Source organism: Dendropsophus ebraccatus, chromosome 4 (assembly GCF_027789765.1).
Source record: "Dendropsophus ebraccatus isolate aDenEbr1 chromosome 4, aDenEbr1.pat, whole genome shotgun sequence".
NCBI classification, from domain to species: domain Eukaryota; kingdom Metazoa; phylum Chordata; class Amphibia; order Anura; family Hylidae; genus Dendropsophus; species Dendropsophus ebraccatus.
The window spans coordinates 170778527-170843718 of NC_091457.1; the positions used below are offsets into that span (position 1 = coordinate 170778527).

Here is a 65192-nt window from a genome sequence, read left to right on the forward strand (position 1 = left end):
TGGTAATATTGGTAATATCGGTCTTGGTATGCAGGATATGATCAGTAACTGTATGGTATTAATATTTGCCCCTTGTATACTGGTACTGGTATTCCTTTGTGCCTCTCTGCATTCCAGTAAAGCCCCTCAATTATGTCCCCTTTCACCATAGGGCCCCACGTCAGTGTGTGTTTGCACTAAAGGGAGCCGGGGTACATTTAATCTGCTCCTAGCTACATCACACCACACTGCACCAGCCTTACCATGCCGCACAACACCAGCGACACCGTGCAGCACCACCTACACCACACGGCAACAGCCACACCATGCTACACTGCAACAGCTACACCACACAGCAACAGCCACACCATGCTACACTGCAACAGCTACACCACACAGCAACAGCCACACCATGCTGCACTGCAACAGCTACACCACACAGCAACAGCCACACCATGCTACACTGCAACAGCTACACCACACAGCAACAGCCACACAATGCTACACTGCAACAGCTACACCACACAGCAACAGCCACACCATGCTACACTGCAACAGCTACACCACACAGCAACAGCCACACCATGCTACACTGCAACAGCTACACCACACAGCAACAGCCACACCATGCTACACTGCAACAGCTACACCACACAGCAACAGCCACACCATGCTACACTGCAACAGCTACACCACACAGCAACAGCCACACCATGCTACACTGCAACAGCTACACCACACAGCAACAGCCACACCATGCTACACTGCAACAGCTACACCACACAGCAACAGCCACACCATGCTACACTGAAACAGCCTTACCATGCTGCACACCAGCGACAACGTGCAGCACCAGCCACACTATGCTTCACTGCAACAGACACACTGCACCAGCCTTACCATGCCACACAACACCAGCGACACCGTGCAGCACCACCTACACCACACGGCAACAGCCACACCATGCTACACTGAAACAGCCACACCACACAGCAACAGCCACAGCACACCTCATTATAGAGCAGTATCACAGTGGGCCGGTAGTGATGCCCCCCATAGCCGTATCACAGTGGGCCGGTAGTGATGCCCCCCCCATAGCCGTATCACAGTGGGCCGGTAGTGATGCCCCCCATAGCCGTATCACAGTGGGCCGGTAGTGAGGCCCCCCATAGCCGTATAACAGTGGGCCGGTAGTGAGGCCCCCCATAGCCGTATCACAGTGGGCCGGTAGTGATGCTCCCCCCCGTAGCCGTATCACAGTGGGCCGGTAGTGATGCCCCCCATAGCCGTATCACAGTGGGCCGGTGGTGATGCCCCCCCCCATAGCGGTATCACAGTGGGCCGGTAGTGATGCCCCCCATAGCCGTATCACAGTGGGCCGGTAGTGAGGCCCCCCATAGCCGTATAACAGTGGGCCGGTGGTGATGCCCCCCATAGCCGTATAACAGTGGGCCGGTGGTGATGCCCCCCATAGCCGTATAACAGTGGGCCGGTGGTGATGCCCCCCATAGCCGTATAACAGTGGGCCGGTAGTGATGCCCCCCATAGCCGTATAACAGTGGGCCGGTAGTGATGCCCCCCATAGCCGTATCACAGTGGGCCGGTAGTGATGCCCCCTATAGCAGTATCACAGTGGGCCGGTAGTGAGGCCCCCCATAGCCGTATAACAGTGGGCCGGTAGTGATGCCCCCATAGCCGTATCACAGTGGGCCGGTAGTGATGCCCCCCATAGCCGTATAACAGTGGGCCGGTAGTGAGGCCCCCCATAGCCGTATAACAGTGGGCCGGTAGTGATGCCCCCATAGCCGTATCACAGTGGGCCGGTAGTGATGCCCCCATAGCCGTATCACAGTGGGCCGGTAGTGATGCCCCCCATAGCCGTATCAAAGTGGGCCGGTGGTGATGCCCCCCATAGCCGTATAACAGTGGGCCGGTAGTGATGCCCCCATAGCCGTATCACAGTGGGCCGGTAGTGATGCTCCCCCCCGTAGCCGTATAACAGTGGGCCGGTAGTGATGACCCCCATAGCCGTATCACAGTGGGCCGGTAGTGATGCCCCCCATAGCCGTATAACAGTGGGCCGGTAGTGATGCCCCCATAGCCGTATCACAGTGGGCCGGTAGTGATGCCCCCCGTAGCCGTATAACAGTGGGCCGGTAGTGATGACCCCCATAGCCGTATCACAGTGGGCCGGTAGTGATGCCCCCCATAGCCGTATCACAGTGGGCCGGTAGTGATGCCCCCCATAGCCGTATCAAAGTGGGCCGGTGGTGATGCCCCCCCCCCCATAGCCGTATCACAGTGGGCCGATGGTGATGCCCCCCCATAGCCGTATCACAGTGGGCCGATGGTGATGCCCCCCCATAGCAGTATCACAGTGGGCCGGTAGTGAGGCCCCCCATAGCCGTATAACAGTGGGCCGGTAGTGATGCCCCCCATAGCCGTATCACAGTGGGCCGGTAGTGATGCCCCCCCCCATAGCCGTATCACAGTGGGCCGATGGTGATGCCCCCCCATAGCCGTATCACAGTGGGCCGGTAGTGATGCCCCCCATAGCAGTATCACAGTGGGCCGATGGTGATGCCCCCCCATAGCCGTATCACAGTGGGCCGGTAGTGATGCCCCCTATAGCCGTATCACAGTGGGCCGATGGTGATGCCCCCCATAGCCGTATCACAGTGGGCCGGTAGTGATGCCCCCCATAGCCGTATCACAGTGGGCCGGTAGTGATGCCCCCATAGCCGTATCACAGTGGGCCGATGGTGATGCCCCCCCATAGCCGTATCACAGTGGGCCGGTAGTGATGCCCCCTATAGCAGTATCACAGTGGGCCGGTGGTGATGCCCCCCATAGCCGTATCACAGTGGGCCGGTGGTGATGCCCCCCCCCCCCCATAGCAGTATCACAGTGGGCTGGTAGTGATGGCCCCTATAGCCGTATCACAGTGGGCCGGTAGTGATGCCCCCCATAGCCGTATCACAGTGGGCCGGTAGTGATGCCCCCCATAGCCGTATCACAGTGGGCCGGTAGTGATGCCCCCCATAGCCGTATCACAGTGGGCCGGTGGTGATGCCCCCCATAGCAGTATCACAGTGGGCCGGTGGTGATGCCCCCCATAGCCGTATAACAGTGGGCCGGTAGTGATGCCCCCCATAGCCGTATCACAGTGGGCCGATGGTGATGCCCCCTATAGCCGTATCACAGTGGGCCGATGGTGATGCCCCCTATAGCCGTATCACAGTGGGCCGATGGTGATGCCCCCTATAGCCGTATCACAGTGGGCCGATGGTGATGCCCCCTATAGCCGTATCACAGTGGGCCGATGGTGATGCCCCCCATAGCCGTATCACAGTGGGCCGGTGGTGATGCCCCCCATAGCCGTATAACAGTGGGCCGGTAGTGATGCCCCCCATAGCAGTATCACAGTGGGCCGGTAGTGATGCCCCCCATAGCCGTATCACAGTGGGCCGGTAGTGATGCCCCCCCCATAGCCGTATCACAGTGGGCCGGTAGTGATGCCCCCCATAGCCGTATCACAGTGGGCCGGTAGTGATGCCCCCCCCATAGCCGTATCACAGTGGGCCGGTAGTGATGCCCCCCCCATAGCCGTATAACAGTGGACCGGTAGTGATGCCCCCCATAGCCGTATCACAGTGGGCCGGTAGTGATGCCCCCCATAGCCGTATCACAGTGGGCCGGTAGTGATGCCCCCTATAGCCGTATCACAGTGGGCCGGTAGTGATGCCCCCCCATAGCCGTATGGCAGTGGGCCGGTAGTGATGCCCCCCCCATAGCCGTATCACAGTGGGCCGGTAGTGATGCCCCCCATAGCCGTATCACAGTGGGCCGGTAGTGATGCCCCCCATAGCCGTATCACAGTGGGCCGATGGTGATGCCCCCCCCCCCCATAGCCGTATCACAGTGGGCCGGTAGTGATGCTCCCCCCCATAGCCGTATCACAGTGGGCCGGTAGTGATGCCCCCCATAGCCGTATCACAGTGGGCCGGTAGTGATGCTCCCCCCCATAGCCGTATCACAGTGGGCCGGTAGTGATGCCCCCCATAGCCGTATCACAGTGGGCCGGTAGTGATGCCCCCCCCCATAGCCGTATCACAGTGGGCCGGTAGTGATGCTCCCCCCCATAGCCGTATCACAGTGGGCCGGTAGTGATGCCCCCTATAGCAGTATCACAGTGGGCCGGTAGTGATGCCCCCCATAGCCGTATCACAGTGGGCCGGTGGTGATGCCCCCCATAGCCGTATCACAGTGGGCCGGTGGTGATGCCCCCCATAGCCGTATCACAGTGGGCCGGTGGTGATGCCCCCCATAGCCGTATCACAGTGGGCCGGTAGTGATGCCCCCTATAGCAGTATCACAGTGGGTCGGTAGTGATGCCCCCCATAGCCGTATCACAGTGGGTCGGTAGTGATGCCCCCCATAGCCGTATCACAGTGGGTCGGTAGTGATGCCCCCCATAGCCGTATCACAGTGGGCCGGTGGTGATGCCCCCCCCCCCCCCCATAGCCGTATCACAGTGGGCCGGTAGTGATGCCCCCTATAGCCGTATCACAGTGGGCCGATGGTGATGCCCCCTATAGCCGTATCACAGTGGGCCGGTAGTGATGCCCCCCATAGCCGTATCACAGTGGGTCGGTAGTGATGCCCCCTATAGCCGTATCACAGTGGGCCGGTAGTGATGCCCCCCCCATAGCCGTATCACAGTGGGCCGGTAGTGATGCCCCCCATAGCCGTATCACAGTGGGCCGGTAGTGATGCCCCCCCCCATAGCCGTATCACAGTGGGCCGGTAGTGATGCTCCCCCCCATAGCCGTATCACAGTGGGCCGGTAGTGATGCCCCCTATAGCAGTATCACAGTGGGCCGGTAGTGATGCCCCCCATAGCCGTATCACAGTGGGCCGATGGTGATGCCCCCTATAGCCGTATCACAGTGGGCCGGTAGTGATGCCCCCCATAGCCGTATCACAGTGGGCCGATGGTGATGCCCCCCATAGCCGTATCACAGTGGGCCGGTAGTGATGCCCCCTATAGCAGTATCACAGTGGGTCGGTAGTGATGCCCCCCATAGCCGTATCACAGTGGGTCGGTAGTGATGCCCCCCATAGCCGTATCACAGTGGGTCGGTAGTGATGCCCCCCATAGCCGTATCACAGTGGGCCGGTAGTGATGCCCCCCATAGCCGTATCACAGTGGGCCGATGGTGATGCCCCCTATAGCCGTATCACAGTGGGCCGGTAGTGATGCCCCCCATAGCCGTATCACAGTGGGTCGGTAGTGATGCCCCCCATAGCCGTATCATGGGGAATGATGATAAGTGATGGAATAAATGGAGGAAGCAGCTATAGTGCCAGCTCCATCCATTCCATCCAGCAGCAGCGCAGGCCGGGCTGCAGGCAGAGCTGTACCTGTGGGTGGGGGTCCTCCATGCAGGTCAGTGCTGGGCGGCTGGGGGCTCATTGCTGTCCTGGCTGCAGGGTCACCATGCTGGCTGCTGCATTCACTGCTCTACAGGCTCAAGAGCTGAACATCCAGGCGATGGCAGGAGCTGTGATCCCAGACACTGCTGTATGTGAGCGCTGTGCCCCCTCCCCGGCCTCAGGAGGAGGAGGAGGCAGTAAGGAGGGCTGGATGGAGGGGAGGATGGAGAGGAGGGCTGGATGGAGAGGAGGGGAGGATTGAGAGGAGGGGAGGATGGAGGGGAGGGGGAGGTCTGGATGGAGAGGAGGAGGAGGTCTGGATGGAGAGGAGGATGGAGAGGAGGAGGAGGAGGAGGTCTGGATGGAGAGGAGGAAGAGGTCTGGATGGAGAGGAGGAGGAGGAGGAGGTCTGGATGGAGAGGAGGATGCTGCTGCTATGTGGAGGCAGAGGATGGCATGTGGTGTCTGCACCAGCCTCTGTGCCACCATTTGTTGCCAGCCCGGCCGTTCATAGAAAGAATCTGTAACGCCCCCTATCAGGGACCCCCAGGAGCTGCAGATGCTTCTATCAATAGGAATAAACGATGGTTCCCCCTATAAGTGACAATACAAACAACCATCAGACACACGAGGTTCCATGGATCTATCACCAGGCTGGAAATATTCAGCGCTGAAAGGGTTAAAGAGATCTCTGCTCCGACAGTACAGCAACAGCTGGTGGTCAGTGCAGTGACAGGCAGCGCTGCCAGTCTGACCGCTTATCCCTCTACCTAACATCACTAGATCCCTATAATCCCTACCATGATGGGGTGTAGTCCCCGGCCTCTACTACAGATGTCAGGTAACTGGGGTGTAGTCCCCGGCCTCTACTACAGGTGTCAGGTAACTGGGGTGTAGTCCCCGGCCTCTACTACAGGTGTCAGGTAACTGGGGTGTAGTCCCCGGCCTCTACTACAGATGTCAGGTAACTGGGGTGTAGTCCCCGGCCTCTACTACAGATGTCAGGTAACTGGGGTGTAGTCCCCGGCCTCTACTACAGATGTCAGGTAACTGGGGTGTAGTCCCCGGCCTCTACTACAGATGTCAGGTAACTGGGGTGTAGCCTCTACTACAGATGTCAGGTATCTGGGGTGTAGCCTCTACTACAGATGTCAGGTAACTGGGGTGTAGCCCCCGGCCTCTACTACAGATGTCAGGTAACTGGGGTGTAGTCCCCGGCCTCTACTACAGATGTCAGGTAACTGGGGTGTAGTCCCCGGCCTCTACTACAGATGTCAGGTAACTGGGGTGTAGTCCCCGGCCTCTACTCCAGATGTCAGGTAACTGGGGTGTAGTCCCCGGCCTCTACTACAGAGGTCAGGTAACTGGGGTGTAGCCTCTACTACAGATGTCAGGTAACTGGGGGTGTAGTCCCCGGCCTCTACTACAGATGTCAGGTAACTGGGGTGTAGTCCCCGGCCTCTACTACTGATGTCAGGTAACTGGGGTGTAGCCTCTACTACAGAGGTCAGGTAACTGGGGTGTAGTCCCCGGCCTCTACTACAGATGTCAGGTAACTGGAGTGTAGCCTCTACTACAGATGTTAGGTAACTGGGGTGTAGTCCCCGGCCTCTACTACAGATGTCAGGTAACTGGGGTGTAGCCTCTACTACAGATGTCAGGTAACTGGAGTGTAGCCTCTACTACAGATGTCAGGTAACTGGGGTGTAGTCCCCGGCCTCTACTACAGATGTCAGGTAACTGGGGTGTAGCCTCTACTACAGATGTCAGGTAACTGGGGTGTAGTCCCGGCCTCTACTACAGATGTCAGGTAACTGGGGTGTAGCCTCTACTACAGAGGTCAGGTAACTGGGGTGTAGTCCCCGGCCTCTACTACAGATGTTAGGTACTGGGGTGTAGCCTCTACTACAGATGTCAGGTAACTGGGGTGTAGTCCCCGGCCTCTACTACAGATGTCAGGTAACTGGGGTGTAGTCCCGGCCTCTACTACAGATGTCAGGTAACTGGGGTGTAGTCCCCGGCCTCTACTACAGATGTCAGGTAACTGGGGTGTAGCCTCTACTACAGATGTCAGGTAACTGGGGTGTAGTCCCCGGCCTCTACTACAGATGTCAGGTACTGGGGTGTAGTCCCGGCCTCTACTACAGATGTCAGGTAACTGGGGTGTAGTCCCCGGCCTCTACTACAGATGTCAGGTAACTGGGGTGTAGTCCCCGGCCTCTACTACAGATGTCAGGTAACTGGGGTGTAGTCCCCGGCCTCTACTACAGATGTCAGGTAACTGGGGTGTAGCCTCTACTACAGATGTCAGGTAACTGGGGTGTAGTCCCCGGCCTCTGCTCCAGATGTCAGGTAACTGGGGTGTAGTCCCCGGCCTCTACTACAGATGTCAGGTAACTGGGGTGTAGTCCCCGGCCTCTACTACAGATGTCAGGTAACTGGGGTGTAGTCCCCGGCCTCTACTACAGATGTCAGGTAACTGGGGTGTAGTCCCCGGCCTCTACTACAGATGTCAGGTAACTGGGGTGTAGTCCCCGGCCTCTACTACAGATGTCAGGTAACTGGGGTGTAGTCCCCGGCCTCTACTACAGATGTCAGGTAACTGGGGTGTAGTCCCCGGCCTCTACTACAGATGTCAGGTAACTGGGGTGTAGTCCCCCGGCCTCTACTACAGATGTCAGATGACTGGGGTGTAGTCCCCGGCCTCTACTACAGATGTCAGGTAACTGGGGTGTAGCCTCTACTACAGATGTCAGGTAACTGGGGTGTAGTCCCCGGCCTCTACTACAGATGTCAGGTAACTGGGGTGTAGTCCCTGGCCTCTACTACAGATGTCAGGTAACTGGGGTGTAGCCCCCGGCCTCTACTACAGATGTCAGGCAACTGGGGTGTAGTCCCCGACCTCTACTACAGATGTCAGCTAACTGGGGTGTAGCCTCTACTACAGAGGTCAGGTAACTGGGGTGTAGCCTCTACTACAGATGTCAGGTAACTGGGGTGTAGCCTCTACTACAGATGTCAGGTAACTGGGGTGTAGTCCCCGGCCTCTACTACAGATGTCAGGTAACTGGGGTGTAGCCTCTACTACAGAGGTCAGGTAACTGGGGTGTAGTCCCCGGCCTCTACTACAGATGTCAGGTAACTGGAGTGTAGCCTCTACTACAGATGTCAGGTAACTGGGGTGTAGCCTCTACTACAGATGTCAGGTAACTGGGGTGTAGTCCCCGGCCTCTACTACAGATGTCAGGTAACTGGGGTGTAGTCCCCGGCCTCTACTACAGATGTCAGGTAACTGGGGTGTAGTCCCCGGCCTCTACTACAGATGTCAGGTAACTGGGGTGTAGTCCCCGGCCTCTACTACAGATGTCAGGTAACTGGGGTGTAGTCCCCGGCCTCTGCTCCAGATGTCAGGTAACTGGGGTGTAGTCCCCGGCCTCTACTACAGATGTCAGGTAACTGGGGTGTAGCCTCTACTACAGATGTCAGGTAACTGGGGTGTAGTCCCCGGCCTCTACTACAGATGTCAGGTAACTGGGGTGTAGTCCCCGGCCTCTACTACAGATGTCAGGTAACTGGGGTGTAGTCCCCGGCCTCTACTACAGATGTCAGGTAACTGGGGTGTAGCCTCTACTACAGAGGTCAGGTAACTGGGGTGTAGTCCCCGGTCTCTACTACAGATGTCAGGTAACTGGGGTGTAGTCCCTGGCCTCTACTACAGATGTCAGGTAACTGGGGTGTAGTCCCCGGCCTCTACTACAGATGTCAGGTAACTGGGGTGTAGTCCCCGGCCTCTACTACAGATGTCAGGTAACTGGGGTGTAGCCTCTACTACAGATGTCAGGTAACTGGGGTGTAGTCCCCGGCCTCTACTACAGATGTCAGGTAACTGGGGTGTAGTCCCGGCCTCTACTACAGATGTCAGGTAACTGAGGTGTAGTCCCCGGCCTCTACTACAGATGTCAGGTAACTGGGGTGTAGTCCCCGGCCTCTACTACAGATGTCAGGTAACTGGGGTGTAGTCCCCGGCCTCTACTACAGGTGTCAGGTAACTGCGGTGTAGTCCCCGGCCTCTACTACAGATGTCAGGTAACTGGGGTGTAGCCTCTACTACAGATGTCAGGTAACTGGGGTGTAGTCCCCGGCCTCTACTACAGATGTCAGGTAACTGGGGTGTAGTCCCCGGCCTCTACTACAGGTGTCAGGTAACTGCGGTGTAGTCCCCGGCCTCTACTACAGATGTCAGGTAACTGGGGTGTAGCCTCTACTACAGATGTCAGGTAACTGGGGTGTAGTCCCCGGCCTCTACTACAGGTGTCAGGTAACTGGGGTGTAGTCCCCGGCCTCTACTACAGGTGTCAGGTAACTGGGGTGTAGTCCCCGGCCTCTACTACAGATGTCAGGTAACTGGGGTGTAGTCCCCGGCCTCTGCTCCAGATGTCAGGTAACTGGGGTGTAGTCCCCGGCCTCTACTACAGATGTCAGGTAACTGGGGTGTAGCCTCTACTACAGATGTCAGGCAACTGGGGTGTAGTCCCCGGCCTCTACTACAGATGTCAGGTAACTGGGGTGTAGCCTCTACTACAGATGTCAGGTAACTGGGGTGTAGCCTCTACTACAGATGTCAGGTAACTGGGGTGTAGTCCCCGGCCTCTACTACAGATGTCAGGTAACTGGGGTGTAGTCCCCGGCCTCTACTACAGATGTCAGGTAACTGGGGTGTAGTCCCCGGCCTCTACTACAGATGTCAGGTAACTGGGGTGTAGTCCCCGGCCTCTACTACAGATGTCAGGTAACTGGGGTGTAGTCCCCGGCCTCTACTACAGATGTCAGGTAACTGGGGTGTAGTCCCCGGCCTCTACTACAGATGTCAGGTAACTGGGGTGTAGTCCCCGGCCTCTACTACAGATGTCAGGTAACTGGGGTGTAGTCCCCGGCCTCTACTACAGATGTCAGGTAACTGGGGTGTAGTCCCCGGCCTCTACTACAGATGTCAGGTAACTGGGGTGTAGTCCCCGGCCTCTACTACAGATGTCAGGTAACTGGGGTGTAGTCCCCGGCCTCTACTACAGATGTCAGGTAACTTGGGTGTAGTCCCCGGCCTCTACTACAGGTGTCAGGTAACTGGGGTGTAGTCCCCGGCCTCTACTACAGATGTCAGGTAACTTGGGTGTAGTCCCCGGCCTCTTCTCTACTTCCCTTCTAGTGGGTGGGTAGAACATTGGTGTAACAGATAGTGTGGACCTGAGCAGTTGGCCGTCTGCGCACCCTAGTGGCCAGAAGTGTCATTGCAGCAGATGATGGAAGACACGATACGGCCGTCAGTCAGGGATCCGAGATTAGGGATCTGGAGGGAAGATTGGGAGAGAAGGTGGACGTTTGTAAGTTACCGGTGTTAGGAATCAGGGACAGGATGACACAAAGCCCAAAGCTCTCAGCTAGATGAAACACAGAACAAAACAAGACAATAAGGCAATGTGAGAGGTCGGGGGTCAGACGAGCAGCACAGTACAATACAGAATCCAAGAGGGTAGTCGACTTGTCAAGAGTCAGATAACCAGAAAAGCAATGCAGGAATAATCCTATCAAGATACACTATAACCTAGGCCACTATATACACTATAACCTAGGCCCACTATATACACTATAACCTAGGCCCACTATATACACTATAACCTAGGCCACTATATACACTATAACCTAGGCCACTATATACACTATAACCTAGGCCCACTATATACACTATAACCTAGGCCCACTATATACACTATAACCTAGGCCCACTATATACACTATAACCTAGGCCACTATATACACTATAACCTAGGCCCACTATATACACTATAACCTAGTCCCACTATATACACTATAACCTAGTCCCACTATACACTATAACCTAGGCCCACTATATACACTATAACCTAGGCCCACTATATACACTATAACCTAGGCCACTATATACACTATAACCTAGGCCACTATACACTATAACCTAGGCCACTATATACACTATAACCTAGGCCCACTATATACACTATAACCTAGGCCCACTATATACACTATAACCTAGGCCACTATATACACTATAACCTAGGCCACTATATACACTATAACCTAGGCCCACTATATACACTATAACCTAGGCCACTATATACACTATAACCTAGGCCACTATATACACTATAACCTAGGCCACTATATACACTATAACCTAGGCCCACTATATACACTATAACCTAGTCCCACTATACACTATAACCTAGGCCCACTATATACACTATAACCTAGGCCACTATATACACTATAACCTAGGCCCACTATATACACTATAACCTAGGCCCACTATATACACTATAACCTAGGCCCACTATATACACTATAACCTAGGCCCACTATATACACTATAACCTAGGCCACTATATACACTATAACCTAGGCCACTATATACACTATAACCTAGTCTCACTATACACTATAACCTAGGCCACTATATACACTATAACCTAGGCCCACTATATACACTATAACCTAGGCCCACTATATACACTATAACCTAGGCCCACTATATACACTATAACCTAGGCCACTATATACACTATAACCTAGTCTCACTATACACTATAACCTAGGCCACTATATACACTATAACCTAGGCCCACTATATACACTATAACCTAGGCCCACTATATACACTATAACCTAGGCCCACTATATACACTATAACCTAAGCCCACTATATACACTATAACCTAGGCCCACTATATACACTATAACCTAGGCCCACTATATACACTATAACCTAGGCCACTATACACGCTATAACCTAGGCCACTATATACGCTATAACCTAGGCCACTATATACACTATAACCTAGGCCCACTATATACACTATAACCTAGGCCCACTATATACACTATAACCTAGGCCCACTATATACACTATAACCTAGGCCACTATATACACTATAACCTAGTCCCACTATATACACTATAACCTAGGCCACTATATACACTATAACCTAGGCCCACTATATACACTATAACCTAGGCCACTATATACACTATAACCTAGGCCACTATATACACTATAACCTAGGCCACTATATACACTATAACCTAGGCCCACTATATACACTATAACCTAGGCCACTATACACTATAACCTAGGCCACTATATACACTATAACCTAGGCCCACTATATACACTATAACCTAGGCCCACTATATACACTATAACCTAGGCCACTATATACACTATAACCTAGTCCCACTATACACTATAACCTAGGCCACTATATACACTATAACCTAGGCCCACTATATACACTATAACCTAGGCCCACTATAACCTAGGCCACTATATACACTATAACCTAGGCCCACTATATACACTATAACCTAGGCCCACTATATACACTATAACCTAGGCCCACTATACACTATAACCTAGGCCACTATATACACTATAACCTAGGCCACTATATACACTATAACCTAGGCCACTATATACACTATAACCTAGGCCACTATATACACTATAACCTAAGCCACTATATACACTATAACCTAGGCCCACTATATACACTATAACCTAGGCCACTATATACACTATAACCTAGGCCACTATATACACTATAACCTAGGCCACTATATACACTATAACCTAGGCCCACTATATACACTATAACCTAGGCCCACTATATACACTATAACCTAGGCCCACTATATACACTATAACCTAGGCCACTATATACACTATAACCTAGGCCACTATATACACTATAACCTAGGCCACTATATACACTATAACCTAGGCCCACTATATACACTATAACCTAGGCCCACTATATACACTATAACCTAGGCCACTATATACACTATAACCTAGGCCACTATATACACTATAACCTAGGCCACTATATACACTATAACCTAGGCCACTATATACACTATAACCTAAGCCACTATATACACTATAACCTAGGCCCACTATATACACTATAACCTAGGCCCACTATACACTATAACCTTAGGTGAGCCCAAAGGGCTCCCCATAGTAATCCCCCCTGTGCTCCCCATAGTTATCCCCCCCCTGTGCTCTCCATAGTAATCCCCCCTGTGCTCCCCATAGTTATCCTCCCCTGTGCTCCCCATAGTTATACCCCCCTGTGCTCCCCATAGTTATACCCCCCTGTGCTCCCCATAGTTATACCCCCCTGTGCTCCCCATAGTTATACCCCCCTGTGCTCCCCATAGTTATACCCCCCTGTGCTCCCCATAGTTATACCCCCCTGTGCTCCCCATAGTTATACCCCCCTGTGCTCCCCATAGTAATCCCCCCGTGCTCCCCATAGTAATCCCCCCTGTGCTCCCCATAGTAATCCCCCCTGTGCTCCCTATAGTAATCCCCCCTGTGTTTCCCATAGTTATCCCCCCCCTGTGCTCTCCATATTAATCCCCCCTGTGCTCCCCATAGTAATATCCCTCCAGTGCTCCCCATAGTAATCCCCCCGTGCTCCCCATAGTAATCCCCCCCTGTGCTCCCTATAGTAATCCCCCCTGTGCTCCCCATAGTAATCCCCCCTGTGCTCTCCATATTAATCCCCCCTGTGCTCCCCATAGTAATATCCCTCCAGTGCTCCCCATAGTAATCCCCCCCTGTGCTCTCCATATTAATCCCCCCTGTGCTCCCCATAGTAATATCCCTCCAGTGCTCCCCATAGTAATCCCCCCCTGTGCTCTCCATATTAATCCCCCCTGTGCTCCCCATAGTAATATCCCTCCAGTGCTGCCCATAGTAATCCCCCCGTGCTCCCCATAGTAATATCCCTCCAGTGCTCCCCATAGTTATCCCCCCAGTGCTCCCCATAGTTATCCCCCCCCTGTGCTCCCCATAGTAATCCCCCCTGTGCTCCCCATAGTTATACCCCCCTGTGCTCCCCATAGTAATATCCCTCCAGTGCTCCCCATAGTAATCCCCCCGTGCTCCCCATAGTAATATCCCTCCAGTGCTCCCCATAGTTATCCCCCCCCTGTGCTCCCCATAGTAATCCCCCCCTGTGCTCTCCATATTAATCCCCCCTGTGCTCCCCATAGTAATATCCCTCCAGTGCTCCCCATAGTAATCCCCCCGTGCTCCCCATAGTAATATCCCTCCAGTGCTCCCCATAGTTATCCCCCCCCCCCTGTGCTCCCCATAGTTATCCCTCCACAGAAAATCAGAAACAAAAATAAAACAAACTCACCTAGTACAGGCTCCACAGCATCAGTGCCTCTCCCGGCAGTCGGCGCTTCTCTCCTCTCTTCTCTACTTCGGTACAGACATAGACGTCAGAGACACGAACTGGAGAGAATGGAACGGCTGCACATCCCATCTATGGCTGATACTAATGCCGCTAGGCCTATATTAAAAATCAACACCAGAGTGTCTGTATATGAATTGATCAAGCCATATTGCCCCGTGTACCACCGCGCAGGTCCTCTGGTCCACACGGGTCCCTACGCTAACTCCACACCGTGTCGGTCAGCGACCGCCAACCCCGCAAAGCGTGCACATGCAGGGAAGGGAGGCCATGGAACGGCCCTGCAACCCCAATGTCACAGGACCAGACCCAAAAAGCCCCACCAAAACCCAGCCAGCACCACCGGCGGGGAAGGCTGCCCCCAAACGACACAAGTATGGATATGGTATTACACTTACCATTGCTTCATCTCACAGAATGGGGAAGACATAGGGTCCAGACATGTGAGCACAGACATATCCTGCTAATTTGGGTCATGTGGGTCTTATAAAGGAGTGCTAGCTGTTCAGAGAGGGAGAACTGTAAAACACGGAAACTGGAGAGAATGGAACGGCTGCACATCCCATCTATGGCTGATACTAATGCCGCTAGGCATTAGTCAGAGACGCTGCCTGTACCAGAAGTCCCGGATGCTGCTGCTGCGGCCGCTGCCTCGCCACCCGGGAATCAGGCGCTCACCCGGGAATCAGGGACAGGTGTCCTGGATTCCCGGGATGCCCCTGCAGCTGTCCACGCCCACTGGAGCCTCTTCCAAACCTCCAGTGGGCCTGTCTGACATTATAAGGGGGCGCTGCTGGGTTCACCCGGCAGCACCCCCTTTCGATTGATGGGGTGATGCACCCTGTGAGGTTGCACAGGTCGCACACCCCTAAGGCCGGCCCTGACCACAGGAACTACCCCATTTTATCAGTTCTGTGGTAACCCAAAGATTAAATCTGCAGCCAGCCTGTCCATGACAAAAAAGATATCTGCTCATGGTGGAGACACCCCACTCCCATTGTCACCTCAGGGGTGCGAAACCTGATTGTACCACCGCTCAGAGGAGCAGAATCAGCACCTGCAACAGAAAATGGGTAACAAAGAGCAATCATTTCCAGTCCTAGGGACACTGCAATTGAGGGGCAAATGAAACTCAGGGCAGCACGTGTATATATATATATATATATATATATATATATATATATATATATATATAAAATGGTATGCTGGGCTGTATATATATACAATGGTATGCTGGGCTATATATATAATGGTATGCTGGGCTGTATGTATATATATATATATATATATATATATATATATATATAATAGTATACTGGACAGTATATATAATAGTATGTTGTGCTGTATATATAATGGTATGCTAGGCTGTATATATATCTAATGGTATGCTGGGCTGTATAATCAATATATAATATATATATACACTCACCGGCCACTTTATTAGGTACACCTGTCCAACTGCACGTTACCACTTAATTTCTAATCAGCCAATCTCGTGACATGGTTGTTGGTGCCAGAAGGGCTGGTCTGAGTATTTCAGAAACTGCTGATCTACTGGGATTTTCACGCACAACCATCTCTAGGGTTTACAGAGAATGGTCCGAAAAAGAAAAACCATCCAGTGAGCGGCCGTTCTGTGAGCGGAAATGCCTTGTTGATGCCAGAGGTCAGAGGAGAATGGGCAGACTGGTTCCAGCTGATAGAAAGGCAACAGTGACTCAAATAGCCAAGCGTTACAGCCAAGGTAGGCAGAAGAGCATCTCTGAGCGCACAGTACGGCCAACTCTGAGGCAGATGGGCTACAGCAGCAGAAGACCACACCGGGGGCCACTCCGCTCAGCTAAGAACAGGAAACTGAGGCTACAATTTGCACAAGCTCATCGAAATTGGACAGTAGAAGATTGGAAAAACGTTGCCTGGTCTGATGAGTCTCGATTTCTGCTGCGACATTCGGATGGTAGGGTCAGAATTTGGCGCCAACAACATGAAAGCATGGATCCATCCTGCCTTGTATCAGCGGTTCAGGCTGGTGGTGGTGGTGTCATGGTGTGGGGAATATTTTCTTGGCACTCTTTGGGCCCCTTGGTACCAATTGAGCATGGTTGCAACGCCACAGCCTACCTGAGTATTGTTGCTGACCATGTCCATCCCTTTATGACCACAATGGACCCAACATCTGATGGCGACTTTCAGCAGGATAATGCGCCATGTCATAAAGCTAGAATCATCTCAGACTGGTTTCTTGAACATGACAATGAGGTCACTGTACTCCAATGGCCTCCACAGTCACCAGATCTCAATCCAATAGAGCATCTTTGGGATGTGGTGGAACGGGAGATTGGCATCATGGATGTGCAGCCGACAAATCTGCGGCAACTGTGTGATGTCATCATGTCACTATGGACCAAAATCTCTGAGGAAGCTTCCAGCACCTTGTTGTATCTATGCCACCAAGAATTGGGGCAGTTCTGAGGGCAAAAGGGGGTCCAACCCGTTACTAGCATGGTCTACCTAATAAAGTGGCCGGTGAGTGTATACTCTCACACACACATATACACTCAAACATTTAGGGGGAGATTTTTATCAAAGGGTAAAAAACTGAGCTGTGATTGGCTGCTGTGGGCAGTTTGCACCAGTCTAAATTCAACACCCTTTGATAAATCTCCCCCATACTCTCTCTCTCACACACACACACACACATATACTCTCTCTCTCTCACTTACACACACACACATATACATACATATACACTCACACACAGACATATACATACATATATATATACACACACAAATACATACATACATATACACTCACACATACACACACAAATACACCCTCACACACAAACACACACACTCACACATACACTCAGACACACACACATATACACTCACACACACACAGATCACACACTCCTAAGTCTGTAAAGTAATGAAAGAAAACACACCTAGAATTTTTTTTTATTCAAATACCCCCCCCCCCCCCCCACACACACACACACGGACACACACCCCTCACTGACCATTTTATTGAACACTAGAAAGTGTAGCCGGCGCTGCCCGGGTATAAAGTGTCAGTGTGTTAATTAGATTTGTTCTAAGGTGCCCAGGAGGCCAATCTATGCCAGTGTTTTTTTGTTTAAAGGGAAATCGCCAGGAGCCCTATATACCCCTTTATACCTGACAGTTCTGCACTGTTTATGTAAATTGTGGCTTATGTACATTAGAAATTAAAAACTTTAAACATCCTAAATACCTAATAGCCAAACTGAGATGTCATGTGATCAGACTGTATACAGAGCCTGGTTATATGCAACATTGGTATTGTTATATACAGCCTGGTTATATACAACATTGGCAGTGTTACATACAGCCTGGTTATATACAGCATTGGCAGTGTTATATACAGCCTGGTTATATATAACATTGGAAGTATTATACAGTATACAGCCTGGTATACAACATTAACAGTGTTATGCTGAGCCTGGTTATATACAACATTGGCAGTGTTAGATACAGCCTGGTTATATACAACATTGGCAGTGTTATATACAGAGCCTGATTATATACAACATTGGCAGTGTTATATACAGAGCCTAGTTATATACAACATTGGCAGTGTTAGATACAGCCTGGTTATATACAACATTGGCAGTGTTATATACAGAGCCCGGTTATATACAACATTGTCAGTGTTATATACAGAGCCTGGTTATATACAACATTGGCAGTGTTATATACAGCCTGGTTATATACAGCATTGTCAGTGTTATATACAGCCTGGTTATATGCAACATTGGCAGTGTTATATACAGCCTGGTTATATGCAACATTGGCAGTGTTATATACCGCCTGGTTATATGCAACATTGGCAGTGTTATATACAGCCTGGTTATATACAACATTGGCAGTGTTATATACAGAGCCTGGTTATATGCAACATTGGCAGTGTTATATACAGCCTGGTTATATACAACATTGGCAGTGTTATATACAGCCTGGTCATATACAACATTGGTAGTGTTATACAGCCTGGTCATATACAACATTGGCAGTGTTATGTACAGAACCTGGTTATATACAACATTTGCAGTTATATACAGCCTGGTTTATGCAACATTGGCAGTGTTATATACAGCCTGGTTTATGCAACATTGGCAGTGTTATATACAGCCTGGTAATATGCAACATTGGCCGTGTTATACAGTATACAGCCTGGTTATGTACAACATTGAAAGTGTTATACAGTATACAGCTTAGTATACAACAATAACAGTGTTATGCTGAGCCTGGTCATATACAACATTGGTAGTGTTATACAGCCTGGTTATATACAACATTGGCAGTGTTATATACAGAACCTGGTTATATACAACATTGGCAGTTATATACAGCCTGGTTATATGCAACATTTGCAGTGTTATATACAGCCTGGTTATATGCAACATTGGCCGTGTTATACAGTATACAGCCTGGTTATGTACAACATTGATAGTGTTATACAGTATACAGCTTAGTATACAACAATAACAGTGTTATGCTGAGCCTGGTTATATACAACATTGGTAGTGTTATACAGCCTGGTTATATACAACATTGGTAGTGTTATACAGCCTGGTTATATACAACATTGGTAGTGTTATACAGCCTGGTTATATACAACATTGGCAGTGTTATATACAGCCTGGTTATATACAACATTGGTAGTGTTATACAGCCTGGTTATATACAATATTGGCAATGTTATATACAGCCTGGTTATATACAACATTGGTAGTGTTATACAGCCTGGTTATATACAACATTGGCAGTGTTATATACAGCCTGGTTATATACAACATTGGTAGTGTTATACAGCCTGGTTATATACAATATTGGCAATGTTATATACAGCCTGGTTATATACAACATTGGTAGTGTTATACAGCCTGGTTATATACAACATTGACAGTGTTAGTCGAGGTCCTGTATACTTGTAGAATATAGTTGGTGGAGGTCCTGTATACCAGTAATGTATAGTTCTGGGGTCCTGTATACCTGTAGTGTATAGTTTGGGGGCCCCGCTGACTGCAGCCCATAAGTGTGTGTGTGTGCAGAAAACCTGAACCATGAATCCCTACGCCGCTTATAGATGAGGCCACCAGATCTCTATGCAACTTATAGAAGAGGCCACCGGATCCCTACGCCGCCTATAGAGGAGGTCACCGGAATAGTACGCCGCTTACAGATGAGGCCACCGGATCCCTACACCACTTATAGAGGTCACCAGATCCCTATGCCGCCTACGCCACTTATAAATGAGGCTACCGGATCCCCTACACCACTTATAGAGGTCACCGGATCCCTACTTTTGCTGCTTATAGATGAGGTCACTGGATCCCTACACCGCTTATAGAAGAGGCCTAATTATCCCTATGCTACTTATAGATGAGGTCAACGGATCCCTACGCCACTTATAGATGAGGTCACTGGATCCCTATGCTGCTTATAGATGAGGCCACAAGATCCCTACGCTGCTTATAGATGAGGCCACCAGATCCCTACACTGCTTATAGAGGTCACCGGATCCCTATGCCACTCATAGATGAGGTCACCGGATCCCTACGCCACTTATAGATGAGGCCACCGGATCCCTACAGCACTTATAGAGGTCACCGAATCCCTACGCCACTTATAGATGAGGCCAACGGATCCCTACACCGCTTATAGAGGTCACCGGATCCCTACACCACTTATAGATGAGGCCACCGGATCCCTACACCGCTTATAGAGGTCACCGAATCCTTATGCTGCTTATAATAATAAAAATAAATTTATTTGTATAGCGCCAACAGATTCCGCAGCGCTTTTTTTTTTCTATGCATACAGTACAGAGGTTAGAGGTCATCGGATCCCTACGCCACTTATAGATGAGGTCACCAGATCCCTACCCCACTTATGAGGTCATCGGATCCCTATGCTGCTTATAGATGAGGTCACCGGATCCCTACGCCACTTATAGATGAGGCCACCAGATCTCTACGCCACTTATGGAGGGGGTCACCTGATCCCTATGCTGCTTATAGATGAGGCCACAAGATCCCTACGCTGCTTATAGATGAGGCCACCAGATCCCTGCACCGCTTTAAGAGGTCACTGGATCCCTACGCCGCTTATAGATAAGGCCACCGGATCTCTACACTGCTTATAGAGGTCACCAGATCCCTATGCCACTCATAGATGAGGTCACCGGTTCCCTACGCCACTTATAGATGAGGCCACCGGATCCCTACACCACTTATAGAGGTCACCGGATCCCTACGCCGCTTATAGATGAGGCCACCGGTTCCCTACGCCACTTATAGATGAGGCCACCGGATCCCTACACCACTTATAGAGGTCACCGGATCCCTATGCCACTCATAGATGAGGTCACCGGTTCCCTACGCCACTTATTGATGAGGCCACCGGATCCCTACACCACTTATAGAGGTCACCGGATCCCTACGTCGCTTATAGATGAGGCAACTGGATCCCTACACAGCTTATAGAGGTCACCAGATCTCTACGCCGCTTATAGATGAGGTCACCGGATCCCTACGCCACTTATAGATGAGGCCACCGGATTCCTACACCGCTTATAGAGGTTACCGGATGCTTACGCTACTTATAGATGAGGCCACCGGATCCCTACACCGCTTATAAAGGTCACCAGATCCTTATGCCACTTATAGATTAGGTCACCGGATCCCTACGTCACTTATAGATGAGGCCACCGGATCCCTACACCGCTTATAGAGGTCACCGGATTCTTATGCCGCTTATAGAGGTCATCGGATCCCTACGCCACTTATAGATGAGCTCACCAGATCCCTACCCCACTTATGAGGTCATCGGATCCCTATGCTGCTTATAGATGAGGTCACCGGATCCCTACGCCACTTATAGATGCGGCCACCAGATCTCTACGCCACTTATGGAGGGGGTCACCTGATCCCTATGCTGCTTATAGATGAGGCCACAAGATCCCTACGCTGCTTATAGATGAGGCCACCAGATCCCTACACCGCTTTAAGAGGTCACTGGATCCCTACGCCGCTTATTGATGAGGCCACCGAATCTCTACACTGCTTATAGAGGTCACCAGATCCCTATGCCACTCATAGATGAGGTCACCGGTTCCCTACGCCACTTATAGATGAGGCCACGGGATCCCTACACCACTTATAGAGGTCACCGGATCCCTACGCCGCTTATAGATGAGGCAACCGGATCCCTACACCGCTTATAGAGGTCACAGGATCTCTACGCCGCTTATAGATGAGGTCACCGGATCCCTACGCCACTTATAGATGAGGCCACCGGATCCCTACACCGCTTATAGAGGTTACCGGATGCTTACGCTACTTAAAGATGAGGCCACCGGATCCCTACACCGCTTATAGAGGTCACCAGATCCTTATGCCGCTTATAGATTAGGTCACCGGATCCCTACGCCACTTATAGATGAGGCCACAGGATCCCTACACCGCTTATAGAGGTCACCGGAACCTTATGCCACTTATAGATGAGGCCACCGGATCCTTACGCCGCTTATAGAGGTCATCGGATCCCTACGCCACTTATAGATGAGGTCACCAGATCCCTACCCCACTTATGAGGTCATCGGGTCCCTATGCTGCTTATAGATGAGGTCATCGGATCCCAATGCCACTTATAGATGAGGCCACCAGATCTCTACGCCACTTATGGAGGTGGTCACCTTATCCCTATGCCACTTATAGATGAGGCCACCAGATCCCTACGGTGCTTATAGATGAGGTCACCAGATCCCTACGCTGCTTATAGATGAGGTCACTAGATCCCTACACCGCTTATTGATCCCTATGATCAGACTCCCCTCTAGGAGGAGACTTACACCCCACAACAATCCTCCACACTGCGTAATGGACACAATTATTAGTGCCTGTGTCTTTAAGAAGGGGCAGGAACAGTGCGTACGTCACTGAGCGAGGCAGCCAATAAGTATATAGAGGTCACCGGATCCCTATGCCACTCATAGATGAGGTCACCGGATCCCTAAGCCACTTATAGATGAGGCCACCGGATCCCTACACCACTTATAGAGGTCACCGGATCCCTATGCCACTTATAGATGAGGCCACCGGATCCCTACACTGCATATAAAAGTCACTAGATTCTTAAGCCACTTATTGATGAGGCCACCGGATCCTTACGCTGCTTATAGAGGTCACCGGATCCCTACACCACTTATAGGTGAGGCCCCCAGATCCCTATACCGCTAATAGATTAGGTCACTGGATCCATACGCTGATTATAGATGCTTTCACTGGATCCCTATGCTGCTTATAGATGAGGTCACTGGATCTCTATGCTGCTTATAGATGAGGTCACTGGATCCCTACACCGCTTATAGAAGAGGCCTAATAATCCCTATGCTGCTTTTAGATGAGGCCACCAGATCTCTACACCACTTAAAGAGGCCACTGGATCACTACGCCGCTTATAGATGAGGTCACTGGATCCCTACACTGATTATAGATGAGGTCACTGAATCTATATGCTGCTTATAAATGAGGTCACTGGACCCCTATGCTGTTTATAGATGAGGTCAATGGATCCCTACGCCGCTTATAGATTAGGTCACTGGATGCCTACACTGCTTATAGATGAGGCACGTGGATCCCTACGCTGCTTAGAGATGAGGCCACCAGATCCCTACACAGCTTAAAGAGGTCACTGGATCCCTACACCGCTTATAGATGAGGTCACTGGATCCCTACGCTGATTATAGATGAGGTCACTGGATCTATATACTGTTTATAGATGAGGCACGTGGATCCCTATGCCGCTTATAGAGGTCACCAGATCCCTACGCTGCTTATAGATGAGGCCACCAGATCCCTATGCTGCTTATAGATGAGGCCACCAGATCCCTATGCTGCTTATAGATGAGGCCACAGGATCCCTACGCCGCTTATAGATGAGATCACCAGATCCCTACCCCACTTATGAGGTCATCGGATCCCTACGCCGCTTATAGATGAGGTCACCAAATCCCTACCCCACTGAGGTCATCGGATCCCTATGCTGCTTATAGATGAGGTCACTGGATCCCTACACCGCTTATAGAGGAGGTCACTGGATCCCTACACCGCTTATAGATCCCTATGATCAGACTCCCCTCTAGGAGACTTACACCCCACAACAATCCTCCACACTGTCTGATGGACACAATTATTAGTGCCTGTGTCTTTAAGAAGGGGCGGGGAGAGTGCGTACGTCACTGAGCCAGGCAGCCAATAAGTACAGCGGGTGGTCTCCATGGTAAAACACTATCCTGTGACGTCAGGGATGCGGAAGTGCTGTGCGTTCCACGGTGGATTGGCTGTGGCGGTGTTCCGGGAGGATGGAGCTCCTGCTGGCCGCGGGCCTCGCTCTCCTCCTCGGGGTCCTGCTGCTCGGGCTCCGGGTGGCGCTGCTGCGGGGGGCGGGAGAGCACAGGCCCGGCAAGAGGGGCCGCGTCAGCCTGCTGGTGGTGGCGGGCTCCGGTGAGTGGTCGGTGCGGAGGGGCGTGTCACGTGTCTCCTCCCCCATCCTATAGGTCCCTCCCCCTGTGTGCTGGATACCCTGTAGGCCCCTCCCCCCTGTGTGCTGTATATCCTGTAGGCCCCCCCCCTGTGTGCTGGATATCCTGTAGGCCCCCCCCCCCTGTGTGCTGGATATCCTGTAGGCCCCTCCCCCCCTGTGTGCTGGATATCCTGTAGGCCCCCCCCCCTGTGTGCTGGCTATCCTGTAGGCCCCCCCCCCTGTGTGCTGGATATCCTGTAGGCCCCTCCCCCCCCTGTGTGCTGGATATCCTGTAGGCCCCCCCCCCTGTGTGCTGGATATCCTGTAGGCCCCCCCCCCTGTGTGCTGGCTATCCTGTAGGCCCCTCCCCCCTGTGTGCTGGCTATCCTGTAGGCCCCTCCCCCCCCTGTGTGCTGGATATCCTGTAGGCCCCTCCCCCCCCTGTGTGCTGGATATCCTGTAGGCCCCTCCCCCCCCCTGTGTGCTGGATATCCTGTAGGCCCCTCCCCCCCCTGTGTGCTGGATATCCTGTAGGCCCCTCCCCCCCTGTGTGCTGGATATCCTGTAGGCCCCCCCCCCTGTGTGCTGGCTATCCTGTAGGCCCCCCCCCCTGTGTGCTGGATATCCTGTAGGCCCCTCCCCCCCCTGTGTGCTGGATATCCTGTAGGCCCCCCCCCCTGTGTGCTGGATATCCTGTAGGCCCCCCCCCCTGTGTGCTGGCTATCCTGTAGGCCCCTCCCCCCTGTGTGCTGGATATCCTGTAGGCCCCTCCCCCCCTGTGTGCTGGATATCCTGTAGGCCCCTCCCCCCCCTGTGTGCTGGATATCCTGTAGGCCCCTCCCCCCCCCTGTGTGCTGGATATCCTGTAGGCCCCTCCCCCCCCTGTGTGCTGGATATCCTGTAGGCCCCTCCCCCCCTGTGTGCTGGATATCCTGTAGGCCCCTCCCCCCCCTGTGTGCTGGATATCCTGTAGGCCCCTCCCCCCCCTGTGTGCTGGATATCCTGTAGGCCCCTTCCCACCCCTGTGTGCTGGATATCCTGTAGGCCCCTCCCCCCCCTGTGTGCTGGATATCCTGTAGGCCCCCCCCCCCCCTGTGTGCTGGATATCCTGTAGGCCCCTCCCCCCCTGTGTGCTGGATATCCTGTAGGCCCCTCCCCCCCCTGTGTGCTGGATATCCTGTAGGCCCCTCCCCCCCTGTGTGCTGGATATCCTGTAGGCCCCTCCCCCCCCTGTGTGCTGGATATCCTGTAGGCCCCTCCCCCCCTGTGTGCTGGATATCCTGTAGGCCCCTCCCCCCCCCTGTGTGCTGGATATCCTGTAGGCCCCTCCCCCCCTGTGTGCTGGATATCCTGTAGGCCCCTCCCCCCCTGTGTGCTGGATATCCTGTAGGCCCCTCCCCCCCTGTGTGCTGGATATCCTGTAGGCCCCTCCCCCCCTGTGTGCTGGATATCCTGTAGGCCCCTCCCCCCCTGTGTGCTGGATATCCTGTAGGCCCCTCCCCCCTGTGTGCTGGATATCCTGTAGGCCCCTCCCCCCCTGTGTGCTGGATATCCTGTAGGCCCCTCCCCCCCTGTGTGCTGGATATCCTGTAGGCCCCTCCCCCCCTGTGTGCTGGATATCCTGTAGGCCCCTCCCCCCCTGTGTGCTGGATATCCTGTAGGCCCCTCCCCCCCTGTGTGCTGGATATCCTGTAGGCCCCTCCCCCCCTGTGTGCTGGATATCCTGTAGGCCCCTCCCCCCCTGTGTGCTGGATATCCTGTAGGCCCCTCCCCCCCTGTGTGCTGGATATCCTGTAGGCCCCTCCCCCCCTGTGTGCTGGATATCCTGTAGGCCCCTCCCCCCCTGTGTGCTGGATATCCTGTAGGCCCCTCCCCCACTGTGTGCTGGATATCCTGTAGGCCCCTATTAGGGATGCACGATGCACCGAAATATCGATACTACTATCGATATTTCGGGCAAAAAAACGATTCAATACCAGGATTTCCTGGTATCGATACTTCATGTTACGCTGCATAAAGTACAGTGCAGAGAACACGGCCGGCGGCTAGCTGAGCGGAGGAGGACGGAGGAGGCGGGTGGGGAGAGAAGACTGAGAGCAGGAGGATCCGGAGAGGAGGATGGAGGAGGAGGGTGGGGAGAGAAGACTGAGAGCGGGAGGTCCCGGAGAGGAGGACGGAGGAGGCGGGTGGGGAGAGAAGACTGAGAGCGGGAGGTCCCGGAGAGGAGGAGGCGGGTGGGGAGAGAAGACTGAGAGCGGGAGGTCCCGGAGAGGAGGAGGCGGGTGGGGAGAGAAGACTGAGAGCGGGAGGTCCCGGAGAGGAGGACGGAGGAGGCGGCTGGGGGGAGAAGACTGAGAGCGGGAGGTCCCGGAGAGGAGGACGGAGGAGGCGGGTGGGGAGAGAAGACTGAGAACGGGAGGTCCCGGAGAGGAGGACGGAGGAGGCGGGTGGGGAGAGAAGACTGAGAGCGGGAGGTCCCGGAGAGGAGGACGGAGGAGGCGGGTGGGGAGAGAAGACTGAGAGCGGGAGGTCCCGGAGAGGAGGACGGAGGAGGCGGCTGGGGAGAGAAGACTGAGAGCGGGAGGTCCCGGAGAGGAGGACGGAGGAGGCGGCTGGGGGGAGAAGACTGAGAGCGGGAGGTCCCGGAGAGGAGGACGGAGGAGGCGGCTTGGGAGAGAAGACTGAGAGCGGGAGGTCCCGGAGAGGAGGAGGCGGCTGGGGAGAGAAGACTGAGAGCGGGAGGTCCCGGAGAGGAGGCGGCTGGGGAGAGAAGACTGAGAGCGGGAGGTCCCGGAGAGGAGGACGGAGGAGGCGGGTGGGGAGAGAAGACTGAGAGCAGGAGGTCCCGGAGAGGAGGACGGAGGAGGCGGCTGGGGAGAGAAGACTGAGAGCGGGAGGTCCCGGAGAGGAGGAGGCGGGTGGATGTGGGGGGGGGGGGGGGGGGGGAGGCCTTGCTCTGGCTATAGTCTGTGTGCGATCCTGTGTGACCTCCTCTTCCTCAGCAATCACTGTCTTAGTGATATCTGATGCAGCAGAGCTGTCTTAGTGATAGCTGATGCAGCAGAGCTGTCTTAGTGATAGCTGATGTAGCAGAGCTGTCTTAGTGATAGCTGATGTAGCAGAGCTGTCTTAGTGATAGCTGATGTAGCAGAGCTGTCTTAGTGATAGCTGATGTAGCAGAGCTGTCTTAGTGATGGCTGATGCAGCAGAGCTGTCTTAGTGATGGCTGATGCAGCAGAGCTGTCTTAGTGATAGCTGATGTAGCAGAGCTGTCTTAGTGATAGCTGATGTAGCAGAGCTGTCTTAGTGATAGCTGATGTAGCAGAGCTGTCTTAGTGTTATCTGATGCAGCAGAGCTGTCTTAGTGATAGCTGATGTAGCAGAGCTGTCTTAGTGATAGCTGATGTAGCAGAGCTGTCTTAGTGATAGCTGATGTAGCAGAGCTGTCTTAGTGATAGCTGATGTAGCAGAGGTGTCTTAGTGATAGCTGATGTAGCAGAGCTGTCTTAGTGATAGCTGATGCAGCAGAGCTGTCTTAGTGATAGCTGATGTAGCAGAGCTGTCTTAGTGATATCTGATGTAGCAGAGCTGTCTTAGTGTTATCTGATGCAGCAGAGCTGTCTTAGTGATAGCTGATGTAGCAGAGCTGTCTTAGTGTTATCTGATGCAGCAGAGCTGTCTTAGTGATAGCTGATGCAGCAGAGCTGTCTTAGTGATAGCTGATGTAGCAGAGCTGTCTTAGTGTTATCTGATGTAGCAGAGCTGTCTTAGTGATGGGTGGTGCAGCAGAGCTGTCTTAGTGATAGCTGATGCAGCAGAGCTGTCTTAGTGATAGCTGATGTAGCAGAGCTGTCTTAGTGATATCGGATGCAGCAGAGCTGTCTTAGTGATATCGGATGCAGCAGAGCTGTCTTAGTGATAGCTGATGCAGCAGAGCTGTCTTAGTGATAGCTGATGCAGCAGAGCTGTCTTAGTGATGGCTGATGCAGCAGAGCTGTCTTAGTGATGGCTGATGCAGCAGAGCTGTCTTAGTGTTATCTGATGCAGCAGAGCTGTCTTAGTGATAGCTGATGTAGCAGAGCTGTCTTAGTGATAGCTGATGTAGCAGAGCTGTCTTAGTGATAGCTGATGTAGCAGAGCTGTCTTAGTGATAGCTGATGTAGCAGAGCTGTCTTAGTGATAGCTGATGTAGCAGAGCTGTCTTAGTGATATCGGATGTAGCAGAGCTGTCTTAGTGATAGCTGATGTAGCAGAGCTGTCTTAGTGATAGCTGATGTAGCAGAGCTGTCTTAGTGATAGCTGATGCAGCAGAGCTGTCTTAGTGATAGCTGATGTAGCAGAGCTGTCTTAGTGATAGCTGATGTAGCAGAGCTGTCTTAGTGATAGCTGATGTAGCAGAGCTGTCTTAGTGATAGCTGATGTAGCAGAGCTGTCTTAGTGATAGCTGATGTAGCAGAGCTGTCTTAGTGATAGCTGATGTAGCAGAGCTGTCTTAGTGATAGCTGATGTAGCAGAGCTGTCTTAGTGATAGCTGATGTAGCAGAGCTGTCTTAGTGATAGCTGATGTAGCAGAGCTGTCTTAGTGATAGCTGATGTAGCAGAGCTGTCTTAGTGATAGCTGATGTAGCAGAGCTGTCTTAGTGATAGCTGATGTAGCAGAGCTGTCTTAGTGATAGCTGATGTAGCAGAGCTGTCTTAGTGATAGCTGATGTAGCAGAGCTGTCTTAGTGATAGCTGATGTAGCAGAGCTGTCTTAGTGATAGCTGATGTAGCAGAGCTGTCTTAGTGATAGCTGATGTAGCAGAGCTGTCTTAGTGATAGCTGATGTAGCAGAGCTGTCTTAGTGATAGCTGATGTAGCAGAGCTGTCTTAGTGATAGCTGATGTAGCAGAGCTGTCTTAGTGATAGCTGATGTAGCAGAGCTGTCTTAGTGATAGCTGATGTAGCAGAGCTGTCTTAGTGATAGCTGATGTAGCAGAGCTGTCTTAGTGATAGCTGATGTAGCAGAGCTGTCTTAGTGATAGCTGATGTAGCAGAGCTGTCTTAGTGATAGCTGATGTAGCAGAGCTGTCTTAGTGATAGCTGATGTAGCAGAGCTGTCTTAGTGATAGCTGATGTAGCAGAGCTGTCTTAGTGATAGCTGATGTAGCAGAGCTGTCTTAGTGATAGCTGATGTAGCAGAGCTGTCTTAGTGATAGCTGATGTAGCAGAGCTGTCTTAGTGATAGCTGATGTAGCAGAGCTGTCTTAGTGATAGCTGATGTAGCAGAGCTGTCTTAGTGATAGCTGATGTAGCAGAGCTGTCTTAGTGATAGCTGATGTAGCAGAGCTGTCTTAGTGATAGCTGATGTAGCAGAGCTGTCTTAGTGATAGCTGATGTAGCAGAGCTGTCTTAGTGATAGCTGATGTAGCAGAGCTGTCTTAGTGTTATCTGATGCAGCAGAGCTGTCTTAGTGATAGCTGATGTAGCAGAGCTGTCTTAGTGATAGCTGATGTAGCAGAGCTGTCTTAGTGATAGCTGATGTAGCAGAGCTGTCTTAGTGATAGCTGATGTAGCAGAGCTGTCTTAGTGATAGCTGATGTAGCAGAGCTGTCTTAGTGATGGGTGGTGCAGCAGAGCTGTCTTAGTGTTATCTGATGCAGCAGAGCTGTCTTAGTGATAGCTGATGTAGCAGAGCTGTCTTAGTGATAGCTGATGTAGCAGAGCTGTCTTAGTGATAGCTGATGTAGCAGAGCTGTCTTAGTGTTATCTGATGCAGCAGAGCTGTCTTAGTGTTATCTGATGCAGCAGAGCTGTCTTAGTGATAGCTGATGTAGCAGAGCTGTCTTAGTGATAGCTGATGTAGCAGAGCTGTCTTAGTGATAGCTGATGTAGCAGAGCTGTCTTAGTGTTATCTGATGCAGCAGAGCTGTCTTAGTGTTATCTGATGCAGCAGAGCTGTCTTAGTGATAGCTGATGTAGCAGAGCTGTCTTAGTGATAGCTGATGTAGCAGAGCTGTCTTAGTGATAGCTGATGTAGCAGAGCTGTCTTAGTGATAGCTGATGTAGCAGAGCTGTCTTAGTGATAGCTGATGTAGCAGAGCTGTCTTCGTGATAGCTAATGCAGCAGAGCTCTTAGACAGATATCACTAACTTTATTTTTAACAAAATAAAATAAAAATAGTCCAAAAATTGGTATCACTGTAAGGCTACAAACCCACTTGGCGGGTCTGCAGCGAGCCCCCTTGCTGCATATTTGCAGCGAGACTCGCTGCAGATCCCGGCCCTATACTTTTAATGGCAGACTTTTAATGGCGGGGGGGGGGGGGGGGGGGGCGGCTGGGGCTGCAGGCGGCTGGCTGGAGCATATACTTCACCTGGTCCCCGCTCCGGCTTGCTGAAGACATCGGGATCAGGTGACCGGGATCAGGTGAAGTATCAGCTCCGGCGGCCGGGGGGTTAATGGGGTGGGCTGCAGACAAACTCGCAGCAGGGATGTACATCCCTGCTGCGTGTTTGTCTGCCATTAAAAGTATAGGGCCGGGATCTGCAGCGAGTCTCGCTGCAAATACGCAGCGAGGGGACTCGCTGCAGATCCGGCAAGTGGGTTTGTAGCCTAATAGTGCAGGGGTATTATATTTCTACCACTGTATTTTGTTTTGTTTTTTTATACTTTACTAAGTATCGAATTGGTATTGAGTATCGAAATAAAAAAGTTAGTATCGGTATCGAACTCAAAGTTCTGGTATCATGACATCACTAGCCCCTATCCCCTGTGTGCTGTTTACCCTGTAGGCCCCTCCCCCTGTGTGCGGTGTATCCTGTAGGCCCCTCCCCCTGTGTGCTGTAGGCCCCTATCCCCTGTGTGCTGTATACCCTGTAGGCCCCTATCCCCTGTGTGCTGTATACCCTGTAGGCCCCTATCCCCTGTGTGCTGGATATCCTGTAGGCCCCTCCCCCTGTGTGCTGGATATCCTGTAGGCCCCTCCCCCCTGTGTGCTGGATATCCTGTAGGCCCCTCCCCCCTGTGTGCTGGATATCCTGTAGGCCCCTCCCCCTGTGTGCTGGATATCCTGTAGGCCCCTCCCCCCTGTGTGCTGGATATCCTGTAGGCCCCTCCCCCCTGTGTGCTGGATATCCTGTAGGCCCCTCCCCCTGTGTGCTGGATACCCTGTAGGCCCCTCCCCCTTTGTGCTGGATATCCTGTAGGCCCCTCCCCCTGTGTGCTGTATACCCTGTAGGCCCCTATCCCTGTGTGCTGTGTATCCTGTAGGCCCCTATCCCTGTGTGCTGTATATCCTGTAGGCCCCTATCCCCTGTGTGCTGTGTATCCTGTAGGCCCCTCCCCCTGTGTGCTGGATATCCTGTAGGCCCCTCCCCCTGTGTGCTGGATATCCTGTAGGCCCCTCCCCCTGTGTGCTGGATATCCTGTAGGCCCCTATCCCCTGTGTGCTGGATATCCTGTAGGCCCCTCCCCCATGTGTGCTGGATATCCTGTAGGCCCCTATTCCCTGTGTGCTGGATATCCTGTAGGCCCCTCCCCCTGTGTGCTGGATATCCTGTAGGCCCCTCCCCCCTGTGTGCTGGATATCCTGTAGGCCCCTCCCCCCTGTGTGCTGGATATCCTGTAGGCCCCTATCCCCTGTGTGCTGGATATCCTGTAGGCCCCTATCCCCTGTGTGCTGGATATCCTGTAGGCCCCTATCCCCTGTGTGCTGGATATCCTGTAGGCCCCTCTCCCCTGTGTGCTGGATATCCTGTAGGCCCCTATCCCCTGTGTGCTGGATATCCTGTAGGCCCCTATCCCCTGTGTGCTGGATATCCTGTAGGCCCCTATCCCCTGTGTGCTGGATATCCTGTAGGCCCCTCCCCCCTGTGTGCTGGATATCCTGTAGGCCCCTCCCCCCTGTGTGCTGGATATCCTGTAGGCCCCTCCCCCTGTGTGCTGGATATCCTGTAGGCCCCTCCCCCTGTGTGCTGGATATCCTGTAGGCCCCTCCCCCTGTGTGCTGGATATCCTGTAGGCCCCTCCCCCTGTGTGCTGGATATCCTGTAGGCCCCTCCCCCTGTGTGCTGGATATCCTGTAGGCCCCTCCCCCTGTGTGCTGGATATCCTGTAGGCCCCTATCCCCTGTGTGCTGGATATCCTGTAGGCCCCTATCCCCTGTGTGCTGGATACCCTGTAGGCCCCTATCCCCTGTGTGCTGGATATCCTGTAGGCCCCTCCCCCTGTGTGCTGGATACCCTGTAGGCCCCTATCCCCTGTGTGCTGGATATCCTGTAGGCCCCTATCCCCTGTGTGCTGGATATCCTGTAGGCCCCTCCCCCTGTGTGCTGGATATCCTGTAGGCCCCTATCCCCTGTGTGCTGGATATCCTGTAGGCCCCTCCCCCTGTGTGCTGGATATCCTGTAGGCCCCTCCCCCCTGTGTGCTGTATATCCTGTAGGCCCCTATCCCCTGTGTGCTGGATATCCTGTAGGCCCCTCCCCCTGTGTGCTGGATATCCTGTAGGCCCCTATCCCCTGTGTGCTGTGTATCCTGTAGGCCCCTATCCCCTGTGTGCTGGATATCCTCCGGTGGTGTTGTCGTTGTCCCCTGTGTATGAACACACAATGTGTCTGATGATATGAGGTGACGTCTTCCATAGATATATCCTCCGTGTCGCCGCCCTGTTTCTCCCGTATACTTCAGTACTGTATACTTTTCTCTCCCTCTCAGGAGGACACACGACTGAAGTCCTACGGCTTCTCAGCGCTCTGTCCACATCCTATTATCCCGTACATTACGTTCTTGCTGAGACCGATCGGATGAGTGAAGAGAAGATTCGTACCTTTGAGGCTTCTAAGGATAAGACATCTGCAGACGCCGGGGAATGTCACCAGGTTACAGAAGAAAACCTTTAAGCAACTTTCTACCTAATCTTAATTACAAATGTACCATCTTGTTGTTGCTGTACAGTCTGTGTAACCCCTTCCCACTGCTGCTGTGCTGCCGCCGTACAGTCTGTGTAACCCCTTCCCACTGCTGCTGCCGTACAGTCTGTGTAACCCCTTCCCACTGCTGCTGTGCTGCTGCCGTACAGTCTGTGTAACCCCTTCCCACTGCTGCTGTGCTGCTGCCGTACAGTCTGTGTAACCCCTTCCCACTGCTGCTGTGCTGCCGCCGTACAGTCTGTGTAACCCCTTCACACTGCTGCTGTGCTGCCGCCGTACAGTCTGTGTAACCCCTTCCCACTGCTGCTGCCGTACAGTCTGTGTAACCCCTTCCCACTGCTGCTGTGCTGCCGCCGTACAGTCTGTGTAACCCCTTCACACTGCTGCTGTGCTGCCGCCGTACAGTCTGTGTAACCCCTTCCCACTGCTGCTGCCGTACAGTCTGTGTAACCCCTTCCCACTGCTGCTGTGCTGCCGCCGTACAGTCTGTGTAACCCCTTCCCACTGCTGCTGCCGTACAGTCTGTGTAACCCCTTCCCACTGCTGCTGCCGTACAGTCTGTGTAACCCCTTCCCACTGCTGCTGCCGTACAGTCTGTGTAACCCCTTCCCGCTGCTGCTGTGCTGCTGCCGCTGTACAGTCTGTGTAACCCCTTCCCGCTGCTGCTGTGCTGCTGCCGCTGTACAGTCTGTGTAACCCCTTCCCACTGCTGCTGTGCTGCCGCCGTACAGTCTGTGTAACCCCTTCCCACTGCTGCTGTGCTGCCGCCGTACAGTCTGTGTAACCCCTTCCCGCTGCTGCTGTGCTGCTGCCGTACAGTCTGTGTAACCCCTTCCCGCTGCTGCTGTGCTGCCGCCGTACAGTCTGTGTGACCCCTTCCCACTGCTGCCGCCGTACAGTCTGTGTGACCCCTTCCCACTGCTGCCGCCGTACAGTCTGTGTGACCCCTTCCCACTGCTGCCGCCGTACAGTCTGTGTGACCCCTTCCCACTGCTGCCGCCGTACAGTCTGTGTGACCCCTTCCCACTGCTGCCGCCGTACAGTCTGTGTGACCCCTTCCCACTGCTGCCGCCGTACAGTCTGTGTGACCCCTTCCCACTGCTGCCGCCGTACAGTCTGTGTGACCCCTTCCCACTGCTGCCGCCGTACAGTCTGTGTGACCCCTTCCCACTGCTGCCGCCGTACAGTCTGTGTGACCCCTTCCCACTGCTGCCGCCGTACAGTCTGTGTGACCCCTTCCCACTGCTGCCGCCGTACAGTCTGTGTGACCCCTTCCCACTGCTGCCGCCGTACAGTCTGTGTGACCCCTTCCCACTGCTGCCGCCGTACAGTCTGTGTGACCCCTTCCCACTGCTGCCGCCGTACAGTCTGTGTGACCCCTTCCCACTGCTGCCGCCGTACAGTCTGTGTGACCCCTTCCCACTGCTGCCGCCGTACAGTCTGTGTGACCCCTTCCCACTGCTGCCGCCGTACAGTCTGTGTGACCCCTTCCCACTGCTGCCGCCGTACAGTCTGTGTGACCCCTTCCCACTGCTGCTGTGCTGCCGCCGTACAGTCTGTGTGACCCCTTCCCACTGCTTCCGCCGTACAGTCTGTGTGACCCCTTCCCACTGCTGCCGCCGTACAGTCTGTGTGACCCCTTCCCACTGCTGCCGCCGTACAGTCTGTGTGACCCCTTCCCACTGCTGCCGCCGTACAGTCTGTGTGACCCCTTCCCACTGCTTCCGCCGTACAGTCTGTGTGACCCCTTCCCACTGCTTCCGCCGTACAGTCTGTGTGACCCCTTCCCACTGCTGCCGCCGTACAGTCTGTGTGACCCCTTCCCACTGCTGCCGCCGTACAGTCTGTGTGACCCCTTCCCACTGCTGCCGCCGTACAGTCTGTGTGACCCCTTCCCACTGCTGCCGCCGTACAGTCTGTGTGACCCCTTCCCACTGCTGCCGCCGTACAGTCTGTGTGACCCCTTCCCACTGCTGCCGCCGTACAGTCTGTGTGACCCCTTCCCACTGCTGCCGCCGTACAGTCTGTGTGACCCCTTCCCACTGCTGCCGCCGTACAGTCTGTGTGACCCCTTCCCACTGCTGCCGCCGTACAGTCTGTGTGACCCCTTCCCACTGCTGCCGCCGTACAGTCTGTGTGACCCCTTCCCACTGCTGCCGCCGTACAGTCAGCTGACGCTGCATTAACTGTGTGTGTTCATCATTGTCTGGGGGCCTGACTGCAGTATATAGAAGGGAGGATGGATACGGCCGTGTATCACCAGATACAACAACCTCCTTCCCGCAGTGAGGACGGGTGGTGACCGGGTCTTCCAGCTGACAATGACCCCCGAGCCGTGACAACCTGCACCCCACCACCACCTGGGACAACGAAGGAGGATCCCCCCCCCCCAGCAGGGACAACTTAGAAGGAACAACCCCCTCCCCCCCTGGCCGGGATAACTGAGGAGTGGCTCAGTGACAAACCTTCCATGGCCCTGGAGCGATCTCAGCGACAGCCCCGAAAGCTGTGGAGAAGATGTGTAAGGAGGAGGTGACACAATCCCCGCTGCAGGGGCTGCAAACCTGGTCAGGACCCCCAAGGGTCGGGAGTAAATCGAGGCTCTTTATCATCTGCGGAGACTAGACTGACTGTTGTGTAATCTTCCTGCCACTAGATGGCGATACATTCCAATGTGTCACCTTTGGGGATCTGCAGCACATCGCGCGTCTGACTGTACACCTGCAGGGCCTGAGCGCAGAGCAAGGAGGCACTGCCAGGACGCTATGGTATATGTCACCATCACATTGGAACAGGAAGCCGAACCCCATGTGATTGTCTACTCCACAATCCGCAGCATCGCAGGATATTGCTCTCTGCCTCCCGCTCCCCCCTTCCCCACCGCCAATCTCCTCCCAAACTACAACCATCCTCAGCCTCCCCCCCCCCCCGCCATACTCTCCCATCACAGCCTACCCCCGCCATACTCTCCCATCACAGCGCCCCCCCCCCCGCCATACTCTCCCATCACAGCGCCCCCCCCCCGCCATACTCTCCCATCGCAGCCTACCCCCGCCATACTCTCCCATCACAGCCTACCCCCGCCATACTCTCCCATCACAGCCTACCCCCGCCATACTCTCCCATCACAGCCTACCCCCCCCATACTCTCCCATCACAGCCTACCCCCGCCATACTCTCCCATCACAGCGCCCCCCCCGCCATACTCTCCTATCATAGTGCTCGCTCTGTGTGCATAACGTCCGCTCTCTCCACTCGCTCTGTGTGCATAACGTCCGCTCTCTCCACTCGCTCTGTGTGCATAACGTCCGCTCTCTCCACTCGCTCTGTGTGAATAACGTCCGCTCTCTTCCCCTCTCTTGCAGTACACCATCCAGCGTATCCCCCGCAGCAGAGAAGTCCGCCAGTCCTGGAGCTCCTCCCTCCTCTCCACCCTCCGCTCCTGCGCCTATTCCCTCCCAGTAACGTATCGGCTGATGCCTGACGTGGTACGTAGCTCGGATACCTGATGTGGTTATGTGGGTTAAGGCTGCTGCTCATCCCCATCCACAGGGCCGCCCCATAGTGATTGGATACATTGGTGATACACTCCTCCCTGTAGGTGCAGTGAGAAGATAGTTGGGGGAGGGGGCGATGCTGAGATACATGCAGGGGGGGGTCCCTCTCCTGTGTATGGTGGGGGGGGGGGGGTTTGGGGTTGATGCTGAGATACATGCGGGGGGTCGGGGTCCCTTTCCTGTGTATGGTGGGGCGGGGGAGGGGGTGATGCTGAGATACATGGTGTGGGGTGGTGCTGAGATGCGGGGGGTTGGGGTCACTCTCCTGTGTATGGTGGGGAGGGGGCGATGCTGAGATACATGCGGGGGTCGGGGTCCCTCTCCGGTGTATGGTGGGGAGGGGGCGATGCTGAGATACATGCGGGGGGTTGGGGTCCCTCTCCTGTGTATGGTGGGGAGGGGGCGATGCTGAGATACATGCGGGGGGTCGGGGTCCCTCTCCTGTGTATGGTGGGGAGGGGGAGGGGGCGATGCTGAGATACAGGCGGGGGGTCGGGGTCCCTCTCCTGTGTATGGTGGGGAGGGGGAGGGGGCGATGCTGAGATACATGCGGGGGGTCGGGGTCCCTCTCCTGTGTATGGTGGGGAGGGGGCGATGCTGAGATACATGCGGGGGTCGGGGTCCCTCTCCGGTGTATGGTGGGGAGGGGGCGATGCTGAGATACATGCGGGGGGTCGGGGTCCCTCTCCGGTGTATGGTGGGGAGGGGGAGGGGGCGATGCTGAGATACATGCGGGGGTCGGGGTCCCTCTCCGGTGTATGGTGGGGAGGGGGCGATGCTGAGATACATGCGGGGGTCGGGGTCCCTCTCCGGTGTATGGTGGGGAGGGGGCGATGCTGAGATACATGCGGGGGGTCGGGGTCCCTCTCCGGTGTATGGTGGGGAGGGGGCGATGCTGAGATACATGCGGGGGTCGGGGTCCCTCTCCTGTGTATGGTGGGGAGGGGGAGGGGGCGATGCTGAGATACATGCTGGGGGTCGGGGTCCCTCTCCTGTGTATGGTGGGGAGGGGGAGGGGGCGATGCTGAGATACATGCGGGGGGGTCGGGGTCCCTCTCCTGTGTATGGTGGGGAGGGGGCGATGCTGAGATACATGCGGGGGGTCGGGGTCCCTCTCCTGTGTATGGTGGGGAGGGGGCGATGCTGAGATACATGCGGGGGGTCGGGGTCCCTCTCCGGTGTATGGTGGGGAGGGGGAGGGGGCGATGCTGAGATACATGCGGGGGTCGGGGTCCCTCTCCGGTGTATGGTGGGGAGGGGGCGATGCTGAGATACCTGCGGGGGTCGGGGTCCCTCTCCGGTGTTTGGTGGGGAGGGGGCGATGCTGAGATACATGCGGGGGGTCGGGGTCCCTCTCCGGGGTATGGTGGGGAGGGGGGCGATGCTGAGATACATGCGGGGGTCGGGGTCCCTCTCCTGTGTATGGTGGGGAGGGGGAGGGGGCGATGCTGAGATACATGCTGGGGGTCGGGGTCCCTCTCCTGTGTATGGTGGGGAGGGGGCGGGGGCGATGCTGAGATACATGCGGGGGGTCGGGGTCCCTCTCCTGTGTATGGTGGGGAGGGGGAGGGGGCGATGCTGAGATACATGCGGGGGGTCGGGGTCCCTCTCCTGTGTATGGTGGGGAGGGGGAGGGGGCGATGCTGAGATACATGCGGGGGGTCGGGGTCCCTCTCCTGTGTATGGTGGGGAGGGGGCGATGCTGAGATACATGCGGGGGGTCGGGGTCCCTCTCCTGTGTATGGTGGGGAGGGGGAGGGGGCGATGCTGAGATACATGCGGGGGGTCGGGGTCCCTCTCCTGTGTATGGTGGGGAGGGGGAGGGGGCGATGCTGAGATACATGCGGGGGGTCGGGGTCCCTCTCCTGTGTATGGTGGGGAGGGGGCGATGCTGAGATACATGCGGGGGTCGGGGTCCCTCTCCGGTGTATGGTGGGGAGGGGGCGATGCTGAGATACATGCGGGGGGTCGGGGTCCCTCTCCGGTGTGTGGATCCCTTGTTGCGGCAGCTGCTGTGGGGATAATGGCGGCCTGTTCTCGGCGGTGACCTCCGACCCCCGGTGACATTTGGCGATCAGCGTCTCTTCTCTTCCCAGAATCCTCAGGTTCCAGTTTCTTGCAGTTTTTTTCTCTTCCACATTGTGACCTTGTGCAGTTTCCCATCGCGCCCCCCCCCCCTCTACCTGCCAGGACAATGGGGGGGGGGGGTCCTCAGTGTGCACATGGACTACTCCCCCAGCAGGCTCCGCTCTCGGGCTATGATGGGAGGTGGTGTTGGGGGACACTGATAGATCCCCGCAGTGCAGCGTATAGCCGCCCCCCCACACACACACAGTGCAGCGTATAGCCGCCCCTCCCCCCCACACACAGTGCAGCGTATAGCCGCCCCCCCCCCCACACACACAGTGCAGCGTATAGCCGCCCCCCTCCCCCCCACACACAGTGCAGCGTATAGCCGCCCCCCTCCCCCACACACACAGTGCAGCGTATAGCCGCCCCCCTCCCCCACACACACAGTGCAGCGTATAGCCGCCCCCCCCCCCACACACACAGTGCAGCGTATAGCCGCCTCCCCCCCCACACACACAGTGCAGCGTATAGCCGCCCCCCCCCCCACACACACAGTGCAGCGTATAGCCGCCCCCCTCCCCCCCACACACAGTGCAGCGTATAGCCGCCTCCCCCCCCACACACACAGTGCAGCGTATAGCCGCCCCCCTCCCCCACACACACAGTGCAGCGTATAGCCGCCCCCCCACACACACAGTGCAGCGTATAGCCGCCCCCCCCACACACACAGTGCAGCGTATCGCCGCCCCCCCCCACACACACAGTGCAGCGTATAGCCGCCCCCCCCCACACAGTGCAGCGTATAGCCGCCCCCCCCCCCACACAGTGCAGCGTATAGCCGCCCCCCCCCCACACACAGTGCAGCGTATAGCCGCCCCCCCCACACACACAGTGCAGCGTATAGCCGCCCCCCCCACACACACACAGTGCAGCGTATAGCCGCCCCCCCCCCCACACACACAGTGCAGCGTATAGCCGCCCCCCACACACACACACAGTGCAGCGTATAGCCGCCCCCCCCACACACACACAGTGCAGCGTATAGCCGCCCCCCCCCCACACACACAGTGCAGCATATAGCCGCCCCCCCCACACAGTGCAGCGTATAGCCGCCCCCCCCCACACAGTGCAGCGTATAGCCGCCCCCCCCCCCCCCCACACACAGTGCTGCGTATAGCCGCCCCCCCCCCACACAGTGCAGCGTATAGCCGCCCCCCCCCCCACACACACAGTGCAGCGTATAGCCGCCCCCCCCACACACAGTGCAGCGTATAGCCGCCCCCCCCCCCCACACAGTGCAGCGTATAGCCGCCCCCCCCCCACACAGTGCAGCGTATAGCCGCCCCCCCCCCCACACAGTGCAGCGTATAGCCGCCCCCCCCCCCCACACAGTGCAGCGTATAGCCGCCCCCCCCCCACACAGCGCAGCGTATAGCCGCCCCCCCCCCACACACACAGTGCAGCGTATAGCCGCCCCCCCCCCACACACACAGTGCAGCGTATAGCCGCCCCCCCCCACACAGTGCAGCGTATAGCCGCCCCCCCACACACACAGTGCAGCGTATAGCCGCCCCCCCCCACACACACAGTGCAGCGTATAGCCGCCCCCCTCCCCCACACACACAGTGCAGCGTATAGCCGCCCCCCCCCCACACACACACAGTGCCGCGTTTAGCCGCCCCCCCCCCCACACACACAGTGCAGCGTATAGCCGCCCCCCCCCCCCACACACACAGTGCAGCGTATAGCCGCCCCCCTCCCCCACACACACAGTGCAGCGTATAGCCGCCCCCCCCCCACACACACATAGTGCAGCGTATAGCCGCCCCCCCCCCACACACACAGTGCAGCGTATAGCCGCCCCCCCCCACACACACACAAAGGCCGATATAAGATTTGAACTGGCGTATCCTGAGTGTAGCTGAGGTGACTTTACCGCCGTTCCCCTTTCCTCCCTGGTTGTGCCATCTCCTAGTAGGGGCCTGATCTTTAGCAGAATAATACTTGCCGCCATCTCATCGCTCTCTAGGAGAGTGCCGCTGTCATTTGTGCAAGGTGAGTAGTGAGATCTCTGAGCACCTGGGACGGCAGCGGCTGTGATAGTGTGGCCTCTCCGCGCTGTATGTGATGGTGTGGCCTCTCCGGACCCCGCGGCCCATCTCCGCACTGTATGTGATGGTGTGGCCTCTCCGGACCCGGCGGCCCATCTCCGCGCTGTATGTGATGGTGTGGCCTCTCCGGACCCGGCGGCCCATCTCCGCGCTGTATGTGATGGGTGTGGCCTCTCAGGACCTGGCGGCCCATCTCCGCGCTGTATGTGATGGTGTGGCCTCTCCGGACCTGGCGGCCCATCTCTGTACAGTATGCGATGGTGTGGCCTCTCCGCGCTGTATGTGATGGTGTGGCCTCTCCGCGCTGTATGTGATGTGTGGCCTCTCCGCGCTGTATGTGATGGTGTGGCCTCTCAGGACCCGGCGGCCCATCTCTGCACCGTATGTGATTGTGTGGCCTCTCTCCGGACCCGGCGGCCCATCTCCGCACTGTATGTGATGGTGTGGCCTCTCCGCACCCGGCGGCCCATCTCCGCACTGTATGTGATGGTGTGGCCTCTCCGCACACGGCGGCCCATCTCCGCACTGTATGTGATGGTGTGGCCTCTCAGGCCCCCGCGGCCCATCTCCGCACTGTATGTGATGGTGTGGCCTCTACGGACCCGGCGGCCCATCTCCGCACCGTATGTGATTGTGTGGCCTCTCCGCACTGTATGTGATGGTGTGGCCTCTCCGGACCCGGCAGCCCATCTCCGCACTGTATGTGATGGTGTGGCCTCTCCGCACCCGGCGGCCCATCTCCGCACTGTATGTGATGGTGTGGCCTCTCAGGCCCCCGCGGCCCATCTCCGCGCTGTATGTGATGGTGTGGCCTCTCCGGACCCGGCGGCCCATCTCCGCACTGTATGTGATGGTGTGGCCTCTCCGGACCCGGCGGCCCATCTCCGCACTGTATGTGATGGTGTGGCCTCTCCGCGCTGTATGTGATGGTGTGGCCTCTCCGCGCTGTATGTGATGGTGTGGCCTCTCCGCGCTGTATGTGATGGTGTGGCCTCTCCGGACCCGGCTGCCCATCTCCGCACTGTATGTGATGGTGTGGCCTCTCAGGCCCCCGCGGCCCATCTCCGCACTGTATGTGATGGTGTGGCCTCTCCGCACCCGGCGGCCCATCTCCGCACTGTATGTGATGGTGTGGCCTCTCAGGCCCCCGCGGCCCATCTCTGTACAGTATGTGATGGTGTGGCCTCTCCGCACTGTATGTGATGGTGTGGCCTCTCCGCACCCGGCGGCCCATCTCCGCACTGTATGTGATGGTGTGGCCTCTCAGGCCCCCGCGGCCCATCTCCGCACTGTATGTGATGGTGTGGCCTCTCCGCACTGTATGTGATGGTGTGGCCTCTCCGCACTGTATGTGATGGTGTGGCCTCTCAGGCCCCCGCGGCCCATCTCCGCACTGTATGTGATGGTGTGGCCTCTCAGGACCTGGCGGCCCATCTCCGCACTGTATGTGATGGTGTGGCCTCTCCGGACCTGGCGGCCCATCTCCGCACTGTATGTGATGGTGTGGCCTCTCCGGACCTGGCGGCCCATCTCCGCACTGTATGTGATGGTGTGGCCTCTCAGGACCTGGCGGCCCATCTCCGCACTGTATGTGATGGTGTGGCCTCTCAGGACCTGGCGGCCCATCTCCGCACTGTATGTGATGGTGTGGCCTCTCCGGACCTGGCGGCCCATCTCCGCACTGTATGTTCAGCAGGACAGACTCTGGCTCTATCATAGGGCCCCTATAGACACACTGGCCGTGATGTGGGACACTGGCGGGTGGCGTCACTAATTAGGGCGGGAACATAACGTGACTGTGATTATGGGTGACGGATGGATATAGGACTTGTTATCCGTCCCTCATTACAATGTTTGTGACTTGTGTTTCTCTTGCAGATTTTATGTAACGGGCCTGGCACCTGCATCCCCATCTGCTTCTCCGCCATTCTTCTTGGCATCTTGGGCATTAAGAAAATCCTCATCATCTACGTGGAAAGTATTTGTCGCGTAGAATCCTTGTCGTTGTCGGGAAAGATCCTCTACTATGTAGCTGACCACTTCATCGTCCAGTGGCCTCTTCTAAAGGACAAGTATCCAAACTCTGTATACCTGGGCAGGATTGTATGACGACTGTGACTGGTCTATGTCATGGTCCTGTACGAGGATCGGCCCCCAGCTAAGCAGCTATCCGATGTGGAGGTCCTGGCCTGTATCTATAACTTGTAATAAGCCCAGTAACTAGGAGTAGCCACTACCCTCTGCCCTAGATGGCTGCCTTGTATTGGGGTAGCGGTGGTCCCATCATGGATACAGTCACCCCCATCATCCTGTGTTTCCTATGTCAGTAGTAGATGTAACGTATAGATGTCAGACGTTGACGCTATGGATCTGATCTGTACATTGCTATGTTGGTGCTGGGTGTGGATGTAAGGGACGGTGTGAGGTGTCACCTCCTTGTCAGACATGTTGTGATTGTACTGGACCAGACGTGGGTGACTGCGCGATACTACACTGGTTTCATCCTAGATCAGTACTCAGCCAGGGGTCATAGCCATAATACCGCCACTAACTGCACCACTATTCTGTCCGCCTCAGGCAGGGGCCCCCATTGTCTCTTCACAGGGGCCCCTCTCCTTTCCGGGATCTTATAATGTAATAAAGGGACTGTTCATCCTGTCCTATCTCATACATTGTGCCCTGATCCAGAGAGATCCTCCAGAGATCTGGGATAGTTCACCCCCTTCCTGGTACGGACTATGGCCGGTGTGGGGGTCAGCCGTGGTGCAGGATGATTGGCTCCACAGCATCATAGCCGTATGTGACAGTGAGCGGCCTGTGTCCGTGTATAAGAGACGCTCTGTTACAGGGAGAGCCGATTATTACGGTAATTGTAGGGGGGATTATAGCCTCTTCTGGTGATCGTCTGATTATCTATTTGTGGGAAAACATCAGGGCAGGCGATGTGTAGAGTATAACCCCGTCGTGTGTACTGCCGCTACCGTGTGTGGCCCCCGTCATGTGTACTGCCGCTACCGTGTGTGGCCCCTGTCGTGTGTACTGCCGCTACCGTGTGTGGCCCCCGTCATTTATTTCAAATGTATTAAACTAGGAAACCTGAAATTTCCTCTGGTGCTCGGTATTCAGACCCCACGCTCAGTAGTGAGTAGAAGCCCCCTCCTTCTCTCCCTAGTGCCCCTTCCTCCTCCCTGGTGCTCGGCGGTGAGTAGAAGCCTCCTCCTTCTCCCTGGTGCCCCTTCCTCCTCCCTGGTGCTCGGCGGTGAGTAGAAGCCTCCTCCTTCTCCCTGGTGCCCCTTCCTCCTCCCTGGTGCTCGGCGGTGAGTAGAAGCTTCCTCCTTCTCCCTGGTGCCCCTTCCTCCTCCCTGGTGCTCGGCGGTGAGTAGAAGCCTCCTCCTTCTCCCTGGTGCCCCTTCCTCCTCCCTGGTGCTCGGCGGTGAGTAGAAGCTTCCTCCTTCTCCCTGGTGCTCGGCGGTAAGTAGAAGCTTCCTCCTTCTCCCTGGTGCCCCTTCCTCCTCCCTGGTGCTCGGCGGTGAGTAGAAGCCTCCTCCTTCTCCCTGGTGCCCCTTCCTCCTCCCTGGTGCTCGGCGGTTAGTAGAAGCTTCCTCCTTCTCCCTGGTGCCCCTTCCTCCTCCCTGGTGCTCGGCGGTGAGTAGAAGCCTCCTCCTTCTCCCTGGTGCCCCTTCCTCCTCCCTGGTGCTCGGCGGTGAGTAGAAGCTTCCTCCTTCTCCCTGGTGCCCCTTCCTCCTCCCTGGTGCTCGGCGGTGAGTAGAAGCCCCCTCCTTCTCCCTGGTGCCCCTTCCTCCTCCCTGGTGCCCGGCGGTGAGTAGGTGCCCCTTCCTTCTCCCTGGTGCCCGGCGGTGAGTAGAAGCCCCCTCGTTCTCCCTGGTGCCCCTTCCTCCTCCCTGGTGCCCGGCGGTGAGTAGAAGCCCCCTCCTCCTCCTTGTGCTTGGCGGTGAGTAGTAGGGGCTATGCGGTTTATGTCGTAGATATGACTATACCATCAGCCAAGCAAGATAGTAAGATTCCATTAGACAGCAGATTGCAGCTACTCCACTTACACACTAGGGACTATTACTCCACTCTGCTGGTGGGGGATTAGTGTGCTTTTAAAGTTGCACAACACATATAGATACCTATTTTTACTAGTGAGCCATTATATTTACATTTTACTAGTATAGAAAGTTGAAGAGGGTGAGATTTGGGTTTAGGGCCGTTTCTGGTTTGTTTGGTGGTTTCTACCACCCTGTCAACTTCCTTAGTTAGGCACTTTGTTTTTGTGTTTAGAATTTGCCCTTACACTCAACTATACACACTGCTGCTATAATGTGCCTGCACTCACACTCAGCTATACACACTGCTGCTATGTGCCTGCACTCACACTCAGCTATACACACTGCTGCTATAATGTGCCTGCACTCACACTCAGCTATACACACTGCTGCTATAATGTGCCTGCACTTACTCACTGCTATAGTGTAACAGTCATGGCCAAAAGTTTTGAGAATGATACAAATATTAATTTTTACAAAGTCCACTGCTTCAGTTTTTAAAATGGCAATTTGCATATAGTCCAGAATGTTATACAGAGGGATCAGCTTAACAGCAATTACTTGCACAGTCAATATTTGCCTAGAAAATGAACTTATTCCCCCAAAACACATTTCACCATCATTGCAGCCCGGCCTTACAAGGAGCAGCTAACATTGTTTCAGTGATTGCTCCATTAACACAGTTGTGGGTGTTGGTGAGGACAGGGCTGGAGATCAATCTGTCATGATTAAGTAAGAATGACACCACTGGACACTTTAAAAGGAGGCTGGTGCTTGGCATCATTGTTTCTCTTCTGTTACCATGGTTATCGCTAAAGAAACATGTGTAATCATCATTGCACTGCACAAAAATGCCCGAATAGGGAAAAGTATCGCAGCTAGAAAGATTGCCCCTCAGTCACCAATCCATCGCATCATCAAGAACTTCAAGGAGAGAGGTTCCATTGTTGGCATAAAAGGCTCCAGGGCGCCCAAGAAAGACCAGCAAGCGCCAGGACCGTCTCTTAAAAGTGTGGTCAGCTGCGGGATAGGGCTACTAGCAGTGCAGAGCTTACTCAGGAATGGCAGCACTGGGGGACTGCTGAGGACTGGGGGGAAGGTACAGGGAGTGGACTGCTGAGGACTGGGGGAAAGGTCCAGGGAGTGGACTGCTGGAACTGGGGGAAAGGTCCAGGGAGGGGACGGCTGAGGACTGGGGGAAAGGTCCAGGGAGCGGACTGCTGAGGACTGGGGGAAAGGTCCAGGGAGCGGACTGCTGAGGACTGGGGGAAAGGTCCAGGGAGCGGACTGCTGAGGACTGGGGGAAAGGTCCAGGGAGCGGACTGCTGAGGACTGGGGGAAAGGTCCAGGGAGCGGACTGCTGAGGACTGGGGGAAAGGTCCAGGGAGCGGACTGCTGAGGACTGGGGGAAAGGTCCAGGGAGCGGACTGCTGAGGACTGGGGGAAAGGTCCAGGGAGCGGACTGCTGAGGACTGGGGGAAAGGTCCAGGGAGCGGACTGCTGAGGACTGGGGGAAAGGTCCAGGGAGCGGACTGCTGAGGACTGGGGGAAAGTCATTGTCTCTGATGAATCCCCTTTTCGATTGTTTGGGACATCTGGGAAACAGCTTATTGGGAGAAGACGAGGTGAGCGCTACCACCAGTCTTGTCTCATGCCGACTGTAACCGGCATCCTGAAACCATTCATGTGTGGGGGTGCTTCTCAGCCAAGGGAATCGGCTCTCTCACAGTCTTGCCTATAAACATGAATGGTAACAGAACGTCCTCCAAGAGCAACTTCACCCAACCGTCCAAGAGCAGTTTGGCCACCAACAATGCCTTTCCCAGCATGATGGAGCACCTTGCCATAAAGCAAAGGTGATAACTAAATGGCTCAGGGAACAAAACATAGAGGATTTGGGTCCATGGCCTGGAAACTCCCCAGATCTTAATCTCATTGAGAACTTGTGGTCAATCATCAAGAGACGGGTGGACAAACAAAAACCAACAAGTTCTGACAAAATGCAAGGATTGATTGTACAAGAATGGACGGCTATCAGTCAGGATTTGGTCCAGAAGTTGTGTGAGAGCAGCCGGGGAGAATTGCAGAGGTCCTGAAGAAGAAGCCGCAACACTGCAAATATTATAGACTTGCTGCAGTCACTCATCTATCTGTCAGTATAAGCTTCTGTTACTCAGAATATGATTGCATATATATTTCTGTATGTGATAAAAACATCTGACAAACACACAGATAAACCTGAGGGCAGCAGATCATGTATAGCACCTAGGGCCCATTTACACAGAAAGATTATCTGCCAAAGATTTGAAGCCAAAGCCAGGAATAGATTTGAAAAGAGGAGGAATCTCAGGCTTTCCTTTATGACCTGTTCCCTGTTTATAGTCTGTTCCTGGCTTTGGCTTCAAATCTTTGGCAGATAATCTTTCTGTGTAAATGGACCATTATACTCCGCCATTCATACTGCCATATAGAAAAGTTTCTGTCACTGTCCTCCTGCACAGCTCTGTGATTCTCACTCCCTGATTGGTCCATGCTGAACAAACCCCTCCCCCATTTCTCTTATGTGACCACTCAGACCTCTGACAGCAGCCCTGCTTCTCTATTCTTGCCTGTTGTACTACACTACTGCATTATGGGGCTCTGCAGCTCCATCCTGTACTAACAAGCTGCTGCTGCTGTGTTAACAGGGTTATGCAGTTACTATACATTATACACCACATGCTGCTATACTGTACAGTAACTTATATATCACATATCCAGCTGCTGTGTTATCAGGGTTATACAGTTACTATACATTATACACCACATGCTGCTATACTGTACAGTAACTTATATATCACATATCCAGCTGCTGTGTTAACAGGGTTATGCAGTTACTATACATTATACACCACATGCTGCTATACTGTACAGTAACTTATATATCACATATCCAGCTGCTGCTGTGTTATCAGGGTTATACAGTTACTATACATTATATACCACATGCTGCTATACTGTACAGTAACTTATATATCACATATCCAGCTGCTGCTGTGTTATCAGGGTTATACAGTTACTATACATTATATACCACATGCTGCTATACTGTACAGTAACTTATATATCACATATCCAGCTGCAGTGTTATCAGGGTTATACAGTTACTATACATTATACACCACATGCTGCTATACTGTACAGTAACTTATATATCACATATCCAGCTGCTGTGTTATCAGGGTTATACAGTTACTATACATTATACACCACATGCTGCTATACTGTACAGTAACTTATATATCACATATCCAGCTGCTGCTGTGTTATCAGGGTTATACAGTTACTATACATTATATACCACATGCTGCTATACTGTACAGTAACTTATATATCACATATCCAGCTGCTGTGTTATCAGGGTTATACAGTTACTATACATTATATACCACATGCTGCTATACTGTACAGTAACTTATATATCACATATCCAGCTGCAGTGTTATCAGGGTTATACAGTTACTATACATTATATACCACATGCTGATACTATACTGTACAGTAACTTATATATCACATATCCAGCTGCTGCTGTGTTATCAGGGTTATACAGTTACTATACATTATATACCACATGCTGCTACACTGTACAGTAACTTATATATCACATATCCAGCTGCAGTATTATCAGGGATATACAGTTACTATACATTATATACCATATGCTGCTATACTGTACAGTAACTTATATATCACATATCCAGCTGCTATGTTATCAGGGTTATACAGTTACTATACATTATATACCACATGCTGATTGTTATACTGTACAGTAACTTATATATCACATATCCAGCTGCAGTGTTATCAGGGATATACAGTTACTATACATTATATACCATATGCTGCTATACTGTACAGTAACTTATATATCACATATCCAGCTGCTGTGTTATCAGGGTTATACAGTTACTATACATTATACACCACATGCTGATATACTGTACAGTAACTTATATATCACATATCCAGCTGCTGTGTTATCAGGGTTATACAGTTACTATACATTATATACCACATGCTGCTATACTGTACAGTAACTTATATATCACATATCCAGCTGCTGCTGTGTTATCAGGGTTATACAGTTACTGTACATTATACACCACATGCTGATTGCTATACTGTACAGTAACTTATATATCACATATCCAGCTGCTGTGGTATCAGGGTTATACAGTTACTATACATTATATACCACATGCTGATTGCTATACTGTACAGTAACTTATATATCACATACCCAGCTAATGCTGTGTTATCAGGGTTATACAGTTACTATACATTATATACCACATGCTGCTATACTGTACAGTAACTTATATATCACATATCCAGCTGCTGTGTTATCAGGGTTATACAGTTACTATACATTATATACCACATGCTGATTGCTATACTGTACAGTAACTTATATATCACATATCCAGCTGCTGTGTTATCAGGGTTATAGAGTTACTATACATTATACACCACATGCTGCTATACTGTACAGTAACTTATATATCACATATCCAGCTGCTGCTGTGTTATCAGGGTTATACAGTTACTATACATCATACACCACATGCTGCTATACTGTACAGTAACTTATATATCACATATCCAGCTGCTGTGTTATCAGGGTTATATAGTTACTATACATTATACACCACATGCTGCTATACTGTACAGTAACTTATATATCACATATCCAGCTGCTGTGTTATCAGGGTTATACAGTTACTATACATTATATACCACATGCTGCTATACTGTACAGTAACTTATATATCACATATCCAGCTGCTGCAGTGTTATCAGGGTTATACAGTTACTATACATTATACACCACATGCTGCTATACTGTACAGTAACTTATATATCACATATCCAGCTGCAGTGTTATCAGGGTTATACAGTTACTATACACTATATACCACATGCTGATTACTATACTGTACAGTAACTTATATATCACATATCCAGCTGCTGTGTTATCAGGGTTATACAGTTACTATACATTATATACCACATGCTGCTATACTGTACAGTAACTTATATATCACATATCCAGCTGCTGTAATATCAGGGTTATACAGTTACTATACATTATATACCACATACAGCTATACTGTACAGTAACTTATATATCACATATCCAGCTGCAGTGTTATCAGGGTTATACAGTTACTATACACTATATACCACATGCTGATTACTATACTGTACAGTAACTTATATATCACATATCCAGCTGCAGTGTTATCAGGGTTATACAGTTACTATACATTATACACCACATGCTGCTATACTGTACAGTAACTTATATATCACATATCCAGCTGCTGCTGTGTTATCAGGGTTATACAGTTACTATACATTATACACCACATGCTGATATACTGTACAGTAACTTATATATCACATATCCAGCTGCTGTGTTATCAGGGTTATACAGTTACTATACATTATATACCACATGCTGCTATACTGTACAGTAACTTATATATCACATATCCAGCTGCTGCTGTGTTATCAGGGTTATACAGTTACTGTACATTATACACCACATGCTGATTGCTATACTGTACAGTAACTTATATATCACATATCCAGCTGCTGTGGTATCAGGGTTATACAGTTACTATACATTATATACCACATGCTGATTGCTATACTGTACAGTAACTTATATATCACATACCCAGCTAATGCTGTGTTATCAGGGTTATACAGTTACTATACATTATATACCACATGCTGCTATACTGTACAGTAACTTATATATCACATATCCAGCTGCTGTGTTATCAGGGTTATACAGTTACTATACATTATATACCACATGCTGATTGCTATACTGTACAGTAACTTATATATCACATATCCAGCTGCTGTGTTATCAGGGTTATAGAGTTACTATACATTATACACCACATGCTGCTATACTGTACAGTAACTTATATATCACATATCCAGCTGCTGCTGTGTTATCAGGGTTATACAGTTACTATACATCATACACCACATGCTGCTATACTGTACAGTAACTTATATATCACATATCCAGCTGCTGTGTTATCAGGGTTATACAGTTACTATACATTATACACCACATGCTGCTATACTGTACAGTAACTATACATTATACACCACATGCTGATACTATACTGTACAGTAACTTATATATCACATATCCAGCTGCTGTGTTATCAGGGTTATACAGTTACTATACATTATATACCACATGCTGCTATACTGTACAGTAACTTATATATCACATATCCAGCTGCTGATGTTATCAGGGTTATACAGTTACTATACATTATAAACCACATGCTGCTATACTGTACAGTAACTTATATATCACATATCCAGCTGCTGTGTTATCAGGGTTATACAGTTACTATACATTATACACCACATGCTGCTATACTGTACAGTAACTTATATATCACATATCCAGCTGCTGTGTTATCAGGGTTATACAGTTACTATAAATTATACACCACATGCTGATTGCTATACTGTACAGTAACTTATATATCACATATCCAGCTGCTGCTGTGTTATCAGGGTTATACAGTTACTATACATTATATACCACATGCTGCTATACTGTACAGTAACTTATATATCACATATCCAGCTGCTGTGTTATCAGGGTTGTACAGTTACTATACATTATATACCACATGCTGCTATACTGTACAGTAACTTATATATCACATATCCAGCTGCTGTGTTATCAGGGTTATACAGTTACTATACATTATACACCACATGCTGCTATACTGTACAGTAACATATATCACATATCCAGCTGCTGCTGTGTTATCAGGGTTATACAGTTACTATACATTATACACCACATGCTGCTATACTGTACAGTAACTTATATATCACATATCCAGCTGCTGTGTTATCAGGGTTATACAGTTACTATACATTATACACCACATGCTGCTATACTGTACAGTAACTTATATATCACACATCCAGCTGCTGTGTTATCAGGGTTATACAGTTACTATACATTATACACCACATGCTGCTATACTGTACAGTAACTTATATATCACATATCCAGCTGCTGCTGTGTTATCAGGGTTATACAGTTACTATACATTATACACCACATGCTGCTATACTGTACAGTAACTTATATATCACATATCCAGCTGCTGTGTTATCAGGGTTATACAGTTACTATACATTATACACCGCATGCTGCTATACTGTACAGTAACTTATATATCACATATCCAGCTGCTGTGTTATCAGGGTTATACAGTTACTATACATTATACACCACATGCTGCTATACTGTACAGTAACATATATCACATATCCAGCTGCTGTGTTATCAGGGTTATGCAGTTACTATACATTATACACCACATGCTGCTATACTGTACAGTAACTTATATATCACATATCCAGCTGCTGTGTTATCAGGGTTATACAGTTACTATACATTATATACCACATGCTGCTATACTGTACAGTAACATATATATCACATATCCAGCTGCTGTGTTATCAGGGTTATACAGTTACTATACATTATATACCACATGCTGCTATACTGTACAGTAACTTATATATCACATATCCAGCTGCTGTGTTATCAGGGTTATACAGTTACTATACATTATACACCACATGCTGCTATACTGTACAGTAACATATATCACATATCCAGCTGCTGTGTTATCAGGGTTATGCAGTTACTATACATTATACACCACATGCTGCTATACTGTACAGTAACTTATATATCACATATCCAGCTGCTGTGTTATCTGGGTTATACAGTTACTATACATTATACACCACATGCTGCTATACTGTACAGTAACTTATATATCACATATCCAGCTGCTGTGTTATCAGGGTTATACAGTTACTATACATTATATACCACATGCTGCTATACTGTACAGTAACATATATATCACATATCCAGCTGCTGTGTTATCAGGGTTATACAGTTACTATACATTATATACCACAGGCTGCTATACTGTACAGTAACTTATATATCACATATCCAGCTGCTGTGTTATCAGGGTTATACAGTTACTATACATTATATACCACATGCTGCTACACTGTACAGTAACATATATCACATATCCAGCTGCTGTGTTATCAGGGTTATACAGTTACTATACATTATACACCACATGCTGCTATACTGTACAGTAACTTATATATCACATATCCAGCTGCTGTGTTATCAGGGTTATACAGTTACTATACATTATATACCACATGCTGCTATACTGTACAGTAACTTATATATCACATATCCAGCTGCTGTGTTATCAGGGTTATACAGTTACTATACATTATACACCACATGCTGCTATACTGTACAGTAACTTATATATCACATATCCAGCTGCTGTGTTATCAGGGTTATACAGTTACTATACACTATACACCACATGCTGCTATACTGTACAGTAACTTATATATCACATATCCAGCTGCTGCTGTGTTATCAGGGTTATACAGTTACTATACATTATACACCACATGCTGATATACTGTACAGTAACTTATATATCACATATCCAGCTGCTGTGTTATCAGGGTTATACAGTTACTATACATTATACACCACATGCTGATTGCTATACTGTACAGTAACTTATAATATCACATATCCAGCTGCTGTGTTATCAGGGTTATACAGTTACTATACATTATATACCACATGCTGCTATACTGTACAGTAACTTATATATCACATATCCAGCTGCTGCTGTGTTATCAGGGTTATACAGTTACTATACATTATACACCACATGCTGCTATACTGTACAGTAACTTATATATCACATATCCAGCTGCTGCAGTGTTATCAGGGTTATACAGTTACTATACATTATACACCACATGCTGCTATACTGTACAGTAACTTATATATCACATATCCAGCTGCTGTGTTATCAGGGTTATACAGTTACTATACATTATATACCACATGCTGCTATACTGTACAGTAACTTATATATCACATACCCAGCTGCTGTGTTATCAGGGTTATACAGTTACTATACATTATATACCACATGCTGATTGCTATACTGTACAGTAACTTATATATCACATATCCAGCTGCTGTGTTATCAGGGTTATACAGTTACTATACATTATACACCACATGCTGCTATACTGTACAGTAACTTATATATCACATATCCAGCTGTTGCAGTGTTATCAGGGTTATACAGTTACTATACATTATACACCACATGCTGCTATACTGTACAGTAACTTATATATCACATATCCAGCTGCTGCTGTGTTATCAGGGTTATACAGTTACTATACATTATACACCACATGCTGATATACTGTACAGTAACTTATATATCACATATCCAGCTGCTGCTGTGTTATCAGGGTTATACAGTTACTATACATTATACACCACATGCTGCTATACTGTACAGTAACTTATATATCACATATCCAGCTGCTGTGTTATCAGGGTTATACAGTTACTATACATTATATACCACATGCTGCTATACTGTACAGTAACTTATATATCACATACCCAGCTGCTGTGTTATCAGGGTTATACAGTTACTATACATTATATACCACATGCTGATTGCTATACTGTACAGTAACTTATATATCACATATCCAGCTGCTGTGTTATCAGGGTTATACAGTTACTATACATTATACACCACATGCTGCTATACTGTACAGTAACTTATATATCACATATCCAGCTGTTGCAGTGTTATCAGGGTTATACAGTTACTATACATTATACACCACATGCTGCTATACTGTACAGTAACTTATATATCACATATCCAGCTGCTGTGTTATCAGGGTTATACAGTTACTATACATTATACACCACATGCTGCTATACTGTACAGTAACTTATATATCACATATCCAGCTGCTGCTGTGTTATCAGGGTTATACAGTTACTACACATTATATACCACATGCTGCTATACTGTACAGTAACTTATATATCACATATCCAGCTGCTGTGTTATCAGGGTTATACAGTTACTATACATTATACACCACATGCTGATATACTGTACAGTAACATATATCACATATCCAGCTGCTGTGTTATCAGGGTTATGCAGTTACTATACATTATACACCACATGCTGCTATACTGTACAGTAACTTATATATCACATATCCAGCTGCTGTGTTATCAGGGTTATACAGTTACTATACATTATATACCACATGCTGCTATACTGTACAGTAACATATATATCACATATCCAGCTGCTGTGTTATCAGGGTTATACAGTTACTATACATTATATACCACAGGCTGCTATACTGTACAGTAACTTATATATCACATATCCAGCTGCTGTGTTATCAGGGTTATACAGTTACTATACATTATATACCACATGCTGCTAAACTGTACAGTAACATATATCACAAATCAAGCTGCTGTGTTATCAGGGTTATACAGTTACTATACATTATACACCACATGCTGCTATACTGTACAGTAACTTATATATCACATATCCAGCTGCTGTGTTATCAGGGTTATACAGTTACTATACATTATATACCACATGCTGCTATACTGTACAGTAACTTATATATCACATATCCAGCTGCTGCTGTGTTATCAGGGTTATACAGTTACTATACATTATACACCACATGCTGATATACTGTACAGTAACTTATATATCACATATCCAGCTGCTGTGTTATCAGGGTTATACAGTTACTATACATTATACACCACATGCTGATTGCTATACTGTACAGTAACTTATAATATCACATATCCAGCTGCTGTGTTATCAGGGTTATACAGTTACTATACATTATATACCACATGCTGCTATACTGTACAGTAACTTATATATCACATATCCAGCTGCTGGTGTGTTATCAGGGTTATACAGTTACTATACATTATACACCACATGCTGCTATACTGTACAGTAACTTATATATCACATATCCAGCTGCTGCAGTGTTATCAGGGTTATACAGTTACTATACATTATACACCACATGCTGCTATACTGTACAGTAACTTATATATCACATATCCAGCTGCTGTGTTATCAGGGTTATACAGTTACTATACATTATATACCACATGCTGCTATACTGTACAGTAACTTATATATCACATACCCAGCTGCTGTGTTATCAGGGTTATACAGTTACTATACATTATATACCACATGCTGATTGCTATACTGTACAGTAACTTATATATCACATATCCAGCTGCTGTGTTTTCAGGGTTATACAGTTACTATACATTATACACCACATGCTGCTATACTGTACAGTAACTTATATATCACATATCCAGCTGTTGCAGTGTTATCAGGGTTATACAGTTACTATACATTATACACCACATGCTGCTATACTGTACAGTAACTTATATATCACATATCCAGCTGCTGCTGTGTTATCAGGGTTATACAGTTACTATACATTATACACCACATGCTGATATACTGTACAGTAACTTATATATCACATATCCAGCTGCTGCTGTGTTATCAGGGTTATACAGTTACTATACATTATACACCACATGCTGCTATACTGTACAGTAACTTATATATCACATATCCATCTGCTGTGTTATCAGGGTTATACAGTTACTATACATTATACACCACATGCTGCTATACTGTACAGTAACTTATATATCACATATCCAGCTGCTGTGTTATCAGGGTTATACAGTTACTATACATTATACACCACATGCTGCTATACTGTACAGTAACTTATATATCACATATCCAGCTGCTGTGTTATCAGGGTTATACAGTTACTATACATTATACACCACATGCTGCTATACTGTACAGTAACTTATATATCACATATCCAGCTGCTGTGTTATCAGGGTTATACAGTTACTATACATTATACACCACATGCTGCTATACTGTACAGTAACTTATATATCACATATCCAGCTGCTGTGTTATCAGGGTTATACAGTTACTATACATTATACACCACATGCTGCTATACTGTACAGTAACTTATATATCACATATCCAGCTGCTGTGTTATCAGGGTTATACAGTTACTATACATTATACACCACATGCTGCTATACTGTACAGTAACTTATACATCACATATCCAGCTGCTGTGTTATCAGGGTTATACAGTTACTATACATTATATACCACATGCTGCTATACTGTACAGTAACTTATATATCACATATCCAGCTGCAGTGTTATCAGGGATATACAGTTACTATACATTATATACCATATGCTGCTATACTGTACAGTAACTTATATATCACATATCCAGCTGCTGTGTTATCGGGGTTATACAGTTACTATACATTATATACCACATGCTGATTGCTATACTGTACAGTAACTTATATATCACATATCCAGCTGCTGCTGTGTTATCAGGGTTATACAGTTACTATACATTATACACCACATGCTGATTGCTATACTGTACAGTAACTTATATATCACATATCCAGCTGCTGCTGTGTTATCAGGGTTATACGGTTACTATACATTATATACCACATGCTGATTGCTATACTGTACAGTAACTTATATATCACATATCCAGCTGCTGTGTTATCAGGGTTATGCAGTTACTATACATTATATACCACATGCTGCTATACTGTACAGTAACTTATATATCACATATCCAGCTGCTGCTGTGTTATCAGGGTTATACAGTTACTATACATTATACACCACATGCTGCTATACTGTACAGTAACTTGTATATCACATATCCAGCTGCTGTGTTATCAGGGTTATACAGTTACTATACATTATATACCACATGCTGCTATACTGTACAGTAACTTATATATCACATATCCAGCTGCTGTGTTATCAGGGTTATACAGTTACTATACATTATACACCACATGCTGCTATACTGTACAGTAACTTATATATCACATATCCAGCTGCTGTGTTATCAGGGTCATACAGTTACTATACATTATACACCACATGCTGCTATACTGTACAGTAACTTATATATCACATATCCAGCTGCTGTGTTATCAGGGTTATACAGTTACTATACATTATATACCACATGCTGCTATACTGTACAGTAACTTATATATCACATATCCAGCTGCTGCTGTGTTATCAGGGTTATACAGTTACTATACATTATATAACACATGCTGCTATACTGTACAGTAACTTATATATCACATATCCAGCTGCAGTGTTATCAGGGTTATACAGTTACTATACATTATATACCACATGCTGCTATACTGTACAGTAACTTATATATCACATATCCAGCTGCTGTGTTATCAGGGTTATACAGTTACTATACATTATACACCACATGCTGCTATACTGTACAGTAACTTATATATCACATATCCAGCTGCTGTGTTATCAGGGTTATACAGTTACTATACATTATACACCACATGCTGCTATACTGTACAGTAACTTATATATCACATATCCAGCTGCTGTGTTATCAGGGTTATACAGTTACTATACATTATATACCACATGCTGCTATACTGTACAGTAACTTATATATCACATATCCAGCTGCTGTGTTATCGGGGTTATACAGTTACTATACATTATATACCACATGCTGATTGCTATACTGTACAGTAACTTATATATCACATATCCAGCTGCTGCTGTGTTATCAGGGTTATACAGTTACTATACATTATACACCACATGCTGCTATACTGTACAGTAACTTATATATCACATATCCAGCTGCTGCTGTGTTATCAGGGTTATACAGTTACTATACATTATACACCACATTCTGCTGTACTGTACAGTAACTTATATATCACATATCCAGCTGCTGTGTTATCAGGGTTATACAGTTACTATACATTATACACCACATGCTGCTATACTGTACAGTAACTTATATATCACATATCCAGCTGCTGCTGTGTTATCAGGGTTATACAGTTACTATACATTATATACCACATGCTGCTATACTGTACAGTAACTTATATATCACATATCCAGCTGCTGCTGTGTTATCAGGGTTATACAGTTACTATACATTATATACCACATGCTGCTATACTGTACAGTAACTTATATATCACATATCCAGCTGCTGTGTTATCAGGGTTATACAGTTACTATACATTATATACCACATGCTGCTATACTGTACAGTAACTTATATATCACATATCCAGCTGCTGTGTTATCAGGGTTATACAGTTACTATACATTATATACCACATGCTGCTACACTGTACAGTAACTTATATATCACATATCCAGCTGCTGTGTTATCAGGGTTATACAGTTACTATACATTATAAACCACATGCTGCTATACTGTACAGTAACTTATATATCACATATCCAGCTGCTGCAGTGTTATCAGGGTTATACAGTTACTATACATTATATACCACATGCTGCTATACTGTACAGTAACTTATATATCACATATCCAGCTGCTGTGTTATCAGGGTTATACAGTTACTATACATTATACACCACATGCTGCTATACTGTACAGTAACTATACATTATACACCACATGCTGATACTATACTGTACAGTAACTTATATATCACATATCCAGCTGCTGTGTTATCAGGGTTATACAGTTACTATACATTATATACCACATGCTGCTATACTGTACAGTAACTTATATATCACATATCCAGCTGCTGATGTTATCAGGGTTATACAGTTACTATACATTATAAACCACATGCTGCTATACTGTACAGTAACTTATATATCACATATCCAGCTGCTGTGTTATCAGGGTTATACAGTTACTATACATTATACACCACATGCTGCTATACTGTACAGTAACTTATATATCACATATCCAGCTGCTGTGTTATCAGGGTTATACAGTTACTATAAATTATACACCACATGCTGATTGCTATACTGTACAGTAACTTATATATCACATATCCAGCTGCTGCTGTGTTATCAGGGTTATACAGTTACTATACATTATATACCACATGCTGCTATACTGTACAGTAACTTATATATCACATATCCAGCTGCTGTGTTATCAGGGTTGTACAGTTACTATACATTATATACCACATGCTGCTATACTGTACAGTAACTTATATATCACATATCCAGCTGCTGTGTTATCAGGGTTATACAGTTACTATACATTATACACCACATGCTGCTATACTGTACAGTAACATATATCACATATCCAGCTGCTGTGTTATCAGGGTTATACAGTTACTATACATTATATACCACATGCTGCTATACTGTACAGTAACATATATCACATATCCAGCTGCTGTGTTATCAGGGTTATACAGTTACTATACATTATACACCACATGCTGCTATACTGTACAGTAACATATATCACATATCCAGCTGCTGCTGTGTTATCAGGGTTATACAGTTACTATACATTATACACCACATGCTGCTATACTGTACAGTAACTTATATATCACATATCCAGCTGCTGTGTTATCAGGGTTATACAGTTACTATACATTATACACCACATGCTGCTATACTGTACAGTAACTTATATATCACACATCCAGCTGCTGTGTTATCAGGGTTATACAGTTACTATACATTATACACCACATGCTGCTATACTGTACAGTAACTTATATATCACATATCCAGCTGCTGCTGTGTTATCAGGGTTATACAGTTACTATACATTATACACCACATGCTGCTATACTGTACAGTAACTTATATATCACATATCCAGCTGCTGTGTTATCAGGGTTATACAGTTACTATACATTATACACCGCATGCTGCTATACTGTACAGTAACTTATATATCACATATCCAGCTGCTGTGTTATCAGGGTTATACAGTTACTATACATTATACACCACATGCTGCTATACTGTACAGTAACATATATCACATATCCAGCTGCTGTGTTATCAGGGTTATGCAGTTACTATACATTATACACCACATGCTGCTATACTGTACAGTAACTTATATATCACATATCCAGCTGCTGTGTTATCAGGGTTATACAGTTACTATACATTATATACCACATGCTGCTATACTGTACAGTAACATATATATCACATATCCAGCTGCTGTGTTATCAGGGTTATACAGTTACTATACATTATATACCACATGCTGCTATACTGTACAGTAACTTATATATCACATATCCAGCTGCTGTGTTATCAGGGTTATACAGTTACTATACATTATACACCACATGCTGCTATACTGTACAGTAACATATATCACATATCCAGCTGCTGTGTTATCAGGGTTATGCAGTTACTATACATTATACACCACATGCTGCTATACTGTACAGTAACTTATATATCACATATCCAGCTGCTGTGTTATCTGGGTTATACAGTTACTATACATTATACACCACATGCTGCTATACTGTACAGTAACTTATATATCACATATCCAGCTGCTGTGTTATCAGGGTTATACAGTTACTATACATTATATACCACATGCTGCTATACTGTACAGTAACATATATATCACATATCCAGCTGCTGTGTTATCAGGGTTATACAGTTACTATACATTATATACCACAGGCTGCTATACTGTACAGTAACTTATATATCACATATCCAGCTGCTGTGTTATCAGGGTTATACAGTTACTATACATTATATACCACATGCTGCTACACTGTACAGTAACATATATCACATATCCAGCTGCTGTGTTATCAGGGTTATACAGTTACTATACATTATACACCACATGCTGCTATACTGTACAGTAACTTATATATCACATATCCAGCTGCTGTGTTATCAGGGTTATACAGTTACTATACATTATATACCACATGCTGCTATACTGTACAGTAACTTATATATCACATATCCAGCTGCTGTGTTATCAGGGTTATACAGTTACTATACATTATACACCACATGCTGCTATACTGTACAGTAACTTATATATCACATATCCAGCTGCTGTGTTATCAGGGTTATACAGTTACTATACACTATACACCACATGCTGCTATACTGTACAGTAACTTATATATCACATATCCAGCTGCTGCTGTGTTATCAGGGTTATACAGTTACTATACATTATACACCACATGCTGATATACTGTACAGTAACTTATATATCACATATCCAGCTGCTGTGTTATCAGGGTTATACAGTTACTATACATTATACACCACATGCTGATTGCTATACTGTACAGTAACTTATAATATCACATATCCAGCTGCTGTGTTATCAGGGTTATACAGTTACTATACATTATATACCACATGCTGCTATACTGTACAGTAACTTATATATCACATATCCAGCTGCTGCTGTGTTATCAGGGTTATACAGTTACTATACATTATACACCACATGCTGCTATACTGTACAGTAACTTATATATCACATATCCAGCTGCTGTGTTATCAGGGTTATACAGTTACTATACATTATATACCACATGCTGCTATACTGTACAGTAACTTATATATCACATATCCAGCTGCTGTGTTATCAGGGTTATACAGTTACTATACATTATACACCACATGCTGCTATACTGTACAGTAACTTATATATCACATATCCAGCTGCTGTGTTATCAGGGTTATACAGTTACTATACATTATATACCACATGCTGCTATACTGTACAGTAACTTATATATCACATACCCAGCTGCTGTGTTATCAGGGTTATACAGTTACTATACATTATATACCACATGCTGATTGCTATACTGTACAGTAACTTATATATCACATATCCAGCTGCTGTGTTATCAGGGTTATACAGTTACTATACATTATACACCACATGCTGCTATACTGTACAGTAACTTATATATCACATATCCAGCTGTTGCAGTGTTATCAGGGTTATACAGTTACTATACATTATACACCACATGCTGCTATACTGTACAGTAACTTATATATCACATATCCAGCTGCTGCTGTGTTATCAGGGTTATACAGTTACTATACATTATACACCACATGCTGATATACTGTACAGTAACTTATATATCACATATCCAGCTGCTGCTGTGTTATCAGGGTTATACAGTTACTATACATTATACACCACATGCTGCTATACTGTACAGTAACTTATATATCACATATCCAGCTGCTGTGTTATCAGGGTTATACAGTTACTATACATTATATACCACATGCTGCTATACTGTACAGTAACTTATATATCACATACCCAGCTGCTGTGTTATCAGGGTTATACAGTTACTATACATTATATACCACATGCTGATTGCTATACTGTACAGTAACTTATATATCACATATCCAGCTGCTGTGTTATCAGGGTTATACAGTTACTATACATTATACACCACATGCTGCTATACTGTACAGTAACTTATATATCACATATCCAGCTGTTGCAGTGTTATCAGGGTTATACAGTTACTATACATTATACACCACATGCTGCTATACTGTACAGTAACTTATATATCACATATCCAGCTGCTGTGTTATCAGGGTTATACAGTTACTATACATTATACACCACATGCTGCTATACTGTACAGTAACTTATATATCACATATCCAGCTGCTGCTGTGTTATCAGGGTTATACAGTTACTACACATTATATACCACATGCTGCTATACTGTACAGTAACTTATATATCACATATCCAGCTGCTGTGTTATCAGGGTTATACAGTTACTATACATTATACACCACATGCTGATATACTGTACAGTAACATATATCACATATCCAGCTGCTGTGTTATCAGGGTTATGCAGTTACTATACATTATACACCACATGCTGCTATACTGTACAGTAACTTATATATCACATATCCAGCTGCTGTGTTATCAGGGTTATACAGTTACTATACATTATATACCACATGCTGCTATACTGTACAGTAACATATATATCACATATCCAGCTGCTGTGTTATCAGGGTTATACAGTTACTATACATTATATACCACAGGCTGCTATACTGTACAGTAACTTATATATCACATATCCAGCTGCTGTGTTATCAGGGTTATACAGTTACTATACATTATATACCACATGCTGCTACACTGTACAGTAACATATATCACATATCCAGCTGCTGTGTTATCAGGGTTATACAGTTACTATACATTATACACCACATGCTGCTATACTGTACAGTAACTTATATATCACATATCCAGCTGCTGTGTTATCAGGGTTATACAGTTACTATACATTATATACCACATGCTGCTATACTGTACAGTAACTTATATATCACATATCCAGCTGCTGCTGTGTTATCAGGGTTATACAGTTACTATACATTATACACCACATGCTGATATACTGTACAGTAACTTATATATCACATATCCAGCTGCTGTGTTATCAGGGTTATACAGTTACTATACATTATACACCACATGCTGATTGCTATACTGTACAGTAACTTATAATATCACATATCCAGCTGCTGTGTTATCAGGGTTATACAGTTACTATACATTATATACCACATGCTGCTATACTGTACAGTAACTTATATATCACATATCCAGCTGCTGCTGTGTTATCAGGGTTATACAGTTACTATACATTATACACCACATGCTGCTATACTGTACAGTAACTTATATATCACATATCCAGCTGCTGCAGTGTTATCAGGGTTATACAGTTACTATACATTATACACCACATGCTGCTATACTGTACAGTAACTTATATATCACATATCCAGCTGCTGTGTTATCAGGGTTATACAGTTACTATACATTATATACCACATGCTGCTATACTGTACAGTAACTTATATATCACATACCCAGCTGCTGTGTTATCAGGGTTATACAGTTACTATACATTATATACCACATGCTGATTGCTATACTGTACAGTAACTTATATATCACATATCCAGCTGCTGTGTTTTCAGGGTTATACAGTTACTATACATTATACACCACATGCTGCTATACTGTACAGTAACTTATATATCACATATCCAGCTGTTGCAGTGTTATCAGGGTTATACAGTTACTATACATTATACACCACATGCTGCTATACTGTACAGTAACTTATATATCACATATCCAGCTGCTGCTGTGTTATCAGGGTTATACAGTTACTATACATTATACACCA

The 65192-nt window shown here is 49.4% G+C and overlaps 2 protein-coding genes across 2 annotated transcripts in view; one reads left to right on the forward strand and one right to left on the reverse strand.

The window, feature by feature from the left end:
• The window catches only part of TLCD4 (TLC domain containing 4), a 45688-nt gene extending 40072 nt beyond the window's left edge, over positions 1–5616 (reverse strand). The window contains exon 1 of the mRNA XM_069967730.1: positions 5404–5616. Within this exon, the coding sequence (XP_069823831.1) occupies positions 5404–5424 (21 nt within the window). The 5' untranslated portion in view covers positions 5425–5616. The remainder of the gene's footprint in view (positions 1–5403) is intronic.
• An 18447-nt stretch (positions 5617–24063) lies between these two features.
• ALG14 (ALG14 UDP-N-acetylglucosaminyltransferase subunit) lies at positions 24064–43598 on the forward strand. The gene is made up of 4 exons (XM_069967733.1): positions 24064–24270; positions 32988–33151; positions 36568–36690; positions 42819–43598. Exons 1-4 carry the CDS (start codon positions 24129–24131, stop codon positions 43047–43049), a joined length of 660 nt encoding a protein of 219 aa, XP_069823834.1. The 5' UTR covers positions 24064–24128; the 3' UTR covers positions 43050–43598.
• The last annotated feature ends 21594 nt before the right edge of the window (positions 43599–65192 follow it).

Bases quoted from the DNA above. Each gene is read 5' to 3' on its own strand.
- ALG14 (XM_069967733.1), top strand. From the start codon at position 24,129: ATGGAGCTCCTGCTGGCCGCGGGCCTCGCTCTCCTCCTCGGGGTCCTG. The intron at 24,271-32,987 runs GTGAGTGGTCGG...TCTCCCTCTCAG, and splicing joins GCTGGTGGTGGCGGGCTCCG to GAGGACACACGACTGAAGTC. The intron at 33,152-36,567 runs GTTACAGAAGAA...CCTCTCTTGCAG, and splicing joins ACGCCGGGGAATGTCACCAG to TACACCATCCAGCGTATCCC.